The sequence below is a fragment of the Rattus rattus genome, chromosome 9, assembly GCF_011064425.1.
Source record: "Rattus rattus isolate New Zealand chromosome 9, Rrattus_CSIRO_v1, whole genome shotgun sequence".
In the NCBI taxonomy this organism is placed as follows: domain Eukaryota; kingdom Metazoa; phylum Chordata; class Mammalia; order Rodentia; family Muridae; genus Rattus; species Rattus rattus.
This window is the reverse complement of record NC_046162.1, coordinates 54449648-54513942: the sequence shown is the minus strand read 5'-3', so window position 1 is coordinate 54513942 and position 64295 is coordinate 54449648. Positions and strand designations below refer to the sequence as shown.

Below are 64295 nucleotides of genomic sequence, written 5' to 3'. Positions count from 1 at the left end.
GATGACATTTTAGGTAAATCTCTGAAGTATAACAGGCCTGCTATTCCTGAAGCACTGTAAAGATCACATAGGTTGTCATGAGGGTGCATTGAACCTTCCTGTTTTACAAGTTCATTCATTGCATTTCAAAGAAAAATTTCCTTGGGCAAATGAATGATCAAGCAAAACATTCTTTCAAGTCCAAGAGTGAGGCCACAGATCCTGATAAGAAGGGTCATGAAGATGAGTGGGTGATACTGTTATGAGTGTAAGAACGGAAACTGGATGATGTTTCTAGATTTCAAAATTAAGCTGTAAAATAAAGGACTGATTTTGTGGCAAGAACTTTGTTACCCTACAGCATAAACCTATTGCTTTCCACTTACAACTAAATCAAGGAAAAACAATTAGATAAAAATATTGCTTTGAACTTATAATGAGCAGCATAGAGAATAAAAGATAGAACCGCTTCTTCGAACTTATACTGAACTTGCAAAGTGATGGAAACAAAAAACATATTAAGTTATTTAGAAGGTTTAATGGAAAAACTTGTAACCACATATTTGTGCCAAACCACCATTTTTGTAATAATTCTTTCTAGCTTCTGAATGAGGAAGTGCCTCTTAGTATGTAGAGAAATTTATAAGAGAAGGTATGAATATTCTGAGAGAAAGACTAAAGTTGGTAGGGCATGCTTACTACAGCTTTGCTTTATCCACCAACTGCATGGATACATTGTATATTGAATTGGAAGAGCTTGGTCACTACACCTTTAATGTATCCCCCAATGTGTGGATGTCTACAAATCTGATGTTTTCTCTCTGTGTGTGTCTGTCAGTCTGTCTATCTGTCTGTCTGAATAATACTCTGTTTCCATGTGTGTATATGTGAACGTATTTATGTACATATGTATGGACGTATGTTTGTATGAATGTACATATTTCAGAGGGCCTGTCCATGAAGGTTCAGGAGCTTGTTCATGGTAACTTCCTTCAACAGGAGTGCCTTGCTTGATTCAGGAAGTGTCGGATTGTGATTCTGAGTGTATGAATTTTCTCTCTATATTCAGTTCTTGGCAACAAACAAGGATTTGCTGAACATTAGAGTTTATTGCCGGTCAAAGACAAAAAGGGACCCAGATTACTCAGTTTGTGGATGTCAAATTTTCCACCTGCCTTTACCACAAGGGCATGCATAAGTTGCTTTCAGCAATGGATAAAATCATGTAATTGAAACTAGTTCCTCCTCAGGATAGCCTAAGGTGGTTAATCTGGCTTTTCTAAACTAAGCCCATTGTGTACACCCAAAGATACCAAGTTCATGATACCGTGGTACTCACTTCATTGTTGTTACATTCAAACACATTTTGAGGTTCAGAGAACTTCACATTTTCCTAAAACCTCTGAATGCTCTGCCTACCCGTGTAGAGAAAGATCATGGTCCAACTTTTCCTTGAAATATAAGCACAAAAATGATTCAAAGACTTAAGGAATTTTGAGAATCAGACACAGGCTCCATGAGCATGATTTGGCTCATCAGGGTATCCAGTATGAATTTGAATGGTTTTAGCCTACCTTCCATCGACAAATCACAACCCTTCTTAAGCCTCCTTCCCAAAGGCTAAAGACTAGAGGACAATACGTTGTTGAATAACCTTGTATTACAAAGCAGTATTTGATACTGACCATCACACACCATGACCAAAGCTTGCATGCCTGCATCTCTGGTATGTAGTGGGATCATCTTAACGTGAGATCTAATACTGTGCAGAGCCTGTCCACTGAAGCTGACTAGCACACTTCCGAGGTAAGCATAGAGATGATTCCAAAGGCACAGTGTCATCTGTTACACTAGCGGACATCTTGGGAAAGAGAATTCTTTGAAGATCCAGTGTTGGTCCACTGAGAGCAGGTACTGCAGTCCACAGAGAATGTCCAAGTTTCCCAAAGCTGCCATCTTGACAAATACATTTGGAGTAATCCTGAGATTCTCTCACATATTTCCTGTTCTCTCTTTCAGTAACTGTACTTGAGACCCCACTCCAGCATCTTATATAAGAGAGCAGACACAAACAATAGACTTAGGGCGATTTGGATTTGGCGGGGGTCAGGGTAATGATGTTTCTTAATTATCTGAAGTTAGGGTGCCAATGAAGTACAGGTCTCCCATTGGAACTAGAATATATGAGAGAAATCTGCCAGAGGAAAGGTCCAGTTTCTACTTTTGAAGAAGCAAACACTCTAGGTATACTTCCTCCGAAGACTATCAAGGGATCAATAAGAGTTTAGAATTTTATTTAACGCACATCACTCCACTGACTGATAATTGTGTCTAAGAACAGACTATGTGTCACTCAAAAAGATGAGAGATTAAGGACTGTAGTCTTCCAGTCTAGCCCACCATGTTCCTTGGACTTTGGGTGGGATGTGTTCCAGGAATTAACAGGTCTGACTGGATTCTGTTTCACTATATACTTCTCATAAGCACAATATCAGAAACATGACACTGAAGAGCATTGGCACTATCAGCAGCCCTCAAGGACATGTGTGTATATGTGAACGTATTTATGTGCATATGTATGGACGTATGTTTATAGGAATGGACATATGTCAGAGGGCCTATCCATGAAGGTTTAGGAGCTTGTTCATGGTAACTTGCTTCTACAGGAGTGCATTTCTTGATTCAGGAAGTGTCTTATTATGATTCTGAGTGTATGGATTTTCTCTCGATATTCAGTTCTTCGCAACAAACAAGGATTTGCTGGACATTAGAGTTTATTGCCGGTCACAGACAAAAAGGGACCCAGATTACTCAGTTTGTGGATGTCAAATTTTCCACCTGCCTTTACCACAAGGGCATGCATAAGTTGCTTTCAGCAATGGATAAAATCATGTAATCGAAACTGGTTTCTCCTCAGGATAGCCTAAGGTGGTTAATCTGGCTTTTCTAAACTAAGCCCATTGTGTACACCCAAAGATACCAAGTTCATGATACCGTGGTACTCACTTCATTGTTGCTACCTTCAAACACATTTCGTGAGGTTCAGAGAACTTCACATTTTCCTAAAACTTCTGAATGCTTTGCCTACCCGTGTAGAGAAAGATCATGGTCCAACTTTCTGCCTTGAAATATAAGCACAAAAATGATCCAAAGACTTAAGGAATTTTGAGAATCAGACACAGGCTCCATGAGCATGCTTTGGCTCATCAGGGCATCCAGTATGAATTCGAATGGGTTTATCCTACCTTCCATCAACAAATCAGAACCCTTCTTAAGCCTCCATCCCCAAAGTCTGAAGACTAGAGGACAATACATTGTTGAATAACCTTGTATTACAAAGCAGTATTTGATACTGACCATCACACACCATGACCAAAGCTTGCATGCCTGCATCTCTGGTATGTAGTGGGATCATCTTAACAGGAGATCTAATACTGTGCAGAGCCTGTCCACTGAAGCTGACTAGCACACTCCTGAGGTAAGCATAGAGATGATTCCAAAGGCACAATGTCATCTGTTACACTGGCGGACATCTTGGGAAAGAGAATTCTTTGAAGATCCAGTGTTGGTCCACTGAGAGCAGGTACTGCAGTCCACAGAGAATGTCCAAGTTTCCCAAAGCTGCCATCTTTGACAAATACATTTGGAGTAATCCTGAGATTCTCTCACATATTTCCTGTTCTCTCTTTTTCAGTAACTGTTGACTTCACTCCAATATCTTATATAAGAGAGCTGAAGTAATTAATAGACTTAGGGTCATTTGGCTTGACTGGGATAACGTTTTTTATTAGGGTCTCCAATAAGTACAGGTCTCCCAGAGAAACTAGAAGATATGAGATACATCTCCAGGAGGAATTGTCTATTTTCTACTTTTGTAAGATGCAAACACTCTAGGTACACTTCCTCGGAAGACTATCCAGGGATAAAAAAGATTTAGTTTGGCATTTCATTTAAGACACATCACTCCACTGACTGATAATTGGGTCTAAGAGCAGACCGTGTGTCACTCACATAGATGAGGAGATTAAGGACTGTAGTCTTCCAATTTAGCCCTTCATGTTCCTTGGACTTTGGTTAGGATGTGTTCCAGGAATTAGCAGGTCTGACATAGATTCTCTTTCAATATACACTTCCCATAACCACCCTCTCAGAGATACCACACAGAAGAGCATTGGCACTACCCACAGCCATCTAGGACAGGGCAAGTTCGTAATGGGTTCTGTGTCCTCATGCCAGTGGTCGTTCGTGCTCATACACTTTGTGCAAAGATGGCCCATTATTCATGAACTTTCAGACTAATGAGGCCTGTCAGAGTTGAAGGGAGGCAAGTTATACCAGAAACCAATGTGTAAATATAGGGTGTGAATACCAAGAACATCAGGTGTCACTTCCCTTGGAAGCAAAGACAGTCTAAAGTACTTCCCAAAGTCTTCAGCTTCCATTGAAATTGATTCCTCACCCATCATGAGGAGGAACCCATGATTTGGATTCACCATGAGTACAGACTCAGGAGCATAATCTGGCCTCTTTGGTTAATTTATTTACTCACAATTCATCAGGAGGAAGGAATGCTGGACATGAGGACAGCAGACCCTCAGCAGGGTATAAAAACACACCTGGACAGAGAGGATACCATACAATACAAGCCACCTTCTGACAACCCAGACCAACTCTCCAGCCTCTGACACCATGCAGTGTTGTTGTAACCCATGCTGCTGCCAGCCATGCTGCTGCCAGCCTTGCTGCTGCCAGACCACCTGCTGCAGGACCACCTGCTGCCGCCCCTGCTGCTGCCAGCCCTGCTGCTGTGGGTCTAACTGCTGCCAGTCTGGCTGCTGATAGACCACCAGCTGCAACCACAGCTGCCATGGGCACCACTGCTCCTGCCCGACCTCTTCTTCTAGGTCTTGCCTTGGAGCATGCTCACCCATTCTCGACCCCTATATCATCAAATAGACCTCATGTGGATCACTTGTACCCCAGACCCAGAAAGGCCATTCCAGTGGTCTGCTGCAACTGTTAGTGCTTGGTTCCAAACAAATAGGCTGCCCTGTCCCTTCCTTCCCTTCTCTGAAACATACACATTCCTCAACCTTTCTCTGCACTTAGGAAAACTCTCATCTGGACACTATAAATTCTTGGGACTTTTATCATTGCTTTAAATACTAGATATTTCCCACTACTTAAATAAATGTGAAATCTGTACCAACAACCAATTGCAAGTGTTATGAATCTCCATTTCTCTTTTATGTCAATACTTGTTCCTAAATTGGAAAAATAGTTACATCATCTCTGCCCTGTGACAGAATTGCATCAGTCTTTGTCAAAATGTTCCTTCTGTTTCTTTGAGAGTACAAACACATTTGAATAAGCCAATAAATAGATACATATTAGTCACTAGATCTCCAATGGTGGAATACTTTGGGTTTGGATTTGGTCAGTCCAACTACTTGGAAGTGAAACCCAAGCTGAGACAGGGTCAGGAGCACCCATTCTTCTTCCCTCTCCTTGAAAGCAATGGGGTTCCCATACATTTTCCTAAACCTTGTGAGTAGTTTCGTGTACTGCTGATCCCGGGACTGGATGTCTTTTTATCATTTCCCTGTCCTGTAGAGAACCTTCTCACTCACTTGTCCTTATTTATCTCTCTACAACACTTTCCAAATTCTTTCCCAGCCACAGTAGACTTGTTAACAAATCTAAAAGGCAGAATCCATGCCTGAGGAGCTGCAGTGGACTAGTGAACTTCTTGGACAGTAGCCACCATTTTGCATGCCTGTGATGGGCATACCTTATATTGGCACAGTCCCACAGTTCTTGTCCTGAGAGAGCTTCTTGCTGCTGATGTGCATTATCATTTGTTGTGCTTATCATTGTTGAGTGCCCCATTGTCATGACATGGTTTGATTGTGCAATGAAAATACTCTCTGGCATTGGTCTTTTTGATTGATTTCTGTTTCTTAGTGTACCCTATTGGGCAAACTCCCTGATGATCAACAGGAAAATGTAATTTCATGAAATGATACTGGGTGCATGAATTGCTGATTCTATAGTCTCTCATAATGACCTCACATAATTCTTGATTTGATTCAAATGATGTTAAGTCTTCAGAGAGTGGAGAGCTGCAACAGCAGCTGTCATTGACACCCCTGCCCCTGACCAATCTGTTCTTATAGGTCTTACTCTGGAGCATACACCCTCAGTCTTTTGCCTTACAGCATCAAATAGTCCTCATGGAGATCACTTTTACTCCAGCCCCAGAAAGGCCATCCCACAGAGTCTGTTGCAATTGATACTCCTTAAATCCAAATAGTATGCCCCTCTACTCCTTGTTTCCCTTATGTGAATTTGCACATTCCCCAACCTTTCTCTGCACTTGGGAAACTCTCATCTGGAAACTGTATATCCTCGGGCATTTTTACCATGGCTTTAAAAACTGAGCATTTCCCCCTATATAAATAAATGAACCTCGGTGCCAAGATCTATCTATAAGTGTTATGAATCTTAACTTCTTTGTTACATCACTACTTCGTCCTACATTTAAGAAACAGCTACATTATTTCTGTTTGGTGAAAAAAAAAACTACAGCAGTCTTTGTCACAATGCCCCTTCTGTTCGTTTGAGTGCCCAAATATATTTGAATAAACAGATTAATATCAGTAAACTTTATCTCCAGTGTTGGAATTCTCTTGGAAAATTGGATGTGAGACATTTTTGTATAGGTGTACAAGTTAGGTTGCTTTAGGCTCTGTGCATTCCACCAGTTTCTCAGTTTGCCATCTGTCTCACTGCTTTGACTATAAATTTATATCCTGAGCTTTAGCTGTTGAGTTATGCTCAGCATGTCTCACTACCATGGGGTATAAGTCATCTAATCCTCCAATAGTATAAGTTAAAATAAACACAATCTTCTCTTAGATGCTTTGGTAATGAGGCCTCATGTAAGGAATAGGATCATATTTAAATTTCTAGGTATTACTTCTGTGTTCTTCTCCTTCTTAGAATGGGTGATATGAACACCAGGATCATAGAGGAAAACTTCAGGAAGTGAGTTGAAACTACTAGGAAGTGAAACTCAATTTGAGTGAGGAGAAGAAAGAGTACATACCCCTCTTCCCTCTACTTGAATACAATCCTGACCCCATAATCTTTCCTTAACCTTGTGAGTAGCTTGGAGTACTGCTGAACCCAGAGACTACCTGTTTGTCATTTCCCTCTTCTGTGGACAACCTTCTTGCTCTCAAGTCCTTATTTAACTCTCTACAATCCTTTCTAAGGTCTTTTCGCACCATAATTGATTTAATATCAACTTTCTTTGTCAGGCTTCATGCAGAAGGAGCTGCTGTGTGTAAGTGAGCTTCTTGAAGTCTGCCCTCTGTTTTGCATGGAAATTCTGGGCATATCGTGGAGAGGCAGAGCCCTAAGGATTTCATTCCCAGATTGCTTCTTGTGACTTATGTGCCTTCTTATGTTTTTCATTGTTATATTCCTCATTGTTCTGACATAGTATGGTTGGGCAAGGAATGGACCTTTCTGATTTTAGTCTTTTATAATTGATTTCTGGGTATTGGGTAGGTTTGTATGTATGTATGCATACACTCATACATGCATGCATGTGTGCATGTGTGTGTGCATGTCTCTCTCTCTCTCTCTCTCTCTCTCTGTGTGTGTGTGTGTGTGTGTGTGTGTGTGTGTGTGTGTGTGTGTACTTGTTAAATCTTACTTGTGGGAACTTGCTTGTATGAGCCTGCTTTGCTTTATCCAATAAGTGAGTGTATGAATGTGTGAATTTTTCTCTTTTTCTTTTCTTTATCTTCATCCCTCAGAGAGTTTAAAGAGTTCAGATTTCTTGCCAGTCACAGAAAATACAGGCCCCAGATAATTAATTTTGCTCCCATCAGCATTACCAGTGCTGCCTCAGTAAAAATTTCCTCCAAAGACTGCCCATGGGGTTAGTTTGGTATTTCATTTAAGATATTTCATTCCACTGAGTGATAATTGGGTCTAAGACCAGACTGTGTGTCACTCACATAGATGAGGAGATTAAAGAATATAGTCTTCGAGTCTAGACTGTCATGTTCCTTGGACTTTGGTTGGGATGTGTTCCAGTAATTAACAGGTCTGACATGGATTCTGTTTCAATATACTCTTCTCATAACCACCATCTCAGAAATACTACACAGAAGAGCATTGGCATTACCCACAGCCATCTAGAACAGGGCAAGGTCCATAAGAACTCTTTGTCCTCATAACAATGACCTTTCATGTTTACACTCTCTGTACCTACCTGGCTCATTTTGTGTGAGCCATCAGACTAATGAGACCTGGTAGTCTTTTACATCCTTGCGTCCTGTCTGTACTGAGGTCTTCACAAACTGAGATGTAATACAGTGGGGAGCCTGTCCACTGATACCAACTATCACACTTCAGAGTAAAGTGAGCAGATACATCTAGAAACATGTCATCTTGTGGAAAAGGCGATATCTGGCTAATGACCTTGGGAAAGGCAAATCACTGGAGATCCAATGTTTGTTCATTGATGCCAGATACTGCAGTTCATAGAAAATGTCTTTGTTTCCCTAAGTTGGAATCTTTGACATAACACATTTAGGGTAGTCCTGAAATTGTCTCACAGATTTGCCTGCTCTCTCTTCCTCAGCAACAGCACCCCAGAGACACCTCTCAAGCATCTTGCTTAAGAGAACTCAAAAAATGTGCTCAGGATGATTATTTGGGATACTATTTAGATATCTGAAGTTTACAGTTTCCATGAAATGTGTCCTTCACCTATATGAGGATTAATGTCACCAAGTCTAGACCACCATATTTCTTGTGCTTCAGTTGGAATGAGTTCCTATAATTAACAGGTCTGACATGGATTCTGTTTCAATATACTCTTCTCATAACCTCATCTTAGCAAAGCTACACAGAGTAGCATTGGCATTACCCACAGTCATCCAAGGTAAGGCAAGGTCCATAAGATCTCTTTGTCCTCATACCAATCCTTTCATTTTTACACTCACTGTACCTATCTGACCCATTTTGTGTGAGCCATCAGATTAATAATACCTGATAGCCCTGAAAGAAGGCAAGTTATACCATACTTTGTTGAAACCTCTGAATTATCTGCCAGCCCTTGCAGTGCAAGGCCCCTGGCCATCTTTCTATTTTGAAATGTATGCAGTACCATGCTTCAAAAACTTGAATTCACTACCTTGAACACTTTAATTAGAAATTCTGGCTTCAGAATTATTAATTTGAATGAAAATATAAACCATTTATTAATTTGAATAAAAATATAAACCATTTCAACATCGTATGTCAGACAGCATTGAAAGTTTATACCTTTTTTTGTTATTCATTCGCATGTTTTAAACAGTGTTTCTCTGATCATCCAATTCCTGGTGTGAGGATACCAAGGAAAATATCTACTCGGGGTACAAATGAAGAATACCCGCAAAGATTCCTCAGGTGGAATTCTAGTTAGTCATGACCACAGAAAATTGATCTGCATGGTGGAATAGTGGGACAATGGCTCACAAGTTTTCCTCATCTTTGAACACCTTAGGTTCCAATACGAGTTCATTGCAGTGATGGGAGAGAAGCTGAAATCAAAGCTTAGTGGAATAAATTAGAGTAGGCTGATCTCTTCACTTCATCCTGCCTCATAGTGTCATACCTCACTTCTTAAAGTGTGTGTGTGTGTGTGTGTGTGTGTATGTTTGTATCCAAGTTGATATTGACATCTGTATATTCCAGATGTGAGGGTCTAATGAGCTTAAATGAGAGTTACAGGCACTTTTGAGAACCAGACATGGGTTCTGTGGGTGTGCCTTGTGTCATCAAGGAGAACAGCATAAACTTTAATGGGTACAGTCCACTCTCCAAGGCAAAGACATGTTCTGTCCAAGCCTTCCATCCCTAAAGGCACCAAGACTGGATGACAACACACTGTTGAATTGTCTGTGTTTGCATGCAGAATTTGAGGTGGTCCATTGAATACCATGACCATTCCTTGCATCTTGTCTCTCCTGAGGTCTTTCCAAAATTGTGATCTAATGCTGGAGAGACTCTCCCCAATGACTCTGACCAGCTTCAAAAATTGTTACCATCCTTCCACCCGTTCCTGGCCAACATGTCCCTGTACTTCATGCTCTTACATGTTCTTGCCTGCTCCTCTTGCATAATAAATATTACTAACATAATTCAACCACTTACTGTAACCTGAAAAGCCATTGCAACATGTCTCTTGCAACTGATACTTAGTTTTGTCCAACATGTGTGGTGCCCCATTTCTCCTTACCCATATCTGAAATGTATACACCACTGAATGTTTCTCAGTACTCCGAGAAATCTCCCATTATCCTTGTGACAGTTTTTTCTTGCCATGCTTTGAAAAATAGATACATTACGATTCTTTAAATAAATTTAAATGTTTGAAAAGGATTTTGATGTTTGTTCTTGTTCATGGAGTTTTGTCACTTGGAGCAGATTTTGATGTTTCAGTATCCCATGGAATTTTCATTCATGTATATGTCAATGTTGAGGTATGTGCACATGTGAGTAGAGGTCCCTTGTGAGTCCATATCAGAATGCCCTATCCCATGGATCTAGAATTACAGGGAATAGCAGCAATCAGTCATGAATTGGGTGGTCTGGAAGATCAATTGATGATTACCTGAAAGTATGCTAGAACTGACAGAAAAACAAAACAAGACAAAACAAAAACAAAAATCATTGAGATTTTTTAGTAACATAATGCAGCATGCCTGTTGAGCATTCTGCAAGGAAATTTAAACAGGATGGCTACTTGAGGCATTGTTCACCTATTTATCCTGAATCTTAATGATGTTCATTTTTTCCACCCACCTAGAATATTTAACCTGGAAAATAAAATTTCCTAATTTTACAACACAAATGACAATAAGGAAAGAATGCTGTCTGTGAGGACAGCAGCCCCTCAGCAGGGTATAAAAGGAGATGTGGTCAGGGAGATTCCCAAACATTCCAAGCCATCTTCTTCAAAGCCAATCAGAACCTCCAACTTGTAAAATCAAGGTCAATTTCTGCAGAGACTCATGTTTTGACTACAACTACTGTCAGACTACATGCTGCCCACAGAATGCTCTAGTTCTAGTGGTTCCTGCTGCTGAGTACCTCAGCCAAGGTCTTCTTCTCTTCATCAACCAACAATCTTGACATAGACCACCTGTGAGATGAATCCTTTGAGGCCTCCTCTAAAGCTTCTGAGGTAATTGACATTAATTGGGACATCGATTATGCTGCCTACACTCCTGCCTGCTTACTCTAAAATGTACATTCATGTCAGTCTTTTCTGGAACTTTTGCAACCTCACTGCATGCTCATGAAACAATTTGCTCCTTGTCATGTTTTCCAAACTTAAATATCTGTCATTCACAAGCAGATCTGAGTTTTCAAGTATATAAGTAATAAGCCATCATGTCTTCTGCTCAAATTGTTGCTCAATGTTTTTATTTTCTCTTAACACGATGAACAGACACTAGCAGTTGACTTCTGAAACACCACCCTTGTATCTTCTGCATCTTCCTCCTAATACAGAAAGGTAGTTTCATGGTCCACAGGCATGAAACTCACTCCCTGAGGATTCTCTTTGACTGAGAGTGAAGCTTAGATCGGAGACGTGAACTCTCCAAGGCAGCGTGCCCACACAGTGAGAGGGGTCGTTGAATACATATTCATATCTCACTGAAATGTGTTGTGATGGAGAGGAGATTTAACAAGGCTGAGGTAAGTCAGTAAATGTATACATCTACAGTGCATATACCACTGCCTCTCCTTGCTTGGGTATTTTAAGAAGTTGAATCACCAGGCTACTTTCTACTTCCCCGTCTAGACACCAAAAATTTGTTCTAAGCCATGCACATACATCCCACCAACTGCTCTTGCTAGGCCATGCGGTCATCCACTGTTGTCTATCTTCAGTCATTTAAATGGGTCCTAACATATAGAGACATAGGACAGATTAACAGTCCCTATATTTCCATATCTTTGAAAGTAGTTTTAGTATCTGATTATTTACTTTCTACCTACATGATCTACAGTATCATGATGAGGGTCGGGTGGTTGCAAGGGTTTCATGTGAGTTTTGTATTGTATAGGTTTTACTCCATACCTTAAGGAAAGAAGTTGCTGGATTTCATATGTACGAACTGAATGTTTTACATGAATGGCCTTCAGGAACATCTATTGACATATTGGACAGACTATGAGAGTGACATGGGAAGACACTTTTTTTTCTGATTGTCACTGACAGATTCTAATGGTGACCATGTTGACATATTCATACCAGCTTGTCTGTGTCGTCTCTACTCTACTATCTAACAGCATCCAAATGCACATGTGTTATTTCCCTGGAGGCGTGTATCATAAAGAAGTGAAGAGGTTATTGTTGTATACACTGGCTCAGGTCTTTTACCTTGGAGAACTGGCCCTTTTTATAGTTGATGTGATGCAGATATCGATACTATGCCAGGCCTGGATTCTGGAGGAAGGAAAGAAGCACTTTCTACTGCAACAACTCATTTTATTCCTTGCCCATTCACTGTTGTGATCCTCTTCTCTGTTTTTAAATTATGTCCTTTGATTTTTTTTGAGATTATAATGTTAGTACAGAATCCTCCCTTTTCTTTCTTCCCTCCAACCCTCTCCTATACCAGCCTCTTCTCATTTTCAAATTCATGGCCTCTTTTTTCCCATTATTGTTGTTACATGTATATTGTATGTGTGTATGAGTACACATATACATACATACACAAATATACATAGCTATGATCTTCTCAGTCTGTATAATGCTACCTGTATGTATGTTTTCAGGTCAACATAATTACCTTAACTTGAGGTGAACAAAGAAGACAACAATAATAGACATATTTAAGAGCATAATGGAATACCTATGAAGTCTCAACCCTACACAAAGAACTACAGGAAACAAAGGAATACTTAGAGTGATGGAAATTGTCTTTCCCAGAGAAAAGCACACTAATTGGTTATCTAATACTATTAATATATTTTAGCTATACATATGTACACACACACACACACACACACACACACACACACACACACACACACACACACACATATAGATACAGAGACCTGAATTCAGAAGTTCTGGCCGTACCAGTTTTGTCTGCTTTCAGTCTGTTGTGAGGAACATAAAATGTTACTACTGATATCCCTGGGTGCCTCTGAGTTACATTCCACTCTGTCTCAGTTGCCATTCCTAACTTGTTCTTCATAAGGCATTATACACACATCCATTCTTCCAGGTAAATGATGTCATCTGGATGTGATTCTCTACAATCTTATCACTGCCATCATCCCTAGAGAGCTAAGGTCTGTAACAACATCGCCACCAACAAGGGCCAATAAGAATGTCCTAATACATTCCCGTTCCTGAGCCAGTGGTCTTTCCTTGCTCACCTGACCTATTATTATGTATGAGCCATCAGCTTAAAACATCTTTCTCTTCTGGGGTCACCAGAAGCAATTATATAAGTAAACAAGAATGTAACTACTTACAGGAAGGGAAGAAGTACCACAAGAATGACACTGAGATGTGTGGCACTGGGATACAGAATGTCAGGTGACAGGTCTCTTGGAAGAAATTAAAACAAACAGACAAAAAACCTATTTAGAAGATGGGTCATCGAGAACTGACAATGAACTCCAACACCAGGAAAATCACATTTTCCATTCACCTTGAAAATGCAGTCAGGAAAAGAAGCTCGCTTAATGGGATAATCACCTATTTATCAACACAAACAATAACAGGGAAAGAATGTGGCATGTGGGGACAGCAGCCCCTCAGCAGGGTATAAAAGGGGATGTGGGCAGGGAGACTCCCACTTCCAAACCTTCCAACCCACCTTCTTGTAAACCCATCCAGAACCTCCATCTCCGACACCATGGTCAGCTCCTGTTGTGGCTCTGTCTGCTCTGAGGAGGGCTGTGGCCAAGGCTGCTGCCAGCCCAGCTGCTGCCAGACCACCTGCTGTAGGACCACCTGCTGTCGTCCCAGCTGCTGTGTGTCCAGCTGCTGCAGACCTAGCTGCTGCCAGTCTCTGTGCTGCCGCCCCAGCTGCTGCATTTCTAGCTGCTGCAGACCTCCCTGCTGCCGCCCCAGCTGTTGCATTTCTAGCTGCTGCAGGCCTTCTTGCTGCCGCCCCAGCTGTTGCATTTCTAGCTGCTGCAGACCTTCTTGCTGCCGCCCCAGCTGCTGCATTTCTAGCTGCTGCAGGCCTTCCTGTTGCCGCCCCAGCTGCTGCATTTCTAGCTGCTGCAGGCCTTCCTGTTGCCGCCCCAGCTGCTGCATTTCTAGCTGCTGCCGCCCCAGCTGCTGCAGACCTCAGTGCTGCATCTCCAGCTGCTGCCGTCCCATCTGTTGCCAGACCACCTGCTGCAGGACCACCTGCTGCCGCCCAGCATGCTCCAGTGCTTCTTGCTGCTGAGCACTGTCACTCACAGTCTCCTGTTCTTTGTCACTGACCACTCCTAATGTGTAGACCATGAGTGAGACAATCACAAAGAGGCCAATCAAAGCCTCTGTGTGAACTTGATTTAGACCTCCAAATGCATTCAGTTTCTTCCCCAACCAGGTCTCTTTCTCAAATAAAAGCAAATTTGTGTTTTCTTTGTAATCTATCATGCTACTCCCATACTGATGCTTATGTCATATTTATATATGTATTTCTATATATCAAATAAACCTGAATTTTAGACATCTAAAAGTAAATGCATCATATCTCCTTATTTCACCTTTAATTACACTCAGCTGTCAAATTTTTTTAGCTCTTCTCAAAATAATGAAAATCCCAGAGATAGATTAACTATGCTGTTTCCGCTGTGCTCCTGCTGTAATACAGGAAGGTGTTTCCGTGGCACAGTCACATGGTTCTCTCTACTTGGGCTTTTGCTGGCAGAGACAGAAGCTCTGGGCAGGAGAGTTGAAGCCTGGGACCCAGAGCAAGCAGAGAAAGGAAGGAAGTGAACACATCCAATCACTGAACATGTCTCGGTCCCATGTTCTCATGGAAGCCAGCCCCTGCCAGGCTGTCCTGTTCTCATGAGCTCTACACTGGCTTTCTTCACATCCTGAACTATTTCTCAAATGAACCACCTCCTCCTAATCCCCTTCTTCCTAGTCTCAGTGTTGCTGACTTTCTACACATTTTTCACACAACATGGTTGGTCATCCTGAATGCTGTTGCCTTTGGATCGCTTCCCACTTAACTACCAATCTTCTATCATGTTTCTCTTTCCTCTTGCAAGTTTTGCACTTCAGTTGTCCATTTTGCCCCTTTACTGGGCCTGAGCCCAGAGAACAATGTCCATGGCAGTAACACTCTACAAGAGCTTTAAAGGGGTGCCACCTTATGGTACGTGAGTTAAGTGGGATTCCCTAAAACCACAACGAGACACAGGAATTTTTGCCCAAAGAAAAGTCTAATAAGCAAATCCTCTCTAACACAATCTGAAAGAGAGTTATGGAAGCAAGACAGGATACCAGAAACCGCTAAGCCCAAACCACTTTAATAAAACTTACTTTTCCAATCTCCAGGAGGTGCTGGAGTGTAATTGCCTTTCCTGGGGACAAGGTGGCTGGGCTTTTGCTCTGTTGCTCAGAGTCACTACCTTAGGCCTCCACCGTGTGTGGAGGGAGAGATGCATATACAGCACATAACTCCTACTGAGAGCAGCTCTACCCACTGAGTACAATTACTGAGAGAACAGAAGGCCAGTTGAATTGGGCCTCACGCTATCATGTGAGCATAGCATCTTTTGGGGGTCTTCTGCACTTGCCAGAGCAGAGGTAGAGAAAGAGAATAAAGTTGGATGTTTAGGGAGATGGGAAATACCAGGGAAGATTTGGGATGGGAGGAGAATGTGCTTAAATTATAGTGCATGGCAAAATCCATTTCAGTGGCACAGGTGCCATTAACATTGCACATGCATACATCACCATAATCATTGCTAATTAGCATATATCAGTATGCTAATTACTCAAAAAGATGACCTGAAAAGACCTTTTCCTCTTGTCCTACAAAATGCCACAACTATGAGCATCATTCCCATTGGTTAGTGAGAAAATTACACACTAAAGAATATGCGTGCACAGTCATCATTATGGTAAAAGATACAGACAGAGAGGAAAAGGGCTGCACTCTCAAGTGCAGAGACTCACATGACAGCCCTCTGAGAGGGAGACAAAAACAATTCACATACGAATCAAATGTGAGTCAGAAGGGGAACAGACCGACAGAATTTATTAGAATTCGAGAAGAAAATTCCGTCTCTAGTAAATTAAGCCATTAAGTGGGTAAACAGCATTACTCAAACAGATAATTACTCATCTAGGCAGCAAATAAAAATAAGGAGAGCATGTTCACATGATGTGTAAGAGGCCGCCTGTACTGCAGGAGACTTCTGAACCCTAGAACCTCATTCTCTTGGAAACCCTGCCAGGTCCCAGCTTCTGACACTGTGTGTGGTCAGCTCCTGGTGTGACTCTGTCTGCTCCATACAGAGCTATAGCAGAGAAGCTGCTGCCAGGAGAGGGGCTGCAGCTGCAGCTGCTGTCAGCCTACCTGTGGCGGTTCCGGTTCCTCTGGCTCAGCTGCTGCTGCCCTACTGCTATGCCCAGCATATGGTCGAATATTCTGTTATACCACTCACCACTGCCCAGCCTACATCCTCTGCCCCTACCGAGAAATCTCCTTGCTGTTGATTTCTGCTTGAAATATTTGTCACGCCATGGATGTTTCCATTAGTCACATAAAATGCATTAAACCTACCCCAATGCCTGGAAAAATGGGACTCTTGGCTGCTAAGTCCTCTTTGATATAATATCCAGAACTGAATTTGTTTCCTATAGGAAATAGTAAGAGTAAGTACAAATGTTGAGATTTTTTTAACCCAAGTTGAGCATATCTATTTTTAGAGAGGCCATGTCTGCATTCTGAGTGCCAGCTTAATTAGGATGCTCTCATAAAGCATTGTTTCCATGAGTTCTCAGTTAAGAGCTATTTCCCATCTTACTAAAATCTCTTGATGCATTAAATACTTTATTGTGTGTGTGCACATGTATTCATTTTTTTCCACTTCATACCAAGACCACTTTTCTCACCACCAATATAGAAGAACATCCATAGGAGCTGGGGTTCTTTGTTCTTCTCACCTGGAATGGAGTCAGGACAGCCCAAGACACTTTCACTGTGCCATAGAGGGGGCTACTGACTTCTCCAGGTCTCAGCCTGGTCTATAAAATATAGATGACGCATTATACCTTTCAAAGATTTAAAGGTTTCATCTATGTAATATGCTCATCATAGGGGCTGGCACGTAACATAGGCTCTCTGTATTTTGAGTTTTGTGTTTGCTTGGTTTTGTTTGTTTGTGACAGAAATACTACTGTGGTGGTTTAAATATGCTTGGCCCGGGGCTGGGGATTTAGCTCAGTGGTAGAGCGCTTACCTAGGAAGCGCAAGGCCCTGGGTTCGGTCCCCAGCTCCGGAAAAAAAAAAAAAATATGCTTGGCCCATTGGGAGTGGTACTTTTAGGAGGTTCAGCCCTGTTGGAAGAAGTGTGTCATTGTGGAAATGGGCTTGGAAGATCTGCCCAGTGCAGAAGGTCAGTTTCCTCTTGGCTGCAGTCAGATCAAGATGCAGAACTCTCATTTCCTCCTGCGCCATGCCTGCCTGGATGTTGCCACGCTCCCCTTGACGATAATACACTAAGCCTCTGAACATGTAAGCCAGTCCCAATTAAATGGTATCCTTTATAAAAGTTCCCTTGGGCATGGTACCTCCTCCCAGCAAAAGAAATCCTAAGACAGAAGTTAGTACCAGGGACTGTGGTATTGCTGCGATTGGCCTAACCATGCTTTTGTTTGGAAAAATGGTGATATTATATTTACAAACAAAAATGAAACTTTATTTTATTTCACTTTTCCAATTTTATTTTTCAACATTAGTTCAATCTTACTTTATTTTTTAAAATTTAACCTCTAGTTAAAATGTAATTGCATCATTTCCCCTTCCCTTTCCTTCCTCCCCTCCAATCCATATCCCTCCCTCCAAACCCTTTCCTGCCCTTCTACCCATTCTCAAATTAATGGTCTCTTTTTCTTTTATTATTATTGTCACATGTATATAAGTGCACAATTATAGACATACCACCTCCTGAGTCCATTTATTGTTGCTATTGGCCATATCGGCTTTGCCTAAAAATATAGTGGCTATGTTTTATAAATTAATAAAATGCTAACTACCCCTGGCTCTCATTTTGTTCAACTTGTAGTTCTAAATATGTACATGTATGGTTGTTCAAGGCCATCTAGATAATAAACAGAACTACAGGGTACAGTATAAAGAACTACAGGGGAGCAACAAAAGATGCTCTAAGCAATAGCTGTAAGGGGATTTTTAATCCTCCCCAAATCCTTTTCCATTGGAGTGGCCAGGATGTAAGGAAGACAGTTCCCAAAGATTAACAGACAATTCTCCCTGAACAAAGAAGGTGGCTCCTACAGTTACCTCACTGGAACTAATGTATAATACTTTACACGAACCATAAGCCTAGAGAAACTGCTATGTCAATACAGTCTGCCCAAGGTCCAGTCATATTCTCAGGACCTTACTATGCTTATTACTTTGTTATACACACACACACACACACACACACACACACGCATATATACATATATATATGTATATACACACATATATATACACACATATATACATATATACACATATATGTATATACACACATATATACACACATATATATACACACATATATACATACACATATATATATACACACACATATATACACACATATGTATACATATATACATATATACATATATGTATATAAACACATATATATACACACATATGTATACATATATATGTATACATATATACACACATACATGTATATATACACACATATATATACACACACACATATATATACATATATATGTATACACATATATATACATATGTACACATATATATGTATATACACACATATATACACACATATAGATGTATACACATATATATACATATATACCCATATATATACATATATACACATATATATACATATATACCCATATATATGTATATACACACACATATATACATATATATGTATACATGCACACACACACACACACACACACACACACTAGCATATTGCCATAACAGTAGACTGGATTTAGGAACCATCATAAGAAAATTAATTCTATACATTAATTGCTGTGGCACTGGTACATAGAAAATCATTAGTAGAATTAAAACCAAATCCAGAGATATACCAGATTACATAAAAGAAGTTACTGCTTTTTAATGGTGTCTATAATGATTGGTTTTAATTGTCAAATTTTTACAGTCTAGAATCGTGTGGGAAGCCAGTCTCTATGAGGGACTACCTAGATCAGGTTAACCTTTGGGCTTGTCTATGGGAGACTCTCTTGATTGTTTTAATTGATATAGGAAAAGTCATCTGTCGTAGTCAGCTACTCAATCTACTGAGTCCCTTAAGTAATTTTTAAACATGAGTTCTTATAGCACTAAAAGAGATCACATCATTATGTGAAGCTTTGCTTTGAACACCAAGCATTTTGTTTTTCTTCTTCTCTCGTACATTACGTCCAGACCACAGTTTCTGCTTTCTCCTCTCCTCCCAATCCCCCATCATCATCTCCACCTCCCCTTCCGCAGATCCTCTCCTTCATTTCCATTCAGAAAAGAGAAGGCCACCCAGGGACAGCAACCAAACATGGCATAACAAGTTACAATAAGACTACGTAGAAACCTTCATATCAAGGGTGGACAAGGAAATCCAGTAGGAAAAGGGTCCCAGGGGCAGGCAAAAGAGTCACACCTACCCCTATTCCCACTCTTGGGAGTCCTACAAGAACACCCAGCAAGACAACAATAACATGTATGACGAGGACCTAGGACAGACCCATAAACCATTATTTTTGTATTTATTCTTTGCTACTTACATACATGCATGTGATATGTTTTGATCATATGTTTACTTCCTGATATACACACCTATACCACTGACCTATTTCTTCTTTCTTCCTTGGCCTCTCCTACTTCCTTATCTGTTCCTCCAGTAGCCTTTAGCTGTTAATGACCTCTTAGGGAGGGCTTAGGTTGTTTGAGGCTCTCTCTTCATGCTAGATTGTATGAATCTTGTGCTAGTCATCACAGCCACTGTGAGTTCGTGAGCACCAGGATGATGCCATGGGCAGAAGACAATGATTTACAGTCCCCCATCCCTTCTTCCAGCTTTTACGTTCTCTACATCACCTCTTCCAGGTTCCTTAAGCCTTAGATGTGATATATAGAGATGTCCTGTTGGGGGCCATAAGACTCTGGGTTGACTGTCACCCATAGTGAGCAGTTTCTCTTACCAAGTGTCTTAGGGTTTTATTTCTTTAAGAGACAGTTCATTATTGTCACAGTGGGAAACATGGCAGCAAGCAGACAGATGTGGTGCTAGAGAAGGAGCTGAGAGTTCTACATCATGATCCGCAGGCAACAGAAGGAGACTGTGCCCCACACTGAGTGTAGCTTGAGCATAGGAGACCTCAACGCCCACCATCGATGACACATTTCATCCAATAAGGCCACACCACCTGATATTGCCACTCCCTATGGGCCAAGTATTCACACACATGAGTCTATGTAGACCGGTCCTATTCAAGTCACCACACCACAGTTGAAAGAAGTATTTCTCTAGAATCCTGGTGTCTGATGTAAACTCTATGAATGTAATTTCTGTGTAAGCCCATGTAAGATTGAAAATAGGTCTTGAATTCATCTTAATGTCTCTAAAAATTAAACACAAACCAGATTAAAAAAAACTTCTAGAACATATGAAAATATTTTGGTAAATATCAATATAACATGATAATAAAATGTCTTAGTGTTCCAGAAGAATGCATTTAAAGTAATTATGTATATTACTCTCGATTAGCCTGGAAAGCAACTCTAAAACCAGATTTCAGTCCCAGAGATCTGTGGGACATTAAAATACTGATTCATGAGTCATGGTTAATCGTCTCATGGTGCACCAGGACGTGGAGACACACTCATATTGGAAGGCCTTAGGAATTTCACGAGGTCAGTGGGCTCCTACGATGTATGCATGGATCATAAGCGCCCTAAATTCTCTCTTTTGAAGAGGATGACTTCACTTCCTGTTTCATTCCAGTGGTGCACCTGACTGCAGCCAGCATTTATCGACTGCAGATTCCAGTTCCATCAGAAGCTCCTCTGAATACATGTTCGGGTGAGGACTGCAGCACAGACAATGACTCTCCCATGTCACATGACAAGCAGGGACTGGTGTCATGGAATACTGAAATTATGGGGGAAAGTGAGGGAGGTGATTCATAGGCAAAACCAGGAAACATGAGAAAAGTGGAGTCATTATTTCCTACATACTGGTAGTTTTTACTGGAAAACTTCAACCTATTAAGTTGCATTTGTATCATATAAACAAAAACAAGGAAATAATATTTTCATAATTACAGCAACAACTTAGCTGAGTATAAAAGGGGACCTCCAGCAAGGAGGCTCCAAAACATTAAACTCACTCACTTGTAAACTCACCAAGAACCTCCATCTTTGACACCATGGTCAGCTCCTGTTGTGGCTCTGTCTGCTCTGAGGAGGGCTGTGGCCAGGGTTGCTGCCAGCCCAGCTGCTGCCAGACTACCTGCTGTAGGACCACCTGCTGCCGCCCCAGCTGCTGTGTGTCCAGCTGTTGCAGGCCCCAGTGCTGCCAGTCTGTGTGCTGTCAACCTACCTGCTGCCGCCCCAGCTGCTGCCGCCCCAACTGCTGTGTGTCCAGCTGCTGCCGCCCCAGCTGCTGTGTGTCCAGCTGCTGCAGGCCCAGCTGCTGTGTGTCCAGCTGTTGCAGGCCCCAGTGCTGTCAGTCTGTGTGCTGCCAGCCCACCTGCTGCCGCCCCAGCTGTTGTCGCCCCAGCTGCTGCATCTCTAGCTGCTGTCAACCCTCCTGTGGTGGTTCCAGTTGCTGTGGCTCCACCTGCTGCCGCCCCTGCTGTCGCCCTTGCTGCTGTCTGAGACCAGTCTGTGGTCAGGTCTGCTGCCAAAGCTCTTGCTACCGCCCCACCTGTGTCATCTCCACCTGTCCCCGCCCCATGTGCTGTGCCACCCCCTGCTGCTGAGCACTTTCTTGAACACACCCACTCTTTTCTGCCTTCTTTATTATGAAAATAGACCTGTGTACCTCATAACCGTCTTAAGAGAGCCCTTTCCTGACAACTGTGTGTCCACACCCCAGACTCAGGAAAGTTACCTTTGGTGACTTCTATGTCATTTCAGGCTAAAATATGGAATTGGAGGTGAAGAAATTAATATGAAAGGAGATGGGAGTGGTTCCTGGCGGGGTTAGAGGGAGGAGTAGAAATATTAATGTGATCAAAATCCATTGTATGCAAGTACAAAACACTTAAATAACTAAGACAAAATACTGTATTTTGAAAAGAAATTAACAAGAGGTCAGGTCTTTTCAGCTCAAATGTGGAAATGCATCCAGCACCTGTAAGGTCAGGTCAGACCTTCAGAGCTGAAAGTCTCTGGTGCTGTCCTATTTCCCTTTAATTGTGACATCTCTGTATCTTGCTGCTGTTATTTATAAATAAAATTCATTTAATTGGAATAGAAACATATGGGTTCTTTGTGTCTGTTGACTTATAACTACTATCTTTGACTAATGAAAACTTTATACAAAGCATGATTACACCAAACTTTCCTGATCCTGCAGTCACAACTTCAGAAAATGTCCAATACGGTGAGTTAAAAATTTGCAGAAAAGAGGGAACTAGTCAGTCGCAGTGAACCCATGAGTACACCAACCGGCCCCATTCAGAAGACACTGACTTTATTCTTTCCACTCTCTTTTTCATGATGCTCCCTAAGCAGTGTGTGTATTTATGTGGATGTGCATGTGTGATTATGTGTATGCATTGTGTGTGTGTGTGTGCCTCCACACATCCAAGTGTGATTCAATGAAGTTTCTGCAGTCCCGTATCCTCCATTTTGATATTTTTTGAGTCTGCATTAACTGCTTGTGTCAACTACAAAGAGAACCTTCTCTGATGAGGCCTGAGAGATGCCTCCTTTCTTCAGAGGCACAGGCACTCTGTTCCAAGAAATCACCTCCTAGTCACGCTCATTCTAGCAGCCTTGCTTACACTCTCTATGTCATACCCACAAACAAAGGCATGAAAAAGGAAGGGGCTGGCTAGTCAGGAGGGAACTCTGGGTCTGGGAGGGGATTGAGACTGGTCGAAGAGAATAAAGAAAACTAAAACACACAGAAATGAAACCATCAAAGGATAAAAAATAAACAAAAGTAACCAACAAAGACAATGTGTACCTATTATTAAAACTACAGCCAGTATTGTTTTGATTTGCATTTCTTTTCTCTGATGACTAAGGATGTTGAACATCTCTCTAAATGATTCTCAAACATTAGAGATTCCTTTTTTGAGAATTCTTTGTTTACAACTGTACTCCATTTTTTTACTTGGGTTATTCAGTTTGACAGTGTTTAGTTTCTTGAGTTCTTTATATACTTTGGATGTCAGATGTCCGTCAGATATGGAGTTGGTGATCTTTTACCATTCTGTAGTCTGCCGTTGTGTCCTTTATCTTACAGATGCTTTTTCAGTTTTATAAGGACCCATTTATTAACTGTTGATCTCAGTGTCCAAGCTTTTGGTGTTCTGTTCAGGAAGCTGTCTCCTTGCCAATGTGTTCAAGGCTGTTTCTCACTTATGTTAAAGTCTTGGATCTGCTTGGACTTGAGTTTTGTACAGAGTGATAGATATGGTTCCATTTGGATTCTTCTACATGTAGACATTCAGTCAGACCAGCAAAATTTGCCAAAGATGATTTTCTCCTCTTTTGTATAGTTTTAGCTTTGTCAAAAATCAAGTGTGTATAGATGTGAGGATTTACTTTTGGTTCTTTGATTCAATTACATTGATCAACTTGCATGCCAGTACCATGCAGTTTTTACTACTGTTGTTTTGTACTACCACTTAAAATCAGGGAATTGATACCTTGGGAAGTTCTTTTAATGTACAGAATTGCTTTAGCTATTCTGAGTTTTTGTTTTTCCATATAAAGGTCTTTAAAAATTGTGTTAGAATTTTAATGGTAATTGTGTTGAATCTGTAGATTGATTTTGACAGGATAGCCATTTTTACTCTGTCAGTCCTACTGATCCAAGAGCATAGGAGATCCTTCTGTGTTCTGATATCTGTGTTCTGTGTTCTTTCTGAATCTAGGAGGGTGATCAAGACTCCTAGCAATATGGAATATGGAGCCTAAACTGGCCATCTCCTGTAACCAAACAAGATTTCCAAATGGAGGGTTTGAGATTACAACCCAGCCATGAAACCTTAGATCCACAATTTGTCCTGTGTACAAGATGTACAAGGGTAAAAGATGGAGCAAAATTTGAGGGAAGGGCCATCTGATGTCTTGACCTGCTTGAGACCCATGCCATGAGAGGGAGCTCACTCCTGATATTATTAGTAATATTCTACTATATTTGAAGACAGGAGTCTCACATAACTGTCATCAGAGAGACTTTACCTAGTAACTGACAGAAACCGATGCGGAGACCCAGCCCAATATTAAGTAGTGCTTGGGGAATCCTGTGGAAGAGGAGGAGGATGGGTTGATGGCACCAAAGGGATCAAGACACCACAAGAACACCTACAAAATGAACTAACCTGAGCCCATAGCAGCTCACAGACACTAAACTGCCAGTCAGAGATTATGCATAGGATGGACCCCAGCCCTCTGCACGAATGTAATAGTTATGCAATCTGAGTCTTCCTGTGGGACTCCTAAAGAGGGAGCAGGTTTGTCTCTGACTATGTTGCCTGTTCTTAAATCCCAGTCCCTAACATGGCTGCCTTGTCTAGCCTCAATAGAAGCAGATGCAAGATGCAACTTGATATGCAAAGGCTGCTTAATATCCATGGGAGGTCTCCCCTTTCCTGAGGAGAAGGGACAGAGGGGTGGGTGTGGGGCAGGGGAGATGAGGGGAAGGGACTGGAAGGAGAGGACAGGGAAACTGAGATCAAGATGTAAAGTAAAATAATAACTTAATAATTAAAAAAAAAACAGCCAGCCTTTCAGAATAGTCCACTAAAATACTTTCAAGCCTGTTGTCACTTTGAATATCAAAAATATCTGCATGAACTTCAAAATGAGCGAAGCATACACACACACACACACACACACACACACACACACACACACACACACACACGGAAAATGTTTTAAAATGCCTATGCATGGATGTTTCTATAAGCGTGGGAAAGTGTGAAGATTAATTTTTGGGTCTGAAGAAACAGAGTTATAGACTAAAACTTCCTAAAAGTATCTTTCCCACATTCTCCCACTCAGTTCCTGGATATCATTTCCATCCATTTATAGGAAAAGTATCTTCTCTGGAGGACAAACTCATCATTCTGAGATGTTTCCAGAAAACATAAAGTGGAAAACACTCATGCGGTGACTACAGAGGGGTCCCTCAGGTCCCTCAGGCTCCACCCTTGTTCCTTCAAAGGCTTTTCCTTCTCCCATGCCTTTCTCCACACACCCTGTTCCCTCATTAAAAAGAGCTATCCTTTCCATAATTAACATAAAAGTTGCCTTCTGCTACAAACATACACCCACATCCTTCCTTTTCCTTTCTGCAGCCCCCATTTGTATACTCTGACTCTCCAAAGTCCCCAAACTCCCTCTCTTTCCCTTTCTGAACATCATAAAACCCTTTCTATTAAGCTCAAAGAGCCTTCTGCCTACATCTCCACACCCACTACCCTTAACCCTAAACCAACTTCATTGGCCTCAAAGCCATCATTTGGTCCCTTTTAGCCAAGTGTTTTCTATGCCTCACCAATTCACCCTACAATACTCACATATTGACAGTCAAAAAAAATCCTAATAAAACTTTCTGCCTAGTCAAAGACCTTTACTCCACTAACAGTGTAATCATCCAACTCCACCCTGTGGTTCCTGACCCTTACATTATCCTATCTGATATCACCAGTAGCACTATTCACTTTTCTATTCCAGACATTAAGGATACCTTTTCCTCACTATCCCTAGGTAGGCATTCTCAGTATCTTTTTGCCTTCACTTGGACACACCCTAATACTCAACAATCCTGACAACTGACCTGGACTGTCCTTCCCCAGGGATTCAAAGATACCCCGACCTTTCCAGCCAGGCACTCACTATGGACCTGGCCTAGCTTCCTGTTTTTCCCTTCAGTCTGCTTCAGCATGTGGATGACCTCCTTCTTTGCAGTTCTTTGCTGTCAAATAGCCAATCTAACACTGCCTCATTCCTCAGTTTCCTCAGCTCCAAAGGTTATTATATCTTACCTTCCAATGCTCAACTTTCCTCTCCTCAAGTAACCCAACTTGTATTCTCTCTCATCCCAATAAACTCCTCCCTTTAGACCACCTTGCCCATCTTAGCTCCTTATCTCCACCCTCAACAAAATCCAAACTGCTTTCCTTCGGGAAGATGGCCAACTTCCTCTGCTCAGAGGTACCTGGATAATCACTTCTAGTATATCCTCTATACTAAGTTTCTCTCGATCTGCCCATGAGCCTCATCTTCCCAATGACAAACAAATCTTCAAATAAAAATAAAAATCACCCTGCTTTGCACCCCAGCACTCTGCCTCCCAAATCTGTGTAGATGTTTCCATAATTACACTTCATAGAACAAAATAAAAACAAATAAACAAACTCAAGGTTATGCCCTGGAGGTCTTGGAACACTTTCTAGGACTGACTTTTGACTCTGTCACTTAACTCTCCCAAACTCTAGACAACACTGGTCTGTGACTGACCTCCCTGCCTACATGTTTTTGTTGCAGCCTTTCCGCTCATCTCCAAATCTAACAAATTAATTCTGAGATTCACCTCTCAGATATAACTGCCACTCTCTCCTCATCCTCCTCCTCCTCCTTCTCCTTCTCCTCTATCTCCTCTACCTCCTGCTACAGAGGACTACAATCATTTTCTTTTATCAAAAACATCACTCACATTTCTTACCCGTCCTCCCCTCCATCCCTCCACACTTATCCCTTTACCCCAACATCCCTCAGACCCTCTTAACTCCTGTCCAGAGACTCTCAAAGACCTCCTCCTCAATCCCTCTCACATACAAGAGTGTCCACTACCTACTTCTGTCTATACTTTTTATTCTGTCCTGTCAGATGACCACCATGTCACAGGATATGTATGGGTCTAAAACGATGCCATTATAAAGGTGACATCTTTACTCCCACAGGCTACTAATCAACAGACACAGTTAATAGCCCTCACTATAGTTCCAGATCATTAACAGTGTATACAGACTCCAAATATGCTTTCTACATCTTGATAACATACTCAGCCATCTGGGAGGAATGAGGATTTCTAAATACAAAAGACAACTCAACGACTAACTCCTCATATGCCTATAACCCCCTCAAGGCCTCTCATTCATCCTCTCATGTTGGCTTGGTTCATTGCAAGTCACAGCAGACTGACCCCTCCGTTGTTAGTAAGGACAATAATGGTACAAGATGGCAGCCTTTTTACCACCCAACGTTCCTCCAGCTCTCCTACTATGTAACCCAGATAACAACACATCTAACCCTCTTTAACACAGGACAGCATTCCTTCCACACATCAAGTCTTTCACTCTAATACAAAGTCCCATCTATCCTTTCTCCAATGCTGCTAGCCCTTCCCTAGCCCCAGATGGTCCCACAGAGCCCGGACATCAACTGACACAGCCTGCTATTCCTGACCCTGACCAACATTCCAGTTCCCTTGGGTCCCTAACAACAACGCCCAATATCAGCAGTAAGCAGCCAGAGAGAGTGACGCCCATTTAACCAACACCCAATAATAAAACAAAAAGGTGGGAAGGAAAGGCTCTCTAAAAGACCTAAGCCTGCCAAACATGGCACCAACAGGTTTTGCCCTTTACCCATCTCTTTCCATTGCTAAGAACTGTTATATTACATTCCTAAACCTAGCCCCTAAGGTCCTGTCCCTTATTTGGTCATTGACTCATTCCTGAGACTAAACACCAAGGTCTGGCAATGAAAATTCATTATTTAGTTATACCAGCCAATATATCCCATCAGGATTTACAAACTCACCCTACCACAGACTTCTCCTTTTCTCCTTAAAAACTTATTTCTACAAAACAAAAACAAAAACAAAAACAAAAACAAAAAACTATTGTTGTTGCTTGTTCTCTGCCTTTGTTTTGATCCAGAAGTAACATGTCCCCTGCATGTCCCTCCATGGTTCAATAAAAATGCCAGCAGCCATTGGCTTAGAAAAAGGAGATGGGGCAGCAAGCACCCTTAGAGTTGCCAGGTCAGAACACAGGAGGGAAGGAAACGGATCACCATGAAGCAGTGGGAGATAGATGGACATATGAACTGCAGGAGATAGAGTCAACCAACCATGTGAGATTTCAGGTAAATGGCCACTGGCTACTTCCCTGATTGAGCCTAGGGTAGCAGGGGAAGACTTAGGAGTGCTCAGCCTTTGAAATAGCCAAGGCAGTTTAAAATTAACGGGCATATGTGCATGTGTGCATGTGTTCCATTCATGAATCCAGATAGTTCCTGGGTGTGTTTGTGAGAGTGACCCACCAGGAACCAAAGCTGTGTAGCCCAAGCTCACCTCTACAATATGCTGTCATTTTTGACAATTTGAAACAGGGTAAAGGAAGTATTGTTTCTGCTGCATACCTCAGAGTACTTTGGACAGCCCATCATCTAATGAGCATCTCTGACTCACAGACAAGATTCGCTTCCTCACAGCTCACAGGGAGCTATCTCACAAAGATAAGCTTTCCCCCTACTTCCCAACTACAATTATGCTTCTCTTTAGACATCAAAAGAGATGTGAGCATCTTGAGGCAAATTGGCTTAAGTAGCATCATGAGTGATACACAAAACACAGGCATACACCAGCTACCCAATCCATGGGATGAACCCACCCAAGAAGCAGGGTGAACAAATAAGGAAGTCAAGAAGGTAATTTTGTGACAAAGACCAGAAAAAAATAATCTTAATGCACTCAGAAAAAGAAATCTTATTCTCTTTATCTTCAAGTATTTAAAAAGGAAAACCAATGATCTGACTTCATGATGACTAGTTCTTCAGGGAAATGAAAAGCAACTAGGAAATCCTCTAGGCTAAGGACACAGCACCCTTAGCAGAGTATAAAAGGGGACATGAAGCACTGAGACTTTCAGATTCACTACACTCACTCCAACTCCAGTACTAATCAGAACCTCCACCTCCAACACCATGGTTAGCTCCTGTTGTGGCTCTGTCTGCTCTGAGGAAGGCTGTGGCCAAGGCTGCTGCCAGACCACCTGCTGTAGGACCACCTGTTGCCGCCCCAGCTGCTGTGTATCCAGCTGCTGCAGACCCAGCTGCTGTGTATCCAGCTGCTGCAGACCCAGCTGCTGCCAGCCCAGCTGCTGCAGACCCAGCTGCTGCCAGCCCAGCTGCTGCAGACCCAGCTGCTGCCAGCCCAGCTGCTGTGTGTCCAGCTGCTGCAGACCCAGCTGCTGCAGACCCCAGTGTTGTCAGTCTGCATGCTGCCAGCCCACCTGCTGCCGCCCCAGCTGCTGCATCTCCAGCTGCTGCCAACCCTCTTGTTGTGGTTCTAGCTGCTGTGGCTCCAGCTGCTGCCGCCCATGTTGCCGCCCCTGCTGCTGCCTGCGTCCAGTCTGTGGTCAAGTCTGCTGCCAAACCACCTGCTACCGCCCCACCTGTGTCATCTCCACCTGTCCCCGCCCCATGTGCTGTGCTACCCCTTGCTGCTGAGATCCTTGCATGGATCCACTTACCTCTCTATTGATTCAGATCTTCTGTGTATGTGCTACAACTTGAAACACACCAAGTGTTTTGGTGCTGCATAATTCAGCTTTATGATGAGAAGCCAGACCATGGATAGTGTCTGGATCCTGGATTTTACCTGGAAACAGATTTTACTCAGCCAGCAGACAACTGGAAACCTTCATGCCCTATCCAAAGGACTTTGCAGTTGCAGTAATCTAATTCTGTATTAAAGGAAACCTCACATTTCTCTGCAATAAAAATTCAGTGTGACCATTGCTCTTTTAAGATGGCATCTACTCGTCTTAAATATCAAGTGTGTTTGGGGGGTTTGCGAGATAGTTCTGTCAGTAAAGGACTTGCTGCACAAGCATGATGACAAGAGTTCTGACATGAGTTCTATCACCAGAATACATGGAAAAAGCCAGGTGTGGTGGTACATGTTCATAAATTCAGTTTTGGGGAGACAGAGCAAGAGAGTCCCTTGGGCTTATGGGATAGCCAGGTTAACTGGTGAACCCCAGTTCTCAGGGAGAGACTGTTTCAAAATTAAGGTGGACAGACCCTGCTGAATGACATCAGAGGTTGACTTCTGGTCTATTCAAACACCACACACACACAGAGAGAGAGAGAGAGAGAGAGAGAGAGAGAGAGAGAGAGAGAGAGAGAGAGAGAGAGAGAGAGAGAGTAAGTGTATTTTACCTACAGAACACACAAGGAAACTTTCTTGCTTTTCAGGTTCCATTAGTCACTGTCTGAATTTTCCCCAAGTGTCTTGCTACTTAACAGGCAAACTACCTGTAAGACTGCATCACTTCTTCCTCCATCTAGAGCAGAGCTTCAGTAGGCAGACAAAGTACGTGGACACATAGGTATAAAGGTGCCAAGATGAAAGTGAGTAGTTTGTATACCAATATCACATATTGATTTAAAATTAATCAAGCAGGCATATTTCAATATCAGATTATAATGTCCTTGAAATAGAGTAGGACTTCATCCAGGACTCACCTCTCCTTTTGATAAAAAGTCTTCAAATCCAGATACATTGACAGGACAACAACATAACCCAAAGGAGGGAACGGATCCTGTGAGAAAAACATACAAAATGTGGTCTATTGCAAATTGTGGCCAACTGCAGGTTGCACGTCCACATCATAAAGTCCCATGGGGTTTGTGGAGGTTGTTTCTATGTCCTTTCGACATGGGGACCTGCTGAATGAGTCTGTTGCTATTGATGCTCTCAGATTCCAATCTCTTCACCACTCATTCAAAGATCACTTATGGAGCGCTTTCAACACAGAACCCATTGTAATTGAGGAGACAACAGACGGCAGGAGCTGGCATGCACAGGACTCTGCTCCTGAGTCTATGCCATAGTGGGGTTTCTCAGTAAAGCATCTGATGTGCTCCTCCCTTCACAGTGTTTGTCCAGGGGCTGGACAGATGGCTCAGTGGCTAAGAGCACTGGCTGCTCTTCCACAGTTCCTGGGTTTGATTCCCAGCATCCACGTGGTGGCTCACAACTGATTATAACTCCAGTTGCAAGGAATCCAACACCTTCTTCTGGCCTGTGTGTGCACTAGGTACATACATGGAACACAGACATGAGTGTGGGCAGAACATCCATACATAGAAAAAGTAAAATGAAATAATAACAGAGCAGATAAAAATAAAACCTTTGTCCTCTTCTGCCCATTCGCACGTAGTATTTTTACTTGTAATTTTACTCAGAGGGATGACATTGAACATTAGAGTTCCACTTGGGATAAAAAAAATGAGGAATATTCTCCCAAAGGGACATTTTTACTAACGACATCTTAATAATGACTATCTTTCTATTCTAGAGAGTACCTGAAATCTTGAGTTTGGAGAGGAAGTCAAAAGTGCATGCCCATGGACAGGGCACAAAATGGAACTAAATCCTCAGCTCTTTGCTGTGGTAAATAGCTAAATGAGCGGACTTTAACCCAAAAGGCATTGGAGTGGATGAACTGTGGTTTATCCTTATGCTGACGGTGGTATAAATACATAAGTATAGAGCACATGCTCCAAGTGTAAACAAGGACAGCGGTCATAACCCTTTGAGAGGCGAACAACTCGTCACAGGGGTCACCTAATACCATTAGAAGGCTCAAACGTTTACACTCAGATCCATAACAGTAGCAAGGTGTCAGTTATGAAGTGACAACGAGAATAATTTAGTGGTTTGGTGGGGGAGGGGTCATGACAATATGAGGAGCTGTATTAAAGGGTTGCAGCATCAAGAAGGCTGAGAACCATTGCTCCAGGAGAGGCAAGAATCAGAATGAAAGTCAACGTAGAGCACACAGGAAAACTGACTGACCTTGAAATAATTAAATAATCCGTCAGGCAGAGCTTGTACTTGGGGAATCTCCAAACCAGAACAAAGTAAAATGTGCTCCCCCCCCATGAAAACTTGTCTTCAAATACAAAGTATCATTGTTATAACAAAAACCTGGTATGACCTAAACATTTCTCGGTAAATGACTAGCCAAATGAACTATTGTGTCCACAAAATTGAGTATTGCATAGCTGAAGTGCAACAAGAAACATCTGAAGCCATTGCTGCAGAAGAGGTAGCAAGGTGCCATGGCCGTGGTCCAGTAAGTAAACCAAAGCAAACCGTAACCGAGAGTGCAGAGTATAAGAGGAATCATCAAAGCTGACAGTAGATATGAACTTGTGTTAAAACAATAATGTGAAGACAATTTAATTTTTTTTAAAAAAGTAAACCTTTTAAGTCAGTTGATATGCTAATTAGTCTGAGTTAATCGTTACCTAACATACACAGGAGCACTGTAATTCATAAATATGTACAAACAGCATCTGTCGATCAAAAGCAAGTCCTACTCATGGGGGAGAGAGAATGCGCACGCAGAGAGGAAAGACAGAAGCAAGACTTCCTTGCTTCTACTAAAATCTGGTTCCCTAATTGTTTCTTGATTGTGTCAATAAAGGCGGCAGAGGCTAACCGTTGGACAAAGAGAAAAAGGTGGGATTTCTGGATCTCAGGAGGAAGAGAAGGAGACACAGAGAGAATAGGGATTTGGACCAGGCTGTGGAGTGGATAGGAAGTGGCAAACATGAAGGTCTCTCTGGGCTCCTATAGTATGTAGCCTCTGCTATCAGCAGAGGATGCTGATAAGGCTACTGTTAAGATTAGGAAAGGAAATTATTTGCCCAACCATTGGGTTACCTGGTCAGTTTTAAAGTAACAAAAGTCTCTAGAGGTTTCCTTCCTCGGGGCCAAAGGGAACAGGAGAAGAGGACCCAGGGGATTAACTGGTAGCGGCTTCCAGCATTTTCGGGAAGGGCGGTTGTTGGCAACTTGGCAAAGTGTGTTTCTAAAATTGCATGGAACAGATATGTCTCATTTTGTAAAAATTAGTTTGGAACCCAAAAATAATTTGCATTTTAAAAAATTACATTTTAAAGGATTTTTTTAGGACTATGAGAAGCAGACATAAGCTATGAAGTCAATTCCAAGTAACTCTTGAGTATTTCATCGTTAGGACTATGAGAAGCATACACGAGGTGTGTAGCCAATTCACGGTCAAATACCTGGCAAATGCAGTTTAAAGAAGAAGCTTTAAGAATGAGTATAAACTTTCACCCTTTATGATGGGAAAGGTAGGCACTGAGGGTGTGGAGTGGCTAGTCACAATGCACCGGGAGTCAGGAAGTAAAGGGAGATGTACACCGGTTCTCTGATGCCTTTCCCCCTTTATTCTGCATGGGACCACTGCCTGCGAGGCATATCAACAACATTCAGAATGAGTCTTCCTTGCTTTGTTAAAGCTTCCTGGAAACACTCTCCTCCATACACTCAGATGCAAGTTTCCATGGAGATTCTAAAACCCATCAAGCTGACAATGAAGACTGCAAATCACCAAGCATGATGATGATGTGGTAACACACAGCTATGAATACTCAATTCAAGAGTTACCATTTGGGATGAGACAGTCGAACATGTTCATATCCCAGTCATGGACTCAAGTTAGGCTCTTCCCAGAATAAAGACAAGCAGAAGGAGAAGTTTAAATCCCCACAAACTAATACAATAATGCCAAAGAAAACACTGGAGAGGAAGGAGGGAGGGGCTGCTGATTGACCTGAAGTAAAAAGAACTTTCTGGAAAGAAGCCAAAGAAGGTCCAGTCTGAGGAGACAGAACAGGACAATTCAAGGTATAATAGTTAATGCTATTTCTGCTCAGTGGGCTACTGAAGGCTAGAACAACTTGAACTGATTTCTGCATGAGCTACAGTGACCTGATGCCTATGGGTTCTTAGGAAAGTAAACTCACTACAACGACCACAAATTATGGACAGGTCTGGAGCGTGGCCAGCGCTCACTAACAATGATGATCTCTGAGATCTCGCTTTTCAATGAAAAGTAGATGAGATATAAACATGTGACTCTTGATCTAGATCCTGGTCTTACGAACTTTACATTTGTGACAAAATTCTTTTGTAACATAGCGTACTTCAGTGTTTATAGGACAACAAGCCAAGTCTACTATGCGTTCATTCTCCAGGTAGAGTATCTCAAACCCATAATTATTGAAGGAGTGGCAGGCAAGGATGCTTTGCATGGAATTTTTTTTATAGAAAGCAGAATCCACTGCATATTCTGGCTTATCTGGAGACAGATCAAACCCACTCACACTTCATATGCCACACACAGAGAGGATCCCTAGGAGGATAAGTTGACTCCCTAAATGAGTCTTTGGCATTGAAAAAATGCCCCTAAAATGCTAACCATCTGGGTAGAATAATTACAAGCTATGAATACACTTGTCCCTGATTGTTTACAAGTAACTGCACAGACGAGTCTCTCATCCCATCTCCTTACCAGGGATCTACCAGGCAATAGCTTATGCTTATCTGCAGAAAAAGAGAACATTTTGTGAGACATTCTCAAAATATTATCAAGCAAGCCTAAGTGACACATGTATCATGTGCTAGTCCCAGTTTAGAAGGTACACAGACATAAATAGAAACACGAGTGTCATTTCACACACCTTAATTCCATGAATCATAACAATGTAGAGAGAGAAAATGATGCTCTTTCTAAATGCTGGAATATTTAACCTTGCAAACATGATTATGCCTTAATAACACTAATTAATTTCCTGGTTAGAAAAACAAGGAAAAGAGCTTTGCTCATGGTGACACCACTTGCTGAGCAGAGTATAAAAGGGAATACCAGACAGGAGACCTTTAGATTCTCAACACACTCTCTCAGAAACCCACCCAGAACCTTCACCTCCGACACCATGGTCAGCTCCTGTTGTGGCTCTGTCTGCTCTGAGGAGGGCTGTGGCCAAGGCTGCTGCCAGCCCAGCTGCTGCCAGACCACCTGCTGTAGGACCACCTGCTGCCGCCCCAGCTGTTGTGTGTCCAGCTGCTGCAGGCCCCAGTGCTGCCAGTCTGTGTGCTGCCAGCCCACCTGCTGCCGCCCCAGCTGCTGTCGTCCCAGCTGTTGCATTTCTAGCTGTTGCCGCCCCAGCTGTTGCCGCCCCAGCTGCTGTGTGTCCAGCTGCTGCAGGCCCCAGTGCTGCCAGTCTGTGTGCTGCCAGCCCACCTGCTGCCGCCCCAGCTGCTGCATCTCCAGCTGCTGCCAACCCTCCTGTGGTGGTTCCAGCTGCTGCCGCCCCTGCTGCCGGCCCTGCTGTCGCCCTTGCTGCTGTCTGAGACCAGTCTGTGGTCAGGTTGGCTGCCAAAGCACTTGCTACCGCCCCACCTGTGTCATCTCCACCTGCCCCCGCCCCATGTGCTGTGCCACCCCCTGCTGCTGAACCTCAATCCCTTGATCCAGCTTTTATTTCACCTTTGTCCCCATAGTTGGCTACAAGGGCATACAGAGTTGTATTCGATGGATGCTTTGCTGAGTTACATCTCTGTATTTTATTGGACCCAACAGCAGCTATTCTAAGCTTCAATCCAAATCCCTCATGTGCACCTTCACTTCCTATTAAAGTGTGAATTTGCTTCTATTGTACTAGCTGCTAAATTAAATTATCCCCAGATTCTTAGCATTTAGGCCCAGGTCACAAATCTCAAGGGTCCACAGGTCAACTTCCATAGTTCTCTGTTGTTGATCTTCATAGTCCCTGACTTAATTGTTCAATGAAGACGCTCTTTGATCATTCTTACTCCTCCAGGCATCCTGTATTATGTGTGCCACTGTGTCAAAATAAACCACCACTTCCCACTTAGAAAACCTGTGTGATTGTCTCAATCTCTAATATTTCTCTTTCATCATGAAGACCTTGTGTTTTGCCCATACCTGTAGGATGGATGACACAGCTTTTTCTTAACTACATTTGTCTTTTCTCATCAACTGTCTCCTTCGTCTTTACACAAAATTGAAAATTTCATGGATAAAAAGTAGAAAATTCATTTTAGAAAAACTATAAATCATGTTCTACGTGTGACATTATGAATATGCATACAACTCATAGTTACTACTAGGATAATAGGATCGGGTGTCAATTGATTTTTTAACGCAATTAGCATGAAACATGCTAAATATGAAGACAGAGGATGAATGTGAGAGATGGGGTTTATCTTAAACATTCTATGTGTGTAAACTCTCATTTGTAAACAGAGGAAAGATGAAGTAGAAGACGATTTTGATTTAAAGTAACTAACTTCCAGGATGCTTCTCCTCCCAGTCCAGACAGTTCTGCCACACCAACACAGATTCCCTGACTAGGAAAGAAGACACTGGGATATGGAATGGTAGCATCATGGTGGTGTAACTAAAGGGCTGATTTCCCTGAGCCCTAGAGAAGGAAAGGATCTTTTTGTTGTTGTTAAGACAGGGTATCTCTTTGCTTAAAGATGATGTGGATACCCCAGACTCGAAAAACAGCACAGACCTTCTCCCTCTCCTCTCTGTCTCTCCTCTCTGCCTCTCCTCTCTGCCACATGCCAGCCGGCTTAATCTCCACCCCTACCTGACAGCCAGTATCCACAAACCTATGTTCCCTTCCTGACTGGCTTTTCAGTTGTCTTAGACAAGCAAGTAAACCCATCCCATTACTGCTGCTCTATCTTTGTTTTGCATCGAGATTCTTCCTTCCTTCCTTTCTTTCTTTCTTTCTTTCTTTCTTTCTTCCTTTCTTTCTTTTGTTCGTTCATTCTATGTCTTCACTTCCTCTATTTTATCATTCTAAATTTTAAATGAATGCATATGTGTGTACAGTTTTTTAAATGTATTTTAGGTTTGTGAGCATTTTGTCTACAGGGATGTCTGTGCACCACATGTGTTCCTGGCGCCTATGGAGCCAATCAGATCCACTGGAGCTAGAGTTACTAAGGTTTTGAGCCACTGTGTGGGTGCTAGGGTCCTCTGGAACAAGACCAAAGGCTCTTAACCTCTGAGCCATCCACGGGTATTTTTATGTTTGGACCCTGGGCTATTTAGAATGTATAGAATGAATAGAATGTTTAGGATGTATAGAATGTGGTATCCATTTAGTCCACTTGCTACACCACTGCTTAACAATATACCAGTTTATAATAGCACACAGAGAGGCACCCTGTTCACTTCTAGGGCTGCCTAGTGCTGCATTTTAGTACATGTGCCAGCATTTACTCCTTAGCATCCTATTAAAGGGTGCCCAGGCTATGTCTAGTCCAGCTCTGTTATTTTCTCTCCTATTGTGAATAGAACCGATATAAATAATCCTGCAAAAACACACTGTCATATAGATATGTCCAAGATAGCGCTGCTAATTTATTGGAACGTCTTCATAAGAAAATCATGAACATGCCTGTTTCTATATTGTCAAATTTGGGGCTTTGGACAACCTAATGGAGGAAAAGTAGGGCCTCTTAGTATTTTATTTCTTTTATTATGCATGAAAGGTTCATGACTTATCCCACCTCCTGTCATTGCCCGACCTCCAAATATTTGCAAAGCCTTGAAGCCAATTACATTTTTCTTCCCACTTCCATGAATCTTTGCAGGAAACACCTTTATCCCTTTTAAGCAACTGGTCTTTTTCTAACCTGTTTTTAAGTTTAAATAATCAATTCTTTTTAATTAGAGGCAATTCCTCCATCTCAAAAATCAATGAGTTTTTTTAAAGTTATTCAATTCACCTTTTCCCCCTCTCTTTTTATTTAAAATTTTTTCATATAAAACATATTGATGATTTTTTTCCTTACTGTTGCTCCTCTCAGATCTTCCCTACCCACCAAACTTTGTGTCCTTATTCTCTAAACAAACAAACAAACAAGCTCATGTGGGCAGGGCAGGCAGACCACAGTGAGACAATACTTGCCTGGTGCTACACAGCACAAGGCATAGCACTCTTGAGACAATCCCAGATATCCAGGGGCCCAGGGTGCTGCTAGGATGAGCAAGTGAGTTTTGGAGTGATGGAAGAGAGAGAGAAGCAGAAGGGTGTGTCCGCAATGAGGAGAGGCAGAACTGGAAACTCAAGGATAATGAGGGGCAGCCTGATGTGAGCAGCTGTAATGCCACCACATACAGCCATGGTGAGATCCTGCCTTTTGTTCCCCAAAACCCTCCCTCCCCTGCAACCAAGGACAATATCTGGGTCTGTAGCCCTGCAGCAGCTGGGATCTATTACCATCAAAGACCAGGCAGACATCCCTGGTCTGGGCTGCCATCTAAGGCCATGTTAATATTTGAAAGCTGTGTGGAGCTGACCCCATCCCTCACCTGGGCACTGTGAGAGAGCTGGTCCTGTCCCTCAACAGTTGCAGCACTCGGGAGAATGGGCAGCCTCTGAGCCTCAACTAGGCAGCATAGTAGATCTGACACTAGTCTCAGGTGAGCCACCCCAAGGGCGTGAGCCTGAGAGAGCTGGTGCTGAAATTTGTCTGTTTTGTGGTAATGCCCTTCACCCCTATTCCCCTCTCCACAGCATGCAGGAAAACTGGCCCGAGGGCATGAGCCTGGGAGAGCTGGTGCTGTAATTTGTCTATTGTGTGGTAATGCCCTTCATCCCCTACTCCCCTCTCCACAGCATGCAGGAAAACTGGCCCGAGGGCATGAGATTGGGAGAGCTGGCTGTGCACCTTGCTGGCTATGACATTGGGTGAGCTAGCCAGGACAGTGCTAAAGAGCTCACTCTGGTAGAGTGGGCACAGGAATGCTGGCAGGCTGACCAGCTCTGTTACAACCCAGGCCAAGATCCAGGCCTTTGAGTTGGCCCACCCCAATATCTACCCCATCTATGAAATGCCATGTGGATGTGGCTGACCTTGCAGATCCAAAGCTGTAGCATCTCTATGACACAGGGCTACAACTGGCTGAGAGGAGTCCCAGTAAGGATTCAGTATTGATAGTGTAGCAGAAGCCAGAGGCCTCAAATCAGACCAGTGATTCATTGCAATGAACATTTGTAAGCAAATAAGAATGGACTAAAGGGTGTGCTGTGGGACACACTGTGACACCCTACAGCTTCCACTATAAGATTATTTTTTTTCTTTTATTGGGGAGGTTGTAAGGGTGGAGGGGGCGCAAAGGCTCAGGGAGATGAGTGAGGTTGAGGTGCATGATGGGAAATTCACAAAGAATCAATAAAGAGGAAGAAAACTCAAAAATGAAGGTCAAAGTAAACAAGACAAAAATAGCAAAGCAAAAATAGAACAAAAAGCCCACAAAAGGAGTGCTTTTCTTATAATATTGAAAATATAATTAAAATGTGTGCCTTTCAACTGCTCAGTGAATTATTAACTTACCTTTTTCAAGTATCAAATCTGCCCATGTGTCCTGTGCCTTTTCAAGACATTATGTGCTAGGAAATGGGAGTTGAGGATGATTATGTTCTGCTCTTCACGAACGTCCAATGTCTGAAGTTATGGCATTTCATACTTTTTTACATTCTCTATCAATTAAATTTCTTCTTTGAAAATTTCACGTGTGGATATAATATATTCGGATTCTTCTCACCTCCACCCTCTCTCATCTCCTCCCCACCCCACAGTTCCCCTCCTCCCTACAGATACTGCCCCCTCATTTACGTCCTTTTGTTTTGTTTTGTGAAACATTTGACTTTAATCAGGCCCATATGTGTGACACTAAATTTGGTGCCTGGCCCACTCCCCAATGAGTATAGAAAATAAAGACAAGGACTCCACCGCCCCTAGAACCTATCAATAGCCAATAGTTGAGCAGGAATGATTAGAGCCCCACCCTAATCCCTGACTGATGGTTGATAGAGCCAGTCTTGTGCAGGATCAGAGCTGGTGGCTCTGAGTCTGTCCTGGCAGAAGCTATGCCTTACTTGGATGATGGTAGTCAACAGCCCTCCTACCTGTCTTCTGATCTCATATTCTTCTGGTCCCCTCTTTGGTGATGTTCCCTGAGTCTTAGAGAATGTGACGTAAGAGTCTAATTTAAGGCTAAATGTTCGGTTATCGCTTATTCTCAGCATTTTGAGCAGCTGTATACATCTGCATTCATAGCTGCTGGCTGCCAACAGAAATTTCTCTGCTTAAAGCTGAGAGCAGTACTTGTTTACAGGTCTGAACATACACATCTAGAAGACAGTTTGCCTCTATATTAATTTAGCAAAACAACAATGGTAAGTTTCTTTTACGACTTTCCTAGACATGTCTTCCCCTGGAACTGAATTCCTTCTAATTTATCTTAGAAGCTCTTTATATTGTACCTATCTCGTGTGTGTGTGTGTGTGTGTGTGTGTGTGTGTGTGTGTGTGTGTGTGTGTGTGTGTGTATGATGGCTTAGTATGAAGCATTTTAGAACATTTATTGACTTCATTCTTTGACAATTTCATGGATGTATAACATGTATCCTGATTATTAGTGTTCATTTTTCATGCCAAAACTATCAGGAAGGATTTGACTGCAAAAGATTGTGTGTTCACATGCATGAGACAGAGCATATTCAACTGCCTCTTCTTGCCTGGTGAGGCTCCGTCTATGTCTGTTGACTTTATAACTAACTCTATCTAACTTCACTGAAATGTCTACTGCAGCAATGCTTTTCCTTTCCACATTAATCTTGCAACCCTAGACAGGCATTCACCTTTCACCCCTATAACACAACCACAACTGCAATGTTCTTCCTGCTTCCTGTTATTCTCACACCTCCAAATATTTGCAAGTCCTGGATGCTCCTCACACTTTTCTTCCCTCTTAATGACACAATATTCAGTGTAAAGTCAAGAAAATCTTCAAAGTCTCTCTGTTGTATTCATTGAGTATCTATCGTCTTTTTCTGCAGTCCTCACACATGATTGGACAGGTTGTTGAGCCCATCAACGACTGGATCATAAGTCCATCTAAGCCTATGTTCATCACTGAATGGTCCTTCTTCAACCAACTAGATTATCTCTATCATTGATAAGCGCCTTGGGTTTTAATAAATCCCACATTCACTCAATTGATCTCTCACTCGTGACTGAGCATCATGCTAATGAACGCAAATGAGACATATCCTGGAGACTAAGACCTTTTAGGCTTTACCTTGGAGAGGGAGATAAGACAAAACAATTCCAATGTGGTATAATACTCTAGAACAGAGGCAATGGGGAAAGGAAGGGTGAGTGCAGTAAAAGTAAGAAAAGATCAGAAGTGAGCTGTGCTGGATGTTAAAAGATGAATAAGAGTTTGCTAATGTGACAAAGAAGAAAACTTTGTAGGAAAATAAAATAGTATAAGTGTAAGAAATGACACCAGAATATCATTCTTCATATTCTGTGAGAGACTGGCTATGTCCCCTCAGTCCATCTGAGACTTCAGTGTAAGGAATTAACAAGAACAGCACCTACTTCATAGAGGCCTTGAGAAGTGTAAATAAGATATGAATTACAGAGGACTCCCAAAATTCCTGGCACACAGTAGGTATTCAACCTATTTTACTTGTCAGGGTTATCTCACTGTCCACTGGGAATGCACTGATCTAAACACACGGTTGTTATTTTATTGACTAATCCAACATCCCTTGGAAAAAACTTGACAAGCTCTTTACCATGTACATGTCCTGTCCCCTTAATCATCTGCGAATGAAAGTTTATGCCTTTATTTGAATCTTATCTACAGCAAAAACTTCTCCAATATGCATTCTTGGGGGAAAAAATAACTCAGGATATGAGAAAGACACAGCTTTTTAAGTTATTTTATTTATTCTTTGGGAATTTCATGCATGTAGACAATTTATTAAGATCATTACTTGCATGTATTCGCTGGGTTTGTTGACCTTACCAAAAGGCTGATCAAAATATGACTTTAACCTACCCTACTCTAAATAACATGGCACTAAAAATTTAATTATTTTTAAGGACCCCACATGTCAACATGTATTTGCTAGTCCAAAGTAATTATCACTACAAAATTGTTTTGCCTTTGAGAGATTAAATAAGACAAAACTGCTAGGACCCTCCCTAAGCTTGCTCACAGCAGGCCAACTGTTTGAGAAATGCACTACCTTTTGTTAATTGCAAACTACCACCTTGGCACTCCCAAAATACCAATATTTCACCCTGTTTTCCCACCAGTATCCCATAAGTCCTGATTCTAACCTGTTGCTGCCAGAGATATAGTCACCATGAAGTCCATTCTGAACACATTTCCCCAGGGTTAGTCCAGAAATAAAGAATTAACACTCAAACCAAAGAGACAAAGTCGTGGACTGTGCCTACCTTAGAGGATATAATATCAAAGTGAGAAAAGGAAAGTTGATTCTCTTGGGCTTTGCCAAATTGGATAGCTTAGAATAGAGCAGGAAAAGGAAGCAGCCTTTTCTATATATAGATAACAACACATGCTAATTGATCTTCTGTAGTATAAACAAGAGTCACTTGGTTAGCCCTTAGCAGGGTATAAAAAGCAAGAGACAGTAAGGAAAGAGACCAGACTAAGAACTCTCTCCATCTTGTAAGCCCACCCAGAACCTCCACCTCTAACACCATGGTCAGCTCCTGTTGTGGCTCTGTCTGTTCTGAGGAGGGCTGTGGCCAAGGCTGCTGCCAGCCCAGCTGCTGTCAGACCACCTGCTGTAGGACCACCTGCTGCCGTCCCAGCTGTTGTGTGTCCAGCTGTTGCAGGCCCAGCTGCTGTGTGTCCAGCTGTTGCAGGCCCAGCTGCTGTGTGTCCAGCTGTTGCAGGCCCAGCTGCTGTGTGTCCAGCTGTTGCAGGCCCAGCTGCTGTGTGTCCAGCTGCTGCAGGCCCCAGTGTTGTCAGTCTGTATGCTGCCAGCCCACCTGCTGCCGCCCCAGCTGTTGTCGCCCCAGCTGCTGCATCTCTAGCTGCTGTCAACCCTCCTGTGGTGGTTCCAGCTGCTGCCGCCCCTGCTGTCGGCCCTGCTGTCGCCCTTGCTGCTGTCTGAGACCAGTCTGTGGTCAGGTCTGCTGCCAAAGCACCTGCTACCGCCCCACCTGTGTCATCTCCACCTGCCCCCGCCCCATGTGCTGTGCCACCCCCTGCTGCTAAATCTTCTGTTTGAATGTGCCATTTACCTCCTCAATCTCTACAAATGAAGTCCTTCCTTCTAAAAAGTGCAATGTTTGAGGGACTTGATCTCCTCAGTCCCAGGAGTCAGACTTGTTTGCAATTGTTCCCTGTGCACATTCTGCCTTCTCTCCAAAGTTCTTCCTTATAATGATTTTATCAAAAACCTCCAAATAGCTTAACAGGTCTCCCCCAACATGCCTTACCTTGTATTTTTATCTATTCATCATGCTGAAGGAATTTAAATTATCCCTGACACTTGGAGGAGCGTGCATTTTAAGCTCATGACATTAAAATCTATTAATTGTCTTTTATAGCTTTTGCAAATTTTTTTTATATTTTACTACTTCTGCATAACAAAAATAAACATCCAACACAAGGATAATGACAATTGAATGTGACTGCTTCTTTCTTTAAAAATGTATGTGTAAATATGTAAATGAAAAGAGGGTGAGTGAATAGTTCAAAGGATAAAGGCAGTTAATTAATCTGTTAGTTAGTCCTGTTGATCAGAGTTGCAAACCTGGCATTCACGTGGTGGGAGGAGGCTGACTTCTATGAGTGGTTCTCTGATTGCACACATGCTGTGGCAACTGCGAACACACACACACACACACACACACACACACACACACATTGTGTGAGAGAGAGAGAGAGAGAAAGAGAGAGAGAGAGAGAGAGAGAGAGAATTAAAATTAAAAGAGAGAAAGGAACCTTGAAACCTTTGCATGTTTCCTGGGTAAATATAATTGTTTATCTTAGTTACTTAGCTACCTAGTTAATTTTTTGAGATTGTGGGGTTTTTTGAGATTGTATTCTAATAAAGATATTTCTCCCTCCCAATCCGTTCCTTTTTTTTTTTTTTTTTTGTGGCAACTCTTTTTTTTATTTATTTATTCATTTTTTTTTTTTCCTTTTTTTTATTAACTTGAATATTTCTTATATACATTTCGAAGTGTTATTCCCTTTCCGGTTTCGGGCAAACATCCCTTCCTCCCCCCTTCCTTATGGGTGTTCCCCTCCCACCTCCCCCTATTGCCTCCCCCGACAGTCTAGTTCACTGGGGGTTCAGTCTTAGCAGGACCCAGGGCTTCCCCTTCCACTGGTGCTCTTACTAGGATATTCATTGCTACCTATGAGGTCAGAGTCCAGGTCAGTCCATGTATAGTCTTTAGGTAGTGGCTTAGTCCCTGGATCCCAATCCGTTCTTATATCCCACCCTGTTCTCCTTCAAATCTATCCCCTCCTTTTTTCATCAGTTCTTATTGTATATGCATATATTCCCAGATATAACCTATTCAGCCTACTACAGAAAACCATAACCAATCATTGTGCAGCGTTGTGGAGCACGGTCCCAACGGATACATCTATAACAAGCATCCCCTCACCCCTGGCTCAAGGAACACTGTGAAAGAGACGATGGAAAGATTTTAAGAACAAGAGGATCAGGGAATTTGCTGTGAGATCATGCCTCCTAGTGACATCAAAACCTACACCCATACATCTCACAAGCATGGCTGCTTACATGTGAATTGTATTTTGGTACACTTAAAAAGCAGACAATACCCTCATCAGTTGCAGATTTCCATTCATTTTCATGGCCATCAAACCATCTCTCTTGTCCTTCCCCACACCTGATCCTGAATTCCCCCATTTCCCTCCCAGTGTACCCCCTTCCAGTTTCCTCCCTCCATCTGCCTCTTATGTGTATTTTATTCCCCCTCCTAAGTGAGAGTCAAGTTTCCTCACTTGGACCTTCCTTCTTGTTTAGCTTCTTTGGGTCTGTGAAGTATAATATGGTGCCTGTCTTTTATAGCTAATATCCACTAACTAGTGCATACATACCATGTATGTCCTTTTGGGACTGGGTTAATTCACTCGGGATGCTATTCTCAAGTTTCATCCATTTGCCTGCAAAATTAATGATGTCTTGGTTCTTATTAGCTGAATAATATTCCATTGCATAGACATACCGAATTTTCTTTATCTATTCTTCAATTGATCAGTATGTAGGTTGTTTCCAGTTTCTGGCTATTGTGAACATATTTCGCTGTGAACATATTTAAGCAACTGTCTTTGTGAAATGTTGGAGCATCTTTTGGGTGTAGGCCCAGGAGTGGTATAGCTGGGTCTTGAGGTAGTTTTGCTTACAGTCCTTAGAGCATAGTGTCCTCTGAGAGGCTCCACCTAGAGAGATACACACATCCACAACCAAACAGTGGATGGAGCTTGGGGACTCTTATGGAAGAACAGGAGGAAGGATTGTGGGCCCCAAAGGGGATAGGAACTGCTCAGAAAGAGCAACAGAGTCAACTAACCTGGACTCTGGGACTCTCGGAGTCTGAACTACCAACCAAAGAACAAACATAGGCTGGACCAAGGCCTCCCCATTCATATGTAGCAGATGTGCAGCTTGGCCTTCATGTGGGTTCGGAACATCTGGAACTGGGCCTATCCCAAAAGCTGTTGCTTGTACGTGGGATGTGTTCTTCTATCTGGGCTGCTTTGTCTGGCCTCAGTGAGAGAGGAAGCACCTAGCCTCACAGACACTTGAAGTGCCAGGGGGAGCGAGGAGGGAGAGGAATATGGGGGGGAGCTGCCCCAACCTGCTCAGAGAAGAAGGGGAGAGGAAATGGGGAAGGATTGTGGGGGAGGTGGGGACTGGGAGAGGACAGTGAGCGAGATGGCAAGACATAAAGTAAATAAGTAAAAGAAAATAATTAATTAAAAAATTTTTAAAAAGCAGATAACACAATGAGTCAAAATTCTGAGGGAAATGAAGTAGCCTCATGTTTAGAAAGTCTTCATTGTTTAAGGTAAATTAATCACTTTCTAGGGATGTTTGTTTTGTCTTATTTTTGTTTGTTTGTTTGTTTGTTTGTTTTTAGGGGAGTGGGATTAAAGATAATGGAGTAGCCACGAGTACATAGCAGGGAGAATTACCCAGGAAGACTGAACACAGCCCACATGACCTTTCATTCTCATTGGGAGGATTAAAAACAGCCAATGGGCAGCTTAGCAAAATCTTTATATGTTCTACTCCAGAGTCGAGTGTGGTGAACCTCGTGTCCACATGTGTGCTTCATGAGGGCAGGTTATCCATGGGGCATTCATCCTCTCATGTAGAAAGACCATTTCTGAGGCAGACAAGTGATGTGGATGAAAAGCAGGTAAAGTCCTTTGCAGTTGCTGGAGGTGGTGGTTTTCTCTGAGGTTGTCCTTTTCCCAGGTGGCGTGATAAAGAACCACATTTCCCATTTAGACATGCTTCAAACATGTCATTCCATGTTCTGAACTCCCCCCAAGACTACTAAGCCCTGCCCACAAGTACCTTTCCAGTTTTGTTTTTCCAAGTATCTAATCCCACTCTCTTTCCTTCCCTTCCACGAGAGTTGATCCTTAAAACATGTCCCATGAACCTGCTGCATGCTGATCTCTGTCTCAGCTCATGCTTTCTGGAGATTTCCACCTCCTCCTAAAACCTGTTCATGATTGATGGCTTGAGAGCTAGAACCATTCATTAAAATGGATGTTCAATCTCTCGGTGCCTCGTAGAAATAAGAATGCAAGCACAATGACAGAAATATGTTGCACGTGATCCAAGAAGAAAATTACAAAGTTTATATAAATAACATTTATTCCTTTCTGGAAAATCTCTCCCTCTCCTCTCCCCTCCTCTCCTCTCCCTCCCCCCCCCCCTCTCCCTCTCCCTCCTCCCTCTTCCTCCCCCACACAGGCTTTAGAATTTAAAACAACACAAGAGTCTGTGACCAACAGTAAATTCCTCTTCCTGAGTCACTGCTAATCTCATTCAGGATCCATTGGTATGTACTGCAGCCTTATTAAACCCACCCATACACACAGTAAACAAACATCACTCACTCACACACCTAGCCCTTGCCCACAGTTTAATCTCATCATTAATACAAATGCTTTGGATTTTCCCCCCACTCTTTGGACCAGTTTTCCCCAATTCCTCTCTTGGACCTTCCAGGATGGAGTCTTTGTCCAGGGTTCTGTAGTGTGTGAAGTTCAAGCAAAGTCAAGGGGTGTTCAGAAATATTTTTGGCTAATTGATAGTTTTCCTAGCAGTAAGAGTGAAACTTGGAAGTATGGGGCAAAAACAAAAAATATGGATGTTATGGTTTGGTAAGTGCCTCCCCTCCTACCCCCACTCCCATGGCTGTAGACATGTGAGTTGAGCAGTGCGCTGATGGACGTCTGCAAACAAGTCTTCCACTGCAAATCAAGGCTTCTGCAGCTTTCTACCCATAGCCTTTATGTGCCGACACACCACTCTCAGTGCCTCACAAGCAATATGAATATTTGGCTAATGGATTAGATAAATAAATGGTGACTTTTGAACTATTTCCTGTCTTTTCTCCAATATATACAATGGCCCATCTTGCATTTCCATCTACTCCACAAACCACTATCAAGAAGTAGAATGTGCTGAGTTAGAAGTTAGGGTCATGACATGTGAAGAGGGACGTTTAGCAGAACAGACACCGTGCAGGAGTAAACATCTCTGCTGAGTCTTGATGGGCGAGCAGCATTCCAAGAAGATGAAACACCTCCAGCAAAGGCTGCAAGCTTAATTCTTCACACTCCCTCTGCTACTCAGAGGCAGGTTCGGCTCATGTTGTGTTTCCTCTTGGCCAGATGTTTCGGTTTTAGCCTCTCTGTGTTTCTTTAGTCCTCTCTATCAAAAGAAGAGTGAATAGCACATCAGAGAACTATGTTAAAGACAAAAGAAATACAATACAATCACACAATGCCTGATGCATAGTGACACTTTACAAACTATATCCCCTACACACAACACACAGTGTCAAATGGGTAGCAACATTTTACAAACTACACCCCCACCAAAGGTACGTGGAACACATTCATATGCTGCATATTCTGATTTTAATTATTTCATTAAAGCCATTGGAATGCTTTATCTTGTGCCAAATGGTTCCCTCTGACTGTGTCTTTTCCAACCACTCACAAAAAGGGGTGAGGGCTACCTGCTCTATGCCTAGAATAGCCAGCAGAAACTCCTGCACATATATTGCCAAAGTTAGGAGATCTCTCTCTGTCTCTCTGTCTCTCTCTGTCTCTGTCACTGTCTCTCTCTCCCTCTCCCTCTCCCTCTCCCTCTCCCTCTCTCTCTCTCTCTCTTCCCCTTCCTCCTTCTCCCCCTCCCTCTTTCACACACACACACACACACACACACACACACACACACACACACACACCAGTCTCTGAGCAAAAGTAAACGCCCTTTCATGAGTCATTGCTTATCTCATTCAAGATTCTTTGGTATGCATTACAGCCTTACTGTATGAAATATATTATTAATTATTATTATTTATTATTAATTATATATTATATATTATTAATATATAATTATATATTATATATTATTAATTATATATTATATAGTATTAATATTATATATTATTAATATATATTATTACATATTGTATTTTGTATATAATAATGCCTTTATGTCTTTCTGGAGAACAATTAAGAGTGGGGAAATTTTATTCATCTTTTAACTGTGAAACTGCACAGTACATTTTTTTCACTCACCAAGGCATTCAAAAAACATACAGAGTCAGTTCTATATTAGCATTTTATCACATTTATCTACCTTTCTACCTATTTATTTATTCATTTATTTATTGTGTGTATGTGTGTGGGTACATACACCATGTGGATCCCAGGGTTGGAATTTAGGTCATCAAACTTGGCAGCAAATGCCTTTACCTGCTGTTTAATATATATATCTCCCAGTCAAAGGTACAAGGAACACATTCATATACTGCATATTTATTTTGATTTTGTTTCACTAAAGTCATTGGAATCCTTTATCTTGTGCCAAATGGCTCCCTTTGCCTGTGTCTTATCGGAGAAGACTTGGAGTGCCTTCTCTGTATGTTTTTTGAATGCCTTAGTGAGCAAAAAATCTACTATGCAGTTTCATGATTAAACAATGAATAAATTTCTCCACTCTTATTCCTTCAGAAAGACATACAAAAATAATAATTGAGTTTCTATTATTTCTAAGTGGTTGCACCACTGCCAAGCTCTTTGACTTAAGATAGTGGAGTGAGAGCTGACAATTTAGAATGTTCTCAGGCCTGCTCATCTCCCAGATCCTCTACTGGACGCACAAAGTCACCATCGTCCTCATGAGAGATGGACAGCCTCCTTCTAATCAGTCTTTCCTTTTAACTCCTTCCCGAATCTCACCTGGAATGAACATTCCTTGACAGCAAAAGGCATACTGGATTTTGTGAAAGATTATTTCTATGATTTGCAAGGAATGGTGTTCAGATGGGAGAGAATGTCATATTTGGAAAACAAAATGCCAGAGAGTCATGGGACAAGTTACTCGTAACAACGAGTGACCCACTATGGAAAAAAATGCAAGCAGTGTTTTAGTTGCAAACACAGGACTATCAGGAAAAGAAAATGTCATGCTTTCTTTCTATTGGAGTATTTAACTAGAAACATTACAATTATGTAATTAAATGATTAAGTTTTCCAAGAAGGTAAATACTAACAAGGAAATAATGACGTAGTCATATGAGGTGCTCAGTGGGGTATAAAAGGGGGTGTGGGGCAAGGAGACTTCCAAACCCAATACCTTCACTCTCTCATAAACCCACCCAGAACCTCCACCTCTGACACCATGGTCAACTCTTGTTGCAGCTCTGTCTGCTCTGAGGAGGGATGCGGCCAAGGCTGCTGCCAGCCCAGCTGCTGTCAGACCACCTGCTGTAGGACCACCTGCTGCCGCCCCAGCTGCTGTGTGTCCAGCTGCTGCAGGCCCAGCTGCTGCATCTCCAGCTGTTGCAGGCCCCAGTGTTGTCAGTCTGTGTGCTGCCAGCCTACATGCTGCCGCCCCAGCTGCTGTGTGTCCAGCTGTTGCAGGCCCAGCTGCTGTGTGTCCAGCTGTTGCAGACCCCAGTGCTGTCAGTCTGTGTGCTGCCAGCCCACCTGCTGCCGCCCCAGCTGTTGTCGCCCCAGCTGCTGCATCTCCAGCTGCTGCCAACCCTCCTGTGGTGGTTCCAGCTGCTGCCGCCCCTGCTGTCGGCCCTGCTGTCGTCCTTGCTGCTGTCTGAGACCAGTCTGTGGTCAGGTCGGCTGCCAAAGCACCTGCTACCGCCCCACCTGTGTCATCTCCACCTGCCCCCGCCCCATGTGCTGTGCCACCCCCTGCTGCTGAGTTCCCTGCTGTAGACTCATCTCATCTTACAGATATGTACCATTCTAGCGTGTGAAGCCACAGGTCACATGGAATGTGTTCTACATCATTTAGCAGGATGGACCATAAAGTTCCAGTGAGCCCACCATCCTCGCCAAAGTCAGTCAGCACCGCCTGGCTCACTTTACATTCTCTTGTTTGCTACCATGTGTTTCTAATATTTGTACTGTGCTGAAATTAATCTCTAAGTTATGACCTAAGAATTTACCCCCAAATCACCAAATTGATTGGCCTTGTAGCTCTAAATTATTCTTCCTAGTAAATCAGACATTTTCTACAGCCCTTATTGACTTTATAACCCCAGACCTTAGGGTTTGGATATACTCTGTATTTTTTCCCTGAAATGAATTCCTTGTATTCTGTTGTTTCTATTCCTTCTAATAAATTTTATTAATATAAAAATTTATTGGTACTGTTCTCTGTGTCGTCCATAACCATTGAACTCAGCAATAGAAGACTTAGGGCTCACTGGTTAAGAGCAGTCACTGCTCTTGTGAAGAACCTGAGTTGTTTTTCCAACATCAATGTTAAGTGATATAAACTCACTGGCAGCCCTGGACCCAGGAGACTGGCTGCCCTCATTTTGCTTCCATGGGCAACTTTATTCATGTGCACATATATACCCTTCATGCATACACATGGATATACACATACATATGCCTCAAAATAAATTAAAATTAATCTTTAAAATGTAATTGAAGGGACTAGAGAAATAGCTCAGTGATTAAGAGCATATACTGCTCTTCCAGAGGACCTGGGTGTGGTTCCCAGCATACACATTGGATGGTTTACAACTACATGTAATTCTATCTCCAGAGGATCTGATGCCTCTGTTCACAATGATACTCACATGCACGTATCCACACAGAGATACATATAATTAAAACTAAGGTAACTCTTTACAAAATAATTGACTTACATTTTATGTAAATACAATGGAAATTAAGCTATATTTAAATCATTTTAAAGGTTAAATGCTGTGTGAGATATACACGTGAAAACGTGGTTTTGTAAGCGCGTGCCTATATGTGTTGTAATATTCAAATTTAGGAAAAATTCAACTCAGATCTTTGTTCTTAATTAAAATACTTATTCCTGTAGTATATTCTACCTTTAACCCATCAGCTCAATTTTGTACAAGAATATAAAAGCAAATTTCTGATGGGAAAAAAAGTACATGCCAGTGAAATCAAGAAAATCTTCTTTTAAAAATGTAATGAACCAGGTGTGGTAGTGAATGCCTTTAATTCCATTATTCAGAAAAGCTGAGGCAGGAGAATCATAAGGTGAAGGCAACTGGGCTTCATAATGAATATTAGGCCAGACAGCGTGAGACATCAAGGCTATGTCTCAATTAATTAATAGAGTAATTAATATAAAAATAACATCTTCGACTTACTTCAATTAATGAGGCAGCATTTCAGAATTTACAGTCACAAAGTGAGTTGTTTTACTCGTGGAACTGCGCTGTGAAGAAATTCACACTTTGTTGTGTTTTCATGCGCACATGACTCGTCTGCATAGTGCGGAGTATTTCAGAGCGTGGTCTTTTAGGGTCTCTGTATCTCAAGGATTTCCACTCTTTATATTTTAACAGTTATGCACCCTGCGGGACTGGAACTCTTAAATTCCTTTTCTCTTTTTGAAGAGTTTAAGGAGTTGAGGTCATAGTAGCCAGGTGTGGTGGGGGTGCACATCCGTTTCAACCAGACCCTATTCTAACAGCTCTTTGAGGCATGAAGCTCATCAGTGTGATGGTTTGAAAATGACCCCCATAGGCTCATAGGAAGTGGCGCTCTTAGGAGGTGTGGACTTGTTGGAGGAAGTGTGTCAGGAGGGGTGAGCTTTGAGGTTTCAGAAGCTCAAGCCAAACCCAATGGCTTTCTTTGTTCCCACTGCCTGCCCATCCAGAAGTAAAACTCTTGGTTTCTTCTCCAGCACCATGTCTCCCTGCACGCTGCCATGCTTCTGGCCATGGCAACAATGGACTAAACCTCTGGACTATAAGGCAGTCCCAATTAAATATTTTCTTTTGTAAGAGTTGTCATGGTCATGGTGTCTCTTCACAGCAATGGAAACCTAACTAAAACACCCTGTGGTGCCGTTTTTATTCCCATGGTTCAATTACCCTTTAATAGCACTGCAGCTAGGGACCAAGTCCTAACACAGGAGCCTTTAAAAGATGGCGTTCTTTCACACATGGGTCCTCCAGAGACACTCATCCAAACCATTAGTCAGCTGGGTGCTTGGCCTTTCGTCTCCTCATGGGCTTTCCTGAACTTCTTTGTAGGCTGCTGAAGTTGCTCCAGAAAGAAGAATGAAACGTCAACACCCAAGGCTCAGGTCCCAAAACGGATACAGCATCAGTTCCACCATGTTCTTCTGGTCCCAGTAAACTGTTAAAAGCACAGCAGATGTGACACCTCTGGTCAACTAGCACTCAGGAAGACAGAATCTGTGACAAGCTAATGCTAATCTTTCAGGTCTCTTCCTTGCTGTCTTGCTTAGAGAAACTCTTCATCTGGGTGAGTGGGAGCCTTGCTTGCATCCGTTATGATTGGAAAATCGTTCATAAAGGAGAGACCGCAGGCGTCAGGTGCTTTTCACATTTAATAAGTGAAATGAGGACGGTGAGAGCTCCAGATTGCCTGTGGATCTGAGCACCTAACCGGCTGCTCCTGGCAGGTAGAAACTTCTTGATTGTTAGACTCTGGACCACCCCACGCACTGAGGATGTGACAAGATGCAAAACCGTCGTGGATAAACAAAAATTGCACTGCTGCCTCGATCACAGCGAGAGAATCTACTGAACTGAGATGAACTGAAACTGTACACGTGACCCCCAACAAAGTTCATGGGCTACTTTGGGTTAGTAGGACCCTTTGCTCTCAAAAAAGAATCCTTTCAATAAGGAGTGCCGGGCCATGGCATACGATGCTGCCATTTTTCACTGCCACCTGTATGACCTGCATGGCTTTGAGGAAAAAGTTCTGTCCATCACTGTAACACCAAACACTAAAGAGAGGGAACATTCTACAACTCAGACATAATTGAAATCACCAGTTCATCGATTAATAAAAACTAAAACAATCAGCTGGGTGGCAGTGGCGGCAGCACATGCCTTTAATACCAGCATTTGTAAGGCAGAGGTAGATGGATCTTTCTGAGTTTGAGGCCAGCCTGGTCTTCAGAGTGAGTTCTGGGACAGACAGGGCTACACAGAGAAACCCTGTCTCAAAAACCAGAAAGCAAAAATAAAACCAGTAAGGACATTCCTAGAGTCAAGGAATATGAGACTTCCTATAGGTGAAAAAACCTGTATTTATCATTATTAAATTATGATAAATAATGATACCTTGGGTGGGGAAATAGACGGCCTACAGTATTTCTTACAACAGTTTCCAGTTTCCACAAGTTCTCTGACCTGAGACAAATCAATGTCTTAGCTTTGGACCCTGACATAAATAATCACCTGAAGTTAGATTTGAAAGCCACATTGGATTTTAGGTCTCAGTGTAAAAACAAGGCTGACTTTCTTCCCATTAACTTTCTCCAAAAGACTTCTCTTGATCAGTGGACTTAATGTTCCTAGTTCCCCCATCTGTGGCAGGGGATTCTCATCAAAGTCTCAGCTTTTAATGGGCCTGAAGTAACATCAAATGGCTTCTGTAAAAAGATGGTAAAATCCCAGCTCTGAGAGGATGCCTCATACCTGCAAGTGGCAACACCTACTCACACCAGCTCACACCAGCTCACACCAGCTCACGCCAGCTCACACCAGCTCATACCCGCTCACACCAGCTCACACCAGCTCACACCAGCTCACACCAGCTCATACCAGCTCACACCAGCTCATACCCGCTCATACTTGCTCACACCAGCTCATACCCGCTCACACCAGCTCACACCCAGCTCACACCAGCTCATACCTGCTCACACCAGCTCACACCAGATCACACCTGCTCACACCAGCTCACACCAGCTCATACCCACTCACACCAGCTCACACCAGCTCATACCCGCTCACACCAGCTCACACCAGCTCAGCTCATACCCGCTCACACCAGCTCACACCAGCTCACACCCGCTCATACCCGCTCACACCAGCTCACCAGATCACACCTGCTCATACCCGCTCACACCAGCTCACACCAGATCACACCAGATCACACCCGCTCACACCAGCTCACACCAGCTCATACCTGCTCATACCAGCTCACACCAGTTCACACCTGCTCACACCAGATCACACCAGATCACCAGTTGGTCTCCAGTTGTTTATGAACCCCACAGAATAGCAGCCGATTTTCTTTTTCACTCTGCCATTTGGATTTTCTTTTCTTTCCGTTCAAAACTTTATTAATTTAAAAGTTATATACTGAATTTCTTCGACTCGGCTGTCAAACAGAGATTATTAACCCATCTCTCAATTCTCCTGGGTCTCTTTTCCCAGGAGAAAACATTACCTATCGGTCATTAGAACCACTTTTATTTAATTTAAGGAATGAAATAGAATTTCAAAGGAATTGTTTAATTAAGAAAATAACTGGGTTGGGGATTTGGCTCAGTGGTAGAGTGCTTGCCTAGGAAGCGCAAGGCCCTGGGTTCGGTCCCCAGCTCCGAAAAAAAGAATTAAAAAAAAAAAGAAAAAAAGAAAATAACTACTTCTGGGGTTAAGGAGAAAGCTCAGTGCTTGAAATACAAGGACCTGAGTTCACTCTCCAGAACCCATGGAGAAAAAGCTCTGCATACTGGTACCCACTTGCAATCCCAGCACCAGGGAGAGAAGGGAGGATCCCTGATACACACTGGCCAGTCGTCCTATCCAGTTTGGTAAGTTCTAGGCACACACACACACACACACACACACACACACACACATGCTCAGAAAAGTATCTATTTTTATAAAACTGGGTTCTGCCCAACATTTTAGGCTCTGTTCTGTCTTTTGGATCACAAATAAACTAACAGGGGATAGAAAATGTGAGCTTCTAAATCAGGCTGTTTGATAACTGATGGCTCTAGACTATTTGGAAGGGGAGGAAGAGAGAGGAATACAAGTTATTTATATGAACATAGGCTATAATCTGACTCTCTAAAAGGCATTGTGTGAGCATCCCAGCAGAGATTACTAAAACGGTTGGTTCTTAACTCCATCAGGTTATCCTTCATTATCTCTACTCTCTTTCTTCTCCCAACCAAACAAAGACCTAATATGTGTCTGTGGGCTCCTCTCTGCTAGCAGGAGTAGAGCTGTAACCTAAAACACGGGACAACTCATTAGATTTTTAACTTCAAATATGCAACAAATACTTTTAAAATGTAAATATGGGTCATCTACACTCGGATACAATTATTATACAATTATTCGTTGTTTATCCTATATTTGAATGTGTCCAGAAAGTAAATAATTTCTGAAACAGGACTCCCTTAATTCCTAAAGAAGTCCCACACTAACCTGCGACCAGAAGCCATGCCCAGTTTTAGATCAGCCACACTGACCTGCAGACAGGTAGCCAGGAAATAGACACCGATTACTGTCCTTGCCAAGAGTTCGCAGGTGCTCCTTACAGACCACACGTAAATGCAGCCAGCTCCATCGTGGTCAGAATAAACTAACTCAGTATGCCAGCCAGTGTGCAAAAACAGGAAGGTGGTTTTCCACAAAGACAAGAAAAAGGTAAGCAATGTCTAAGAATATGTGCCCGATTGTATTTTGAGTTCTGATAAGTTTTGTAACCACAAGTTAATAAATTTGGAGACAGGTAGATAAAACGTAGTGTATACGGACAGTGTAAAGTCAACTTATTAGCATTAAGTTGGAGGAGAGTCCATTGCTCGTAAACGTCTTTGTTTAAGCATAAACTTACCAGTGATACACAGCTGACTTCGTATCTAGACTCTATTGGTAAACAGCTATGTGATCTCAGGAAAATTAATTAGCCTGGGTAAGCTTCAGGTTGCTCTTCTCCGGTAGTTAATCAGTTATTAAGATATCTGTGGGGCTGGAGAGATGGCTCAGAGGTTAAGAGCACTGACTGCTCTTGCAGAAGACCTGAGTTCAAATCCCAGCAACCACATGATGGCTCACAACCATCTGTAATGAAATCTGATGCCCTCTTCTTGTGTGTCTGAAGACAGCTACAGTGTACTTAAAGATAATAAATAAATCTTTTTTTTTTTAAAAAAAAGATATCTGTTAAACAGTCCATGGAGCGGATACTATTCATTAAACAGTAACTTAAATTTCTCACGTGGTAAGCAGGAAAATGGTCCCTGAAACCTAACACCCGTGAATGGAGTCCGCTCAAGAGGGTAACCATGGTAAGCTGTTCTTAGAGTAGAAGCTTTTAATAACAACATATTATCAAGGAAACTGGGATTCCCTTCAATATTAGGATGTGAATCACCCATTCAAATGACTAAGACCAACAAAATGTCCCACAGAGGCTGGTCGTAAATAAAAAGGTAATTAGTGAACAAACTGGGAAACTGTTTTCCTTCTTCCAAACCATAAAGCAGTACAAAGAACCAAGGGGAAAAAATCTTCGCAGAGAAAATGTATTTGATAAAACTCATAGCTGCATTTCCAGGATATCATTCACATGCAATAGAGCTGACGTCCTCGTGATGTTAACCAAAATCCTTACCATTAAAACCTGAGGGGAGGGGTTGGGGATTTAGCTCAGTGGTAGAGCGCTTGTCTAGCAAGCGCAAGGCCATGGGTTTGGTCCCCAGCTCCGAAAAAAAGAAAAGAAAAAAAAAAAAAACCTGAGGGGAATCTTTTCAGGAGAAATTGCATCTGAAGAGCATCAGAGTAAGATTGTTTTTATTTTTAACATTTATCATGCGTTTGTGTGCTCATGTGTGGGGATGGATGCGTTTACACTCAGGGAGACAGACAAAGGTGCCATATGTTGTCCTTTGATGACCTTCAGTGAGACTCTTCTGGGCTTGGTCCTCAGCCACACGTTACCTGTTTTTGCCGTCAAAAGTTTCCCTGCTCCACTGACACCATCAGTTAGCAATCCTAAGAGAACATAGAAGGAAACTTCCTACCCGCTTGGATAAAATCATGGTTTACAGAGCATAGACCTTAGGGAAGATACAGTTTACTGATAAGTAAGGGGACTCAGGACTCAGACCTCACACTGTGACCTTGCTGTGTGACCTCCGTAAACCCTAAAACTTCAGCCACAGGAGGGAAGGGATGGGCCCAGAGACTCTCCACAATCCTTTCCCAGAGTCAACAGATGCGGTGACTGATCCTAAATAAATTCCGAAGATAAAAATCTCGAGGAATCCCTGAAACAGGTTTTATGATCAGGTTCTGAGGACAAGAAGGGCATTCCAGGTCAATAAGAAAACAAGATCCAGGACTGGAAAGCCCTGATAGTCAGCAGGAGAGAGTGATCGAGCCAGTGTGACAGCCTACAAATGCCCATGTGATCCTTCATCACGTGGGAAACCACACTCCTGCCAGAGATGCATCCTGAGAGTTCTCTGGGAAGCAGATGACGATGGTCTGGCTTACAGGTGCCATTAATCTGCTGCTGTCACACCCATGTGTACTAATGAAGTAAGTCACTGCTTGGGTGGCAAGCCAGGGAGTCTTTGAAGGCCAAATGATGACATCAGAGTCGAGGAGAGAGTGGTTAGATCAGATCTGGTTTAGAAAACAAATTCGTTCCTCCTTGATGACTTAGAAATATTTCAAACTCGTCATAATTGAATCCAGTGTTTAGATTCAGTAAGAATAAACCACAAAAGAAAATAAAGGGATATTTGTGATGTGTATGCATGATACGTAGAGGGGGGGAGGGGTAGAGACAAAAATTCCATTAGTCAATGCTAACTCTTCTCTTAATTAGCCAGAGGATTTACAAGAATGATCATGTGCCTGGGGGTCATCAGCACTGTCCAGGTATATAAAGGGACCCGGCCCAGAGGAGCCATCACACCTGAGAACTCCCAAGCACTCTTCACCTCTCAGCCTCACTCCAGCCCAGACACCACCATGACCGGCTCCTGCTGTGGATCCTTCTCCTCCCAGAGCTGTGGAGGTTGCTGCCAGCCTTGCTGCTGCAGGGACCCCTGCTGCTGCCGCCCAGTGTCCTGCCAGACCACTGTGTGTCGCCCCCTGTGACCTGTGTGCCCCACTCACACTAGGGGCCCATCTGTGAGCCCTGCCGCCTGCCCCATCTGCTGTGACCCCTGCAGCCTGCAGCAGGGCTGCTGTCGCCCCATCACCTGCTGCCCCAGCTCTTGCACAGCTGTGGTCTGCAGGCCCTGCTGCTGGGCCTCCACCTGCTGCCAGCCCATCTCAGTGCAGGCTCCCTGCTGCAGGCCCCCCTGCTGCCAGCCTGCTCCCTGTCGTACCACCTGCAGGACCTCGCCCTGCAACACCTGCTGCTGAGCTCCTGGCACCCCCACGAAGGACATGCCTTCCCCTACACACCTGTTCACCTGGGCTTTTAATGGAATTGAAAGAAAATATCTTCCCCCCAAAGGTGACAACAACTTACCATCCAACAGCCTGGATCCCATGTGAAATGAGGAGATGGCATCTCAAGCCTGTTCCAAATTCCCAGACGTCTGTATCAGCAGACATCATTTGTTATGGATGGTAAATCACCTTCAGACGTCCCCAGAATGCACTGGACAAGTTCATTTTGAGCCCTTGTGATTCAGGCAGATCAAATCCTCACCCATATCTCTGCCATGTGTTGCTCATTGTTTCAATAAAATGATTCTCCTGGCATAGCAAATACCACACTCCTGCTTCATTCATTAGTATGTGTTATTACTGTGTGCACAGGAATAGGAGTCTAGACTCTGCCCAAGGAAAGCAGGTTCATTTGTCTCAATATTCTTTCATCTGCTTAGCTGTGATTCATTTCTAAGAGTCACCTCAGTCTCTCCAGAAGACACGTCCTAAACCTCATACCACATATGCGCATGTGTACAGCTACTTGAGTGAAATCAGGTTACATTTAGATGCCCGGGTGTACTCTTGTAGCATCCTGGGCTGTCCCACTCCCTAATAAAGCCCTACAGTGAGATTATCTATGTCTCCGCATCTGGGAAAAAGATTGCCAATTATCAGCTTTGTCTGTACAGAGGAAGGTCCATGCTTACTACAAGGTCAGTGCTCGCCTCCCACTTATTAAATGAAATTAAATCACAAAGGAACTGCCTTTACAGGAATAAAAGCAAGAGATATTTACTTAGAGCGAAAGCAGACAAAACAAAACAAACAACGGACAGCAAAACCTTTCGTTGTATATAACTTAAAGTTTCTGTTGTAATTTCCTTCACTGGGTCCAAAAGCAACTTGGAAAGGAAAGGGTTGGGTTCATTGTTCAGATTAATCACCAACAAGAGAAGCCAAGGGCAGATGCTCTGGGCAAGATCTAAAGCAGAGGCCATGGAGGACAGTTGCTTACTGCTGGCTCCCTCTGGTCTGCAGCTAGCTTTCTTGGATAGTCCAGGCCCACCTACCTAGGGATGGCACTGGTAAATGGGAACTGGAGCACTTCTCAATATAGATCTCCGGAAAAGTTGAGTGATGACTAAGGGTTCACACAGTAAGTGTTCAGTGCCATCATACTGTGTCAGAGCATCTCTGTGCCAAACAAACTTAAAACAAAATGCTCTCCAGTTCAAATGAAGTCACTGAGGGTCAGAGAGAATTCAGGAGAAATTGTGCGCATACATTTCAATATTTTTTTTCTGAGATACCTCACATGCCCCAGCAGAAATACATTTTCTAATTAATGCCAATATACCTTGGTATCAGATTAATATGGTCTCTGAATGAAGGAAATGTTTAAAACTTGTTATAGCTTTTAAATCAATAGAAACAAGCTCTAGACTTTAGGATATTTCCAAGGAAGGTGTAATAACCAGAGTAATAGCAATATGTACTATGTGTATCTGAAAGCCTTTCTCTTCTAATTGCCCATTCAAGGGAAATTAAAATCTAAAAGCAACAGGAGATTGCAAAAGATTAGTTTAATTTTCCTGACTTCAGGCAGATAAATATTTAAACTTAAGAAAGATTAGCTAGATATATGGTCAGTAGATTGTTTATATGTAATTTTATAATCTGTGATATATACATGTACATTACACACACACACACACTTACATATACATACTACAGAACAAATTCGCAAAGTTCCCTGACCATTGCTTTTCTGTATTTTGCAATTGGACTATTTTCTCTTTTTTGTTAATTATATGCATGCTGATTAATCATACTCATTTGTTTGTGTGGATAAATCAGCCCAAGAAGAACTCCAAACAGAAATGGCACCATTTGATACATGAGGAAACCGTGGCTGGGAAGATGTCATTTGCCTGAGTTCCCTCTTCCCTCAACCCTCCCATCCTCATTTCTGACTCCTGTAACTGGAGAATATTTTAAAGATTGCTACTCAGAATGGATTCCCTATGCTCTAAGATCAAGACTCGACAAATGGGACCTCATAAAACTGCAAAGCTTCTGTAAGGCAAAGGACACTGTCATTAGGGCAAAACAGCAACCAACAGATTGGGAAAAGGTCTTTACTAATCCTACATCGGATAGAGGGCTAATATCCAATATATCCAAAGAACTTAAGTTAGACTCCAGAGAGCCAAATAAACCCTATTAAAAATGGGCTACAGAGCAAAACAAAAAAAATCTCAACTGAAGAATATCAAATGGCTGAGAAGTACCTAAAGAATTGTTCTTAGGTCATTCTTAGTCATCAGGGAAATGCAAATCAAAACAACCCTGAGATTCCACCTCACACCAGTCAGAATGGCTAAGATCAAAAACTCAGGTGACAACAGATGCTGGCAAAGATGTGGAGAAAGAGGAACACTCCTCCATTGTTGGTGGGATTGCAACCTGGTACAACCACTCTGGAAATCAGTCTAGAGGTTCCTCAGAAAATTGGACATAGTACTACCCAAGCACCCAGCTATACCACTCCTGGGCATATACCCAAAAGATGTTCCAATGTATAACAATGACACATGCTCCACTATGTTCATAGCAGCCTTATTTATAATAGCCAGAAGATGGAAAGAACCCAGATGTCCCTCAACAGAGGAGTGGATACAGAAAAAGTGATTCATTTACACAATGGAGTACTATTCAGCTATCAAAAACAATGATTTCATGAAATTTATGGGCAAATGGATGGAACTACAAAATATCGTCCTGAGTGAGGTAACCCTAATCACAAAAGACCACACATGGTGTGCACTCACTGTTAAGTGGGTATTAGCCCAAAAGCTTGAATTACCCAAGATACAATCCACAGACCACATGAAATTCAAGAAGGATGACCAAAGCACCAATACTTCAGTCCTTCTTAGAAGGGAGAACCAAAATATTCATAGGAGGACATATGGAGACAAAGTTTGGAGCAGAGACTGAAAGAAAGGCTATCCAGAGATTGCTCCAGCTGGGGATCCAGCCCATGTACATACAGCCACCAAACCCAGACAACATTGCTGATGCCAAGAAGTACATTCTCAGAGGAGCCTGATATAGCTGTCTCCTGAGAGGCTTGGCCAGAGCAGGACAAATACAGAGGCGGATGCTCGCAGCCAACCATTAAACTAAGAATGGGGTCCCCAATGAAGGAGTTAGAGAAAGGATTGAAGGAGCTGAAGGGATTTGCAACTCCACAAGAACAACAATACCAACCAATCAGTGCTCCCAGGGACTAAACCACCATCCAAAGAGTATACATGGACAGACCCGTGGCTCCAGCTGCATATGTAGCAGAGGATGGCCTTGTTGGTCACCAGTGGGAGTAGAAACCCTTGGTCCTGCCAAGGCTTGACCTCCCAGTGTAGGGGAATGTCAGGGCAGGGAGGTGGGAAGAGGTGGGTGGATGGGTAGGGGAACACCCTCATAGAAGGGGGAGGGGGATGGGATAGGGGGTTTATGGACAGGAAACCAGGAAAGGGGATAACATTTGAAATACAAATGAAAAGAATCCAATAAAAACAGAATGGATTCCCTATAAAAAGCATATTCTGTTTTCAGAAATTTAGACACCTCCTGACATCCAGAAACCCCCAAACTAGTCCCTGAGATGACACAATCATAAAAGCATCAAATGAGGAGATGGCCTGCCAACAGTCACCATCATTATATTCTTTTCCAATCAAACCACAGAAGTCTCACAGTTAATTATCATTATCCTTAACATGTACATGTTTCCACTGGTGATTATGCCCTTGCAGAATGCAGGAACTGGAATAATATGGCATTAAAAGCTCATGTCATAAAGTTTGGGGACACTCCCCTTGCAACAAGTCCATCCATGAATGTGTGTCAGCAAAGCGCAAGTGCAGCAGAAGAACCAAGAGTTGTCATGGGATCTGAAGGTGGTGGCATTCTGGTATCCTTGCAGGGAATTATATCTAGATAAACTGAACTCCACTGTACACACAAGATCCAACATCAGTGCGGGCTGTGGAACAGACACAAGACCTGTCTTCCACAGGAAATGATGTGGTGAACAGAAAGGGCAGTGTTACAATTTCATATCTCCTACCTAAAATTTGGGGTCTTGTATTAGCGACTCCTTGTTGTGACAGTATCCCTGACTATTTGAGGAAGTGGGGCTTTATTTTGAGGCACAATTCCAGGTTTCAGTGCATCATTGTGAGGAGTCAAGGTGACTGGAAGTTGGAGCAGCTGGTTACGGCACATCTGTAGTAAAGAGCAGAGAGCACTGAGTGAGTTCACTCACTGTGGAGTCCATCATTTACTCCAGAGCCATGAAGCATTGCTACCTGCATAGAGGGTCAGTCTACCTACAGGCAGGGCCAGAATTCCCACCTTAACTAACTCAGCTAAGGAAAACAACACCTAGACATAGCCACAGGCTGACATAATCTAGACAATTTCTCATTGTGACTCATCTTCGGGTTGATGCTCCATCATGACTAGTTGACAATCAAAACTAGCCATCACACACACTCAGAGGCAAACTTGATCCCAAGGTCTTCAGCAACCCTTGTTCAATGCTTACAGTAGCCTCCCAAACCTTGACTTGTCACCTTTATCCCCTTGTTGTCGTGGTGATACACAAAGTTCTTTATTCAGTGACTACCTCACTAAATCCTCTCCTTTTAATAACCTTATCTCATAGTTTAGAAGCCGTCACAATTCTCAGCCAACGACCCACAGTATTGACTGCAGAAAGATAATTGATTACTTCTCAAATATTTTCCATAGATTTTATTAATATTTTAATTTTGCATATGGGTGCACATGCATGTCTATGTCTGCGGGTTCAGTTGTGTGGTTAAGGTGTATGTGTGGAGCTGTTTTCTCTTTCCACCATGTGGCTCCTGGGGGTTGAACTCAGGTTGTCAGGCTTGTTGGCAGGAGCCGTCTCACCAGACCCACAGTAGATTTTTAAAGAATTTAACACATTGTGCCTTTGTCTCACTTAGAGAGCAAGAACTATAATCATCAAAAACCAAATTCAGAAGACAGGCATGAGTAAAACCTTCATTTGGTTTGATCTTATTGACTTTTTAAAAAAGTTCTTCACTCTTACTCCCA

At 42.5% G+C, this 64295-nt stretch overlaps 5 protein-coding genes and 1 pseudogene across 8 annotated transcripts; all 6 read left to right on the top strand.

Moving 5' to 3' along the window:
* Positions 1-13928: 13928 nt before the first annotated feature.
* On the top strand, positions 13929-14471 carry LOC116909503 (keratin-associated protein 4-12-like). The gene has a single exon (XM_032913108.1). The coding sequence runs from the start codon at positions 13929-13931 to the stop codon at positions 14469-14471; it is 543 nt and encodes a 180-aa protein (XP_032768999.1).
* A 7217-nt stretch (positions 14472-21688) lies between these two features.
* LOC116909582 (keratin-associated protein 4-12-like) lies at positions 21689-22243 on the top strand. Of its 2 annotated transcripts, none has more exons than XM_032913202.1 (2): positions 21689-21928; positions 21983-22243. In XM_032913202.1, exons 1-2 carry the CDS (start codon positions 21689-21691, stop codon positions 22241-22243), a joined length of 501 nt encoding a protein of 166 aa, XP_032769093.1. The 2 variants fall into 2 exon arrangements, with proteins under 2 accessions (XP_032769093.1, XP_032769094.1); XM_032913203.1 differs by having other exon boundaries at positions 21689-22026; positions 22114-22243.
* A 7195-nt stretch (positions 22244-29438) lies between these two features.
* LOC116910319 (keratin-associated protein 4-12-like) lies at positions 29439-35795 on the top strand. Its single transcript, XM_032914183.1, has 3 exons — positions 29439-29943; positions 31220-31283; positions 35243-35795. The coding sequence occupies exons 1-3, from the start codon at positions 29439-29441 to the stop codon at positions 35793-35795; spliced, it is 1122 nt and encodes a 373-aa protein (XP_032770074.1).
* A 7117-nt stretch (positions 35796-42912) lies between these two features.
* On the top strand, positions 42913-43434 carry LOC116908883 (keratin-associated protein 4-12-like). 2 transcript variants are annotated; one of them, XM_032912328.1, is made up of 2 exons: positions 42913-43220; positions 43305-43434. In XM_032912328.1, the coding sequence occupies exons 1-2, from the start codon at positions 42913-42915 to the stop codon at positions 43432-43434; spliced, it is 438 nt and encodes a 145-aa protein (XP_032768219.1). The 2 variants fall into 2 exon arrangements, with proteins under 2 accessions (XP_032768219.1, XP_032768220.1); XM_032912329.1 differs by having other exon boundaries at positions 42913-43222; positions 43337-43434.
* A 6703-nt stretch (positions 43435-50137) lies between these two features.
* LOC116908925 (keratin-associated protein 4-12-like) lies at positions 50138-50674 on the top strand. Of its 2 annotated transcripts, XM_032912385.1 has the most exons (2): positions 50138-50460; positions 50545-50674. In XM_032912385.1, exons 1-2 carry the CDS (start codon positions 50138-50140, stop codon positions 50672-50674), a joined length of 453 nt encoding a protein of 150 aa, XP_032768276.1. The 2 variants fall into 2 exon arrangements, with proteins under 2 accessions (XP_032768276.1, XP_032768274.1); XM_032912383.1 differs by having other exon boundaries at positions 50138-50674.
* An 8056-nt stretch (positions 50675-58730) lies between these two features.
* Positions 58731-59129, top strand: LOC116908929 (annotated as a pseudogene).
* Positions 59130-64295: the final 5166 nt, after the last annotated feature.

Bases quoted from the DNA above. Each gene is read 5' to 3' on its own strand.
- LOC116910319 (XM_032914183.1), top strand. From the start codon at position 29,439: ATGGTTAGCTCCTGTTGTGGCTCTGTCTGCTCTGAGGAAGGCTGTGGC. The intron at 29,944-31,219 runs GTGCTACCCCTT...TGATGCTCTCAG, and splicing joins CTGTCCCCGCCCCATGTGCT to ATTCCAATCTCTTCACCACT. The intron at 31,284-35,242 runs GTAATTGAGGAG...ACACTCTCTCAG, and splicing joins CTTTCAACACAGAACCCATT to AAACCCACCCAGAACCTTCA.
- LOC116909503 (XM_032913108.1), top strand. From the start codon at position 13,929: ATGGTCAGCTCCTGTTGTGGCTCTGTCTGCTCTGAGGAGGGCTGTGGC.
- LOC116908925 (XM_032912383.1), top strand. From the start codon at position 50,138: ATGGTCAACTCTTGTTGCAGCTCTGTCTGCTCTGAGGAGGGATGCGGC.
- LOC116908883 (XM_032912328.1), top strand. From the start codon at position 42,913: ATGGTCAGCTCCTGTTGTGGCTCTGTCTGTTCTGAGGAGGGCTGTGGC. The intron at 43,221-43,304 runs CTGTTGTCGCCC...CTGCTGTCGGCC, and splicing joins CCCACCTGCTGCCGCCCCAG to CTGCTGTCGCCCTTGCTGCT.
- LOC116909582 (XM_032913202.1), top strand. From the start codon at position 21,689: ATGGTCAGCTCCTGTTGTGGCTCTGTCTGCTCTGAGGAGGGCTGTGGC. The intron at 21,929-21,982 runs GTGTCCAGCTGC...TGCAGGCCCCAG, and splicing joins GCTGCCGCCCCAGCTGCTGT to TGCTGTCAGTCTGTGTGCTG.